The sequence below is a fragment of the Engystomops pustulosus genome, chromosome 5 (genome assembly GCF_040894005.1).
Source record: "Engystomops pustulosus chromosome 5, aEngPut4.maternal, whole genome shotgun sequence".
Classification (NCBI taxonomy): domain Eukaryota; kingdom Metazoa; phylum Chordata; class Amphibia; order Anura; family Leptodactylidae; genus Engystomops; species Engystomops pustulosus.
In genome coordinates this window covers 117,894,564-117,966,652 of record NC_092415.1, presented here as the reverse complement: position 1 = coordinate 117,966,652, position 72,089 = coordinate 117,894,564, and the positions used below count along the sequence as shown (strand labels likewise).

Genomic DNA, 72,089 nt, shown 5'->3' with positions numbered 1-72,089 from the left:
ATTTTGTAGTACAGAAGTAGAATTCTGTCACACAGAATAGTATTTTGTAGTACAGAAGTAGAATTCTGTCACACAGAATAGTATTTTGCAGTACAGAAGTAGAAGTCTGTCGCACAGAATAGTATTTTGTAGTACAGAAGTAGAATTCTGTCACACAGAATAGTATTTTGTAGTACAGAGGTAGAATTCTGTCACACAGAATAAGAATTCTGTCACACAGAATGGTATTTTGTAGTACAGAGGTAGAATTCTGTCACACAGAATGGCATTTTGTAGTACAGAAGTAGAATTCTGTCGCACAGAACAGTATTTTGTAGTACAGAAGTAGAATTCTGTCACACAGAATAATAATTTGGTCACACAGAATGGCCTTTTGTAGTACAGAAGTACAATTCTGTCACACAGAATGGTATTTTGTAGCATAGACGTAGAATTCTGTCGCACATAATAGTACTTTGTAGTACAGAAGTAGAATTTTGTCGCACAGAAAGGTGTTTTGTAGTACAGAAGTAGAATTCTGTCATACAGAATGGTATTTTGTCAAACAGAATGGTATTTTATCACAGAAATAGTTTTTGTTGTACAGAATTACATTCTGTAAAGTTTTGTCTCACAGAATGGCATTTTGTAGTACAGAAATTTAATTTTGAAAAGACTCTTATACAAAAGTTATTTTGTTAAAAAATCTAAATAAAAAATATGTGTCACAGGACAAGTTTTGTGTCTACAAAATTTAATTCTGTGTCACAAAAAATTATTCTGTAAACACAAAATCTTTTTTTTTTTGTTCACATAATCTATTATGTAAGCACAAAATACATTTGGTGTTCACTAAAAGTAGATGTGTAGTTTTGTGCAAGTGTAATGTATTTTGTCTTCAAGCAGAATATTTTGTGAACACAAAATTATTCTGTGCTTTCAAAATGGATTCTGTGTCACAAAATGCACTGTGAACAAACGGCACCCCATACATTACATCCATGTCACAGTGCTGCCCCACATTACTTCTGTGTTGCACTGCACCTCCTTATTCCATCTATGTGACATGGCACTACACACTATATCCATGTCACATAGATAACAAATTCCTGCCAAATTGACCATGACGGATTACATAAAATTAGCATTTATGTCAATGGGATTTTTAACTTATATGTTAAACCTCTATGAAACCTCCATTATTCACTTTTTTAATGGAGGGAAACTAAGGCTGAATTTAGCCTTAGGCAAAAGTTTTTATACTGTACAGTTGTTCTTTAAGTATGTTCTAAAAAAAAAGGTAAAAAAAAGCAATTGTGGCATTTTCTTTGGCACATCCCCTTTATTCTTGGAGTACATACAATCACAGAGATAATACAAAATTTATATAGATTTTGTTATTTAGTAATACCTTTTTATTTATAGTAATGTAAATCTTTCTAAAAAAATGTTTTTTATGGTACAGTTTACAAACCTCTATTTTTTTTGTGGGACAATTTTCATTGATACTATTATGGGAAATGTGTGACATTTTGATTTGTTTTTTTTTTTTTTTTAATTTTTAACCTTTTTTAAAATTTTAGTCCCCCTAGGGCAGTGATGGCGAACCTTTTAGATACAGAGTGCCCAAACTACAACCAAAACCCACTTATATGTCGCAAAGTGCCAACATGACAATTTAAGCAGTAACCTATTGATCTCTGCTGTATCACAAGTTTCAATCATATTGGTATCCTGAGGACACCAATACAATAGAAAGCAGGAGACATTTGGATTGTAGCTTCCCTCCAGGGTCCCCTGAAGAGGATGAATCAGGGGACCCAGAGCAGGAGCTCCAATGATAATCCATCTCTGTCCACACCTTCTCGCTCCTCCTGTAGTCCTGGCACTGAGCGTGGCGCGCCCTGGGCTGTCTTGGACTGCAGGAGGAAGCCTTGAGTCCTATCTAGTAAATTCTGTGCTGGGTGCCCACAGAAAGGGCTCCGAGTGCCACCTCTGGCACCCGTGCCATAGGTTCGCCAACACTGCCCTAGGGTCTAATCGCTCATACAATGTTTGCAATTCATGCCGGAGAACTGTTCGAGGCGCATGCGCCAGTACCGTTCATCCGGTCAGGTAAATATATAAGTTCCGGCTCCCTGGCGTGTTTCGTACCCCCTGAGGAAGCGTGGGCGAAACGCGCGTTGGGGTGTCCGAGAGCTTCTCCTGCCACACCACAATATGGGTAAGACACTGGTCTTCTACTTTTATTTCCACCGATTGCATTTACTTTAGTCTTTAGGTGCATTCCAATTGGGATATATGCACCTTGGAGATTATTTAAAGACATCAATTGTGCTAGGTGTTACTTTTTTGGTGGATATGCCCTTTTGTGTTAGTGAGGTGGGCAGCCAACTCGGACCAATAATATTGGATTTCTTATTATTTTGTTTTTATATGATAATTGAATAAAATCTCTGTGTAATTTTATATTTGAGAACTGAGTGGCTCCTTTTTTTTTTCTTATGTGGTATTGATTATGTTTGGGAGTAGTTCCGTATTTTGAGGGTGGAGGGCTTGGTTTCTGATTACGTTTTCTGTGTTTTTCACAGCAGCTTCTTCAACTCTAAACATGGATTTTAGCCCCTTAAGGACGCAGGGTTTTTTGGCTCATTTCTCGCTCTCCAACTTCAAAAATCCATAACATTTTCATTTTTACGTGTACAGACCTGTGTGAGGGCTTATTTTGTGCATAACAAATTTTACTTTCCTGTAATGTTATTTATTTTAACATGCCGTGTACTGCGAAGCTGAAAAAAATTCCAAATGTTGAAAAATTGAAAAAAAACTGCACGTGCGTCACGTTCTTGTGGGCTCAGTTTTTACGACTTTCACTCTTCACTCCAAATAACATGTCTACTTTATTCTTTGGTTCAGTGCGATCGCGGTGATACCAAATTTATATAGGTTTTATTGTGTTTTAATACATTTTCAAAAATTAAACGAATGTGTACAAAAAAGAAAAAGAAAATTTTGCCATCTTCTGACGCTAATAACTTTTTCATACTTTGGCGCATGGGGTCATTTTTTGCGAAATGAGGCAACGTTTTCATTGCTACCATTTTGAGGTCTGTGCGACATTTTGATCATTTTTTATTTCATTTTTTATGTTATGTAAAAAGGTGTAAAAGTCGCATTTTTTACATTTGGGCGCCATTTCCCGCCTCGGAGGTCACCGCCGCCCGTAACCGTTTTTATATTTTAATAGATCAGGCATTTTGGGACGCGGCGATACCTAATATGTTTGTGATTTTTACTGTTTATTATGTTTTATATCCGTTCTAGGGAAAGGGGGGTGGCTATTAACGGAGGGGTTAATAGCCACGATCGGTGCAACCTTTGTTGCTCAGCCCGTGAGCCCTCTTCATACATCCCTTATACCTCTGCGCCGTAGAGCTACGGCGCAGAGCGTTAAGGGGTTAGGGTCCGTGACCAATCCTGGTTGGAACAATTGGATGTAATGTTTAAAGAAAACTCCAATGCTGATTTTAATGTGAACGGTAGAGACATGAGAGATTCTGTAGTAAAACTAAAGGGACCATAAACAACCAAACAGAGAAAAGATCAAAAAATCAACTTGAGGTGATTCTTCTTTCCTCCAGGTCCCTCTCTGACGCACAGTGCAGTCTACTAAGTAGGGGTCTGAATTTCTCCCCAAGTAATAATCTTGATTATTTTACAGCACTAAAGGACCTACATTTATTTTCAAGAAAGTTACTTTTGGGAAAACTCCATGGTGGTGGTGAAGCATGAATGGAAATTGATAATGAAAGGGAAAGGGAGGCACTCCAAGCATTGGGGGAACTTCAACAAGAACAATCTATTGAAGTTACAAGGTAGGTTTCCTCATGCTATTATGCCTAGATCCAGGATGTTCCCCTCTTTGTTGTTATGCCCCCAAATTGAAATTTTTACCAGACTTTTACCAGATAAATATGAGAAGGAGGCCTTGCGACAATTACATAAAAAAGATACTTACGAAAAGCTGCCCTTCAATCCCATACGGGGATACAATGGCCAAATCATCTCAATTTTAGATTCAGCAGTGGAATCAGGAACAATTCCAAAAAAGGTATTTGATGGACAGGTGGTGAAGGAGCCTAAAGTCCCGACATTCTATTTACTCCCGAAAATACACAAAGATCCAGTCGGTCGACCCCCCTGGGAGTCCTATAGTCTCTGGCATTGGGGGCCCCTGCGATCCCAGTTGTAAATTCATTGATTTTTACTTAAAACCACTGGTTGAAACCTTGCCCTCATATGTCAGGGACAGTATGGACGCTCTGCTGAGGGTCGACGGGATCTGTATTGAATCGGACATGATGTTGGTAACAATCGACATGGAAAGTTTATACACGTGGATTAGACATCATGATGGGTTGGAAGCGGTAAGATTCTTCCTTTCCAACAGTATATTGGATCTTCAATTGCAATCATTGATACTAGAACTCTTGTCTTTTATTCTAACCCATAATTTCTTAACTTTTAAAGATCAGTTCTATGAGCAGAAGCAGGGCACTGCCATGGGGGCTGCCTGCGCGCCGTCCTACGCCAACTTATTCCTAGGATACTGGGAGAGAACCATCTTTGGCGACGACGGCGCCAGGGGGTCCCCCCATGTGCAGTGCTGGCTCAGATACATGGACGACGTGTTGGTCGTGTGGTAAGGGACGGAGGGTGAATACTTACAGACTGAAATGTACAGAAAGCCCAACACTGTAAATACCCTCCTGCATGCCTCCTCGGCTCATCCCCCGTCCACCATACGATCCATACCTGGAGGCCAATTTTTAAGAGCACGCCGTATTTGTTCCACAGACATGAAATTTGAACATCAGGCCAAGGATCTTGAAGAGAGATTCAAAAATAGGGGATACAGCAAATGCTGTATTAAAATCGGTACTGCAGCCAAAAAAGGAAATAAAAAGTGATCGCAATATCCGATTCATATCAACTTTTAATAAGCAATGGGATGATTTGAGAGGTATCCTCAGTAAACATTGGTCTATTTTAAAAACAGATGTAACATTGAAAACACTGCTGACAGAGAGACCGCTGCTAACGGCAAGGAGAAGGAAAAACTTTAAAGATTTATTGGTACAAAGCCATTATGTCCCTAAGATGGAATATCCCTTTGGACAGAGGACAAAAAATATACAACGCAGGAAATGAAGGATTTGTACACCGCACCAGATGAAGCTTAAAAAATCAAAGCTTTAATTTGTCATCTTCTTACATTAAAATCCAAGAGAAAATAATTTTCCTTAGCATGCGTTGTCTGCAGCAGTGCAGCCTGGTAACCACGGGATGATTGTAATGGCGATAATAAACCTACGCGTTTCAGGTGTACAAGACGCCCTTACTCATTGCTAGTCTGTATATGAATGTGACATGGATATATAGCTCCACCGTCTCTCCACCTTCAGTAATCCATCCATTTAGTATCTGACAAAAAACATTATTTCTACTGCTTACTAGCAAATATAATGAGGGAAAACACTGAGACACTGGGGGTCATTTACTAAGGGCCCGATTCGCGTTTTCCCGACATGTTACCCGAATATTTCCGATTTGCGGCGATTGCACGCGATGGAAATTGGGGGTGTGGCCGAACGAAAACCTGACGGATTCGGAGAAACCGCCACATTTTTTTTTAAAAATCTGTTGCGGAGCTTGCACTTACCTTCACTCAGCCCGGCTCGGTGTATTCCAATGCGTTCCAGGGAACTTTAGCGCAGCAGCGCCACCTGGTGGACGTCGGAGGAACTACCTTAATAAATCCCGGCCGGACCCGAATCCAGCGCAGAGAATGCGCCGCTGGATTGCGAATGGACCGAGTAAGTAAATCTGCCCCAATGTCTAATCGCAGGACTATAGTGGTATAAAAAGTGTGTCCGGGAGTTGCTCTGGACTGAGAGTTCTGTGTGTTCTAAATAGTGATGCACCTGTCCAGCAGTTCTCAGCTCACAAATCAAGAGAAGCTGACATCTTCTATGTTTTTAGAACACTGTTCACACCCGCGAGATCACAAAATGCGCAAAATGCACAGAAAAAGTAGGGAAGAAAGATAAACTAGAAGGGGAGGGAAGAAAAAGTTGTAATGGGTGTAATAGCCATGCACATAAGGCCCCTTCCACACTAGCGAGTGTGATGCGATGAACTCGCATCACACTCGCAACGCAAGCTGCCGGGAACGCACGGCCCGAACGCTGCACCGCGGGAGTGAACTGACATGCTGAGTTCACTCCCGCGGTGCAGCGTTCGGGCCGTGCGTTCCCGGCAGCTTGCGTTGCGAGTGTGATGCGAGTTCATCGCATCACACTCGCTAGTGTGGAAGGGGCCTTAGTATTTTAAAGAAAGCCAATGAATAGAGTGCTATAGTCTCTCGGATATGCTGAGTGTAATGACCGCACCGATGAGTATTTTGAAGGAAACCAATAAATGGAATTAATGTGGTGCAATCTGGGCAGAAAACCAAAAATAAATCAATAATGATATAGAAACTCCCTTCTAAAATTCATTCCATGGGGGAATCTTGTATTTAAGATAAAGATCCAGTATGCCTCTCGGTCTAATAATAGTTTATATCTGTCACCCCCACGTTTTGGGAGGTGTACCTGTTCAATGACAAAAGTCTCCAGAGAGGCAATTCTCCCTTGGTGACATTCAATAAAATGTCGTGCTGCCCCCGACAGAAATTTATTTCTTACGGTTTGTTCTGAGGCATTCATTTTGTACCAGTTACCAATATCCCTAATATGTTCTAAGAACCTATATTTAAATCTTCTGATGGTGCATCCTATATACATCTTAGTACAGAGTGAGCAATTTATGGCATACACGACATAATCTGAATTACAATTCAGGTATCCCTTGATGTCATGAACCTGAGTATTGTCTGAATTGGAAAAACTTTTTTGGGGTTTTGCAAATGTACACGTTTTACATGGGTGTGATCCACATCTAAAAAAACCCTTGTGATGTAACCAGGAGGATCTGGGTTTGTTTTTACTGCCAAAGTAGCTGGGAGATATTTTGCTGCCAACAGTGGGACATTTTTTAGCCACTATTCTGACTCCTTTGGATAAGATCTGAGATAGTTTTTCATCTGTCTGTAAAACTGGTAAATAATTTAAGATGATTCTTTTGATATCATTGAACTGGTTTGAAAATTGGAGTGTCAGACAAGGGATATTGTTGATGTCATGTTGTGTTTTGTACCTTTTGTTATGTCTGACAAGCATATCTGTGCATTTTCTGCCCGAGACAATGGTTTCTGCCCTATCCAACATCCAATTTGGATATTTTCTTTTTCTAAGTCTATTCTTGATTTCTGCAACCTCGTGTATATAGTCTGTTTTTTCATTACAATTTCTCCTCACCCTTGTCATTTCCCCAAGAGGGACTGCTTTAACCATATGTATTGGATGTGAGCTGCGGGCATGAAGAATTGTGTTATCCGCAGTTTCCTTACGGTAAGTACAAGTAGAGATAGCCCCAGATTTTTCTGCTTTTAATTTTAAATCAAGGAATGTGGTATGTGTTTCATTTACAGCAAAAGTGAAATTTAAGTTACAAGAGTTGTTGTTAATGTAATCAACAAACACCGGTACGGCAGACACATCTCCGACCCACACCAACAGCAGATCGTCTATGTATCTGCCGTACCAGTGTATTGCTCCACAGAAGGGGTTATTAGGTGTGAAGATGTATTCATCTTCCCACATGGCCATGACTAAATTTGCCAATGAGGGTGAAAATTTCGCCCCCCTGTGTTTGTAAATAAAATTTGTCAATGCACCCACTCTTTTGATGCGGCAGACGGAAGCATGACATATAAGATCAGGGATTATATTTCATGCAATACCACTGAGGTCGTATACTATGCGACATGTGAGTGCACAAAAATATCTATGGGACTTACCTCGAGAGACCTAGGTACAAGAGTGAGGGAACACGTAAATGACATTATGAAGGCTTATATCCAAACAAAAGGAACAGATCAAGGGGAGAGGGGAAAAAAAGAAGACAATTAATGACCATGTAGTATTGAATCCCTCTAATAATAGCCCAAATGGCCCCTCTCATGTGGTATACGCATAGGATTAGAATCCTCAAACATAATATACACCAATGGTATCCCCCAAGGACAGAACCGGAGGGAAAAGAGGAATGACTAATGCAATTGGTAAGAATATGCAAAATTGTTTTATTTGTGCTTACAAGAATAATAAATTAACAAAATATGTAAAAACAGGGTAAATACAGTGTGGTGATTACACAGAAAGAGCGGCAGTCAGAGCCCAAGGCAGTACAGGAACTTAACAGTATGCAATGTAGTACAAAAGACAGGTGGACTGTGTATGACGGGGGATCCACTAAAGTGCTGGCTGGTAATGAATACCGTGCCCAGCTATGAGTCAATAATATGGGAATCTGCCCAATAATAACACAAGTCCTTACTGATTTGGGGTGAAAACAGGATGTTCCACTGCCTGGGAAGACCGCCCTCCCCGACGCGCGTTTCGGCTCCAGACGAAAGCTCACCACGAGCCTGCCGCTCTTTCTGTGTAATCACCACACTGTATGTACCCTGTTTTTACATATTTTGTTAATTTATTATTCTTGTAAGCACAAATAAAACAATTTTGCATATTCTTACCAATTGCATTAGTCATTCCTCTTTTCCCTCCGGTTCTGTCCTTGGGGGATACCATTGGTGGACATTATGAAGGCTAAAAGTGCAACCAACATAAGAGAACTAAAACCAGTCCCGCGCCATTTCTACCACCACCATGGATGTGACCCGAAGGGATTTCTTGTAAGAGGTATAGAAGTGGGGCATTGTGGAGTCAGAGGGGGTAACATGAAAAGGATTCTAGCTCAAAAAGAATGTAGGTGGATTGTGCAACTTTGCACTATGTCCCCAGTAGGCCTCAATGAAGCCCTTAGCTTTGCCCTATTTATAAGAGTTGAATTTATGGTCAAATAAGATTAAAGGGGTATTCCGGGAATATGAACGTCTGACACAAAAACCCATGATGAAATAAATAAATGAATACAACAATACTCAATGTCATTAGTCACAAAACGGAGCTTAAATAGTTTGATTTTATGATTAACAAAGTTTATGGCCTCTCTAAAGTAGGTGGAGTTATCACCAAGATGGCCGCCACTGGAAAATACAAGTCCCATGATCCTTTAGTTCTCAGTAACTCCTCCTCCCTCCTATGTTCTGCACCCAGTGATGCTGTAACAGTTTTTCTTGCTCTGTTACCATAGTAATGATGTGTAACTGCCATCACCACACACCGGCCATACTGGATGCACTGCAACCAACCGACTACAGCCAAACGTAGTGGTGATCACATGACCTGCCCAGGCAGCTGCAGGACATGTGATGTGGACATGTGACCAGCGGCCATCTTCTGTTATGCTACGGATCGCGCGGAGGAAATTAACGGACTGATAAAAGGACCAGTAGCATTTTAATTCTTCATTACAGTCTATGTCATCAGTATTTTTTTGCTAAGGCGATCAAAATTTTAAATAACAACCAATTACACATTAGCTTATACATACCTCCCAACTTTTGGAGAAGAGAAAGAGGGACACAAAGCTCCTCCCCCTTTTTCTAAGCCACGCCCATTGTCCAACCCTCAAGCATAGTATAATATCGAACTTGATGGTCCCCAAATGCTACAACGCCCCTTAATTTGCCCCCCTTCCCGTGGACCAATATAATATCCCCTAATGCAACTCTGTAACATGTAAAACATATAGACTGTCCTCCAGTCTCCTCCTGTAGCCTCCAGCCCCCTGTCCTCCTCCTGTAGCCTCCTGTCCTCCAGCCTCCTCCTGTATCCCCCTGTCCTCCAGCCTCCTCCTGTATCCCCCTGTCCTCCAGCCTCCTCCTGTATCCCCCTGTCCTCTAGCCTCCTCCTGTATCCCCCTGTCCTCCAGCCTCCTCCTGTATCCCCTTGTCCTCCAGCCTCCTCCTGTATCCCCTTTTCCTCCAGCCTCCTCCTGTATCCCCTTGTCCTCCAGCCTCCTCCTGTATCCCCTTGTCCTCCAGCCTCCTCCTGTATCCCCTTGTCCTCCAGCCTCCTCCTGTATCCCCTTGTCCTCCAGCCTTCTCCTGTCCTCCAGCCTCCTCTTGTAGCCTCCTCCTGTCCTCCAGCCTCCTCCTGTCGCCTCCTCCTGTCCTCTAGCCTCCTCCTGTCGCCTCCTCCTGTCCTCCAGCCTCCTCCTGTCCTCCAGCCTCCTCCTGTAGCCCCCCTGCCTCCTCCTGTAGCCCCCCTGTCCTCCAGCCTCCTCCTGTAGCCCCCCTGCCCTCCAGCCTCCTCCTTTAGCCCCCCTGTCCTCCAGCCTCCTCCTGTAGCCCCCCTGTCCTCCAGCCTCCTCCACGTGTCCCCCAGTCTCCTCCTGTTCCCCAGCCTGCTCCAGCATCCTCCTCCTGTCCCCCAGCCCCTCCATCCTCTATCTTCCTGCTGTCCTCCAGCCTCCTCCTTCTGCTCCAGCCTCCTCCTTCTGCTCCAGCCTGCTCCTGATTTCCCAGCCTCCTCCTCCTGTCCCCCAGCCTCCTCCTCCTGTCCCCCAGCCTCCTCCTCCAGCATACTCCTGTCCCCCAGCCTCCTTCTCCAGCATACTCCTCCTGTCCTCCAGCCTCCTCCTCCAGCATACTCCTCCTGTCCTCCAGCCTCCTCCTGTCCCCCAGCCGCCTCGAGCATCCTCCTGTCCCCCAGCCCCTCCATCCTCTATCTTCCTGCTGTCCTCCAGCCTCCTCCTTCTGCTCCCCAGCCTGCTCCAGCCTCCTCCTGTCCCCCAGCCTCCTCCTCCTCCTGTCCCCAGCCTCCTCCTCCTCCTGTCCCCAGCCTCCTCCTCCAGCAGCCTCCTGATTTCCCAAACTCCTCCTCTTGGTGATCGGCTGTCATGGTAGCCTAAAGTCCCATTGAGACTAGTAGGCCTGCCATGTGTAATGATCTCTAATAGCAGATGAGAGGCTATTAGAGATCAGCAGTAATATTGCTATACACTAGTATTCCAGTATATTATATTAGAGAGTCTAAAATAATGGTAACATTTTTTTTAAAAAATTGAAAAAAAAGAAAAATTTTAAAGCAACCCCCTTTCACTAGATCACATATATACACATTATATACCTGTCACACTGCCCCCCACACATTATATACCTGTCACACTGCCCCCCACACATTATATACCTGTCACACTGCCCCCCACACATTATATACCTGTCACACTGCCCACCACACATTATATACCTGTCACACTGCCCCCCCACACATTATATACCTGTCACACTGCCCCCCCACACACATTATATACCTGTCACACTGCCCCCCACACATTATATACCTGTCACACTGCCCCCCCACACATTATATACCTGTCACACTGCCCCCCCACACATTATATACCTGTCACACTGCCCCCCACACATTATATACCTGTCACACTGCCCCCCACACATTATATACCTGTCACACTGCCCCCCACACATTATATACCTGTCACACTGCCCCCCACACATTATATACCTGTCACACTGCCCCCCACACATTATATACCTGTCACACTGCCCCCCCCACATTATATACCTGTCACACTGCCCCCCCCACATTATATACCTGTCACACTGCCCCCCCCACACATTATATACCTGTCACACTGCCCCCCCACACATTATATACCTGTCACACTGCCCCCCACACATTATATACCTGTCACACTGCCCCCCCCACACATTATATACCTGTCACACTGCCCCCCCCCACACATTATATACCTGTCACACTGCCCCCCCCACACATTATATACCTGTCACACTGCCCCCCCACACATTATATACCTGTCACACTGCCCCCCCACACATTATATACCTGTCACACTGCCCCCCCACACATTATATACCTGTCACACTGCCCCCCCACACATTATATACCTGTCACACTGCCCCCCCACACATTATATACCTGTCACACTGCCCCCCCCCCACACACATTATATACCTGTCACACTGCCCCCCCTACACATTATATACCTGTCACACTGCCCCCCCACACATTATATACCTGTCACACTGCCCCCCACCCCCACATTATATACCTGTCTCACCTCCTTGCACTGCTTCTGTATAACTTCTCATACATACCTCCTCGGCATGCATGGCAGCAACCTCTACCGGGGTCTTCAGTAGCTCCTCCCACATAGGCGTCACATGGTCATGACCTCATCGAAGGTCCTTGACCACATTCACTGCTGTGATGATCCCCAGAGGTAGTGTGTGCTGCAGCCAGCAGGTGTGCCCTGCCCACCCGAACCCCCCGCCCCCCCCCCCTCGCGGTTACCGCGGTCACCGCGTCCGCGGTTACTCTCAGCCAGGCAAGTCGGACCCTGGTCCCGGGACCAGGAGACGGGACTCAGTCTCCTGGCCCGGGACAATGCGGGGAATAGCGTGACATTCCCTTATCCTCCCGGGGCGGCGGGACTGGGGTTAAAAAGCGTGACAGTCCCGCCGAAAGCGGGACGGTTGGGAGGTATGGCTTATATTTTTAGTAACCATTTGCATATGAATTGTGCTTATTCCTGGAATACCCCTTTAAGCATTGTCTGTATCCGTTCATGGGTTTTTAATTTATTAATTCTTTCTTTTGTTGAGTAGTAAGATTACATGCTGGGAGGAGCCGGATTTTGCGATGGAAAAACATTGGAGAAGGAATAATGAAATAACAGAAGATACTGACATATTGTGGAACGAAACCAGTGGAATAAAGTATAAGAAGCTGCTAGAAAAAAAGCCCTATTATGTTGACTGTCGGAGGAGATTATACTGTATCCCCATATTTGTAAGATGTAGCACTTTATTGTGAATAGAATATCCTCCTTTTAATATAGACAGTAAATATGGAACTATATTCATGAGATGGAAGGTAACATGTTTATGTTTGCACTATTATCAGCATTTTTTCCGGAGGAGACAGGCGATCACCCCTCCTCTTCATGTAAAATATATCATTGAAATATATGTATATGCACTTTGAACAATTGTTTGTGTGATTTTAATATTGCACGTCCTTTGCACTTTAGTTTGCACCTTTTTATTAGCACTTTATATAAAATCCTTGCAATTTATGTATATAAATTGGATACCAGTTATATTTTATAGCAATCATTGGCTCCCTGCCCTTTATATTAGATATATATAAATAGTCACAGGAAAAATGTACTTATATAAAAAACACAACATTTGTGATTTCACCTTGGGTTATTCATACCTTCTAACATGGTTTACCTTGATACATGTATGTAAGATTAACTCTTTGGGTGTAGTGCTGCACTCTTAACTCTAACCCTCTTGGAGCTAAAACAACGGTCCAGGACTGATCCAGAAGTCCCAATGTTAAAATATCTATAGAAAGGACACCAGCCTCACACGACCACCAGCCTCACACGGGCGGTCGTGTGAGGCTGGTGTCCTTTCTATAGATATGCGCATTTTTACTAAACGTTTGTGAGTAGTATTTAATTTTATTAAAGCATTTTATGAAGACATTCTACACGATTGGAGTGCGTGTTTCTTCTAGTGGTCCGCTGTTGTGAACGGTGGTATCAATAGGAGCAATGAAAACTGCATCCACGTGGGTCTGAACAGTGGGCTATTCTTATCTGGAGAATCTGTGGATTTTCCAAACGAGAACAATTATTGTAAACGTTTGGAGTGAAAACCTCTGTGAACATCTGGAGCTCCGGTCAGATAAGAAATCTATATATTTTTATTTCTATCTCTTTATATGTATGTAAGATGCTACCTGTTCCTTTATTATTTTTTCCGCGGCCCTCTTTTTTCCTTTTTTCCTTCTTCTCTTTATCGGCAGCCTCCCGGATAAATTGATGCATGCGCAGTAGATGTCTCTGGCCAGTTGACATCCCCCTGCAACGTCTTTGGGCGCACCGCGCATGACCGGAAATCCGATAGCCCTGTCGGACTCCGATCATGCGCACTAGCTCCTGGGCGCCGGAAGTGGGGCATGTCGGCATGCCGAAGAACTGTTCGAGGCGCATGCGCCAGTACTGTTCATCAGGTCAGGTAAATATATAAGTTCCGGCTCCCCGGCGTGGGCGGAAGCGTGGGCGAAACGCGCATTGTGGTGTCCGAGAGCTTCTCCTGCCAAACCACATTATGGGTAAGACACTGGTCTTCTACTTTTATTTCCACCAATTGCATTTACTTTAGTCATTAGGTGCATTCCAATTGGGATATATGCACCTTGGAGATTATTTAAAGACATCAATTGTGCTAGGTGTTACTTTTTTGGTGGATGTACCCTTTTGTGTTAGTGAGGTGGGCAGCCAACTCGGACCAATAATATTGGATTTCTTCCATTAACATCCATTGTAATCAATTTTGTTTTAATATGATAATTCAATAAAATCTCTGTGTAATTTTATATTTGAGAACTGAGTGGCTCCTTTTTTTTTTCTTATGTGGTATCAACTGTATTGTACTATACAAGCGGTCCCCTGCTTAAGAACAACCGACTTACAGAAAACCCATAGTTACAAATGGACCTCTGGATTTTGGTAATTTACTCTACTTTAGCCCTAGGCTACAATGATCAGCTGTAACAGTTATTAAAGGTGTTTGCTATGAAGCTTTACTGTTAACCCTGGTTCTGGTTCTTATGACATCCCAACATTTTTAAAATCCAATTGTCACAGAGATCAAAAGATTTTTGACTGTTACAATTATAAAATATACAGTTCCAACTTACATACAAATTCAACTTAAAAACAAACCTGCAGAACCCTTCTTGTACATAACCCGGGGACTGCTTGTATTGCCAAAATAGCACATTTGTATAATGCCAGTGACATACAAGTTTGTTCATCAAATTCGTTCTCTGTCTGGTGGATTTACCAGCCCAAAAAGTAAGTTGCCCTAATAGCACAAAAACACTATACAAATAGATAATATACAAAACACCTGCACTGATTTAAAACAATAAAATAGATATTAAAAAGCTAGTATTACTAGTGGGAGCTTTCACAACCAGCCAGGAAAGCCATACCAAGCCCTCTTCATACACAGCTGGTGTCAGCTGTATTACACAGCCAACACCTGCCAATAACTGCTGTGGTCTGTGCTAGCACCCATCACTGCAGTAAACCTGTTAGGTTAACAGTGATAAATATGAGCACCGCCAGCTTAGATGGAGATCAGCGCTCCCCCTACCCCTCCGACATCATAGGAGGGTGCAGATTGTTTGCTATGATAGTTGGGAGCCTTTAAAGGCTCCAATAGCTATCATTCGACATCCTATATTACGGTCTAAAATACACTTGCATTGCAGTATATTGTATAAGTGATAAATGTTTTAAGTACCCTAGGGAGCCAGAAAAAAATTAAAAAAAAAGTAAAGTTTAAAAAATATTTTAAAAAATTAAAAACCCCAACAATTTAAATCCCTCCACATATAAAAATAAACAAATAAGTCAAAATTTTCATTTTGATTCCAATAAAAAGCGATCAAAAGGTTGTACTGATATAATTGAAAACGTCATTCCATCCTGCAAACAATCTTACAATCAGACATCTTACACAGCTCCTTACACTGAAGTATGAAAAAAGTTTAGGGTGTCAGAATGTGAGGCATTTTTTCTTTAATGCAAGGTTTTTGATTTTTATTTACAGTATTAAGACATAACCAAACTATGTCTGGCCGCCGTAGAAGTCTGCAGCACCCTGTCACCGTGCGGTGAGCAATCTGGGACACATTTAATAAAAATAGTGCAAACTGCACTAAGTGCTGTTTGCCTATGTATAGTGCAGAGGGCGCCAGATTCATGAATTGTGGTGCCTGTTCTTCATGAATCTGGCACTCCCTGCACTGCCCCGACAGAGTGTACCAACTTTTTTTTGGAGCACCTTTAACATGGGAGTGCAACACACTTCTGTCAGACTTTGCATGATTAATGTGGCGTGCGGTCCAACTGGGCACCAGAACACCCATTTCAGTGCCAAAAATTTGTCTTGTGTGAAGAATAGTGCAGCCGGGCCACACAAAAGGGTTTCAAGCGAAACATATGTAGACATTATCCAATCTAAGCTCAATAAAATCAATGTGTACAAAGCTCCTGGACCAGATGGGTTACAGATGGGTTACACCCCAGAGTTCTTAAAGAACTCAGTTCTGTTATTGCTGTACCACTGTCTAAAATCTTCAGGGATTCCGTAATGTCGGGTGTGGTGCCAAGTGACTGGCGCAAGACAAATGTGGTGCCAATATATAAAAAGGGCTCTAGAACTTCGCCAGGCAATTATAGGCCTGTAAGCTTAACTTCCATTGTGGGGAAAGTATTGGAAGGGTTAGTAAAAGACTACATACTGGAGTATGTGACATCAAATAGAATAATAAGTGACAGCCAGCATGGGTTTACTAAGAATAGAAGTTGTCAAACTAACCTGATCTGCTTCTATGAGGAGGTGAGCAGATGCCTGGATGGAGGAGCAAATGTTGGAGAGTCCCTTGTTGAGAAGGACCTGGGGGTACTAGTAGATCATAAATTGAATAACAGCATGCAATGTCAATCAGCTGCCTCTAAAGCTAGTAGGATCTTGTCATGTATCAAAAGTGGTATGGACTCTCGTGATAGGGATGTAATATTACCACTATACAAGGCACTGGTTCGACCACACCTGGAATATGCTGTCCAGTTCTGGGCACCAGTCCATAAAAAGGATGCCCTGGAGCTGGAGAGGGTTCAACGTAGAGCCACAAAAATGATAAGGGGCATGGAGGGTCTTAGTTATAAGGAAAGATGAAAAAAACTAGATTTATTTAGTCTGGATAAGAGACGACTAAGAGGGGACATGATTAATTTATATAAATATATGAATGGTCCATACAAAAAATAAGTTGTTTCAGATTAAATCAAATCAAAAGACGAGAGGGCACTGTCTCCATCTGGAGAAAACAAGGTTTAATCACCGGAGGCGACAGGGCTTTTTTACTATGAGAACTGTCAATCTGTGGAATAGCCTGCCTCAGGCACTGGTCACAGCAGGGACAGCGGAGAGCTTCAAGAAGGGTCTAGATGCCTTTTTACACCTATATAACATTGATTGTTATGTTATATAGAATTGTTTCCCCTAAATCCCTTCCTCATCCAATCCCTACCCTTCCTTGGTTGAACTTGATGGACAAGTGTCTTTTTTCAACCGTATAAACTATGAAACTATGAAACTATGAAACTATATGTGGCGCAGACATTTCTTAAATTCATGTGCAAAGTCCAACAGAAAACTGGCGTAAGGTCCATAATAAATTTGCCCCTTGGTGTCTCACCATGACCTGGCTGTGCATCTGTTGTGCAAAAATATGTGGCATGTCCTATATTTTGCCATTATATGACAGTAGCCACTAATTACAGCACACACATTTCCTATCATTTTAAAAAGAGTACTGTTTTTTTCTGACATGTGGGTTGTGTGGTTAGTTGTTGCATGCCTCTTTATAGAGGATCCACTAATCAGCAGCACATAATTCAGGGGCAGTCACTCCTATATAAAGAGAATGTTATATAATAATTCCTTTATTTATTTAGCGCACACAGATTACGCAGTGCTACACAGGCAGGTGATGACTAATCACATTTCTCTGAATTTCTAGGCCCTTGTCCCTGGCCTGGCTCGGAACGCCAAGCATGCATCTATCGAGGGCATCATGACACCCACTCTTCTGGAGAAGCAAGGTACAGATATTTTAATTCCTTCTATCTTTTGGTAAATTATTCTGTTGGTAGAGCACATTATAATGTTTATTGCAGTACCCTTTACTGGACATTGGAGGAGATGTATCAATCAGCCAGAATACTGGAGTAATTTGCACCCTAAATGTTGTGTGCCATGTTTTAGACCATTTTTATGCAGTTTTCAACTCGGGAAAGGGATGTGACCTCTTGAAAATGGGCGAGGCCTAGCCCTAGCATCAGAAATTTTGTTCAGTGCACCAGAATATTAATTTGTAAACTAGACCAACTTAAAGTTGGCCTTAAGTATGACTCCATGTTGTAAACTACTCCACTTCTCATTCTGTGAGAAATGTACTGTATATGATTTTCAACATATCTTATGACATTTATGTATATTTGAGAATTTTATCTTATTCAGTTCTAATTCATTTTTTTTTTTTGAGTGTACATCAATTTCTGCTAATTTGTAGTATTGTACCCCCAAAATATGGTTTTGTAAAAACCTATGGATACAATAGATATTGACACAAAGATATCACCATTTTAATTTTTTTTAATGTCATTTGGCTACTGTAAATTACTGTTAATTATATTGCTATTTTATGTATAATAATAAACGGATGTTTTGATACAGAAAACCCTAAAGTATACTTACTTTCTGCGTTTCAGTATGAGAGGACATGAGAAAAAGACTAACCATCTTAGAGCCTGTATGTCATGCATGAATAGAGAAAAAGCATGAGGAAACTGTTTAGTTTAGAAACTATAGTTTAATTCTTGCCACTATACTTAGAACTACATCACATGAAATACAATACGTCATATAAAATCAGTCACATAAAATATAGCGATGTATTTCAAGTTGGTATATGCGACTGTATAAACAAATATATTAGAATAGAATCAATGTCTTTACAAACGGACTAGTGCAATTTCAATTGCAGTTTTTTATGCAGTTCTACAGTCCAAGATTGAAATGGAGTAGAAACATGGAAATCTGTACTCACTACTGGAGCTCACATATTTATACAGTAGTTGAATATTTACTCACAGTGGTGTCCACAGAGAAAAAGAATAAGTAATTGCTCTGTGTTGGCAATATATAGGCAATAGGGACACATTTATCTCCAGCAACACACGTGGTTCCGACGTCCAGGAGCGAGTTGAGAAAGCAGGCTGTGTTTCTGATTGCGCACATACGCAATGTGGTTCCGAGGCAGACCTTAAGTCCCAGCCAGTGCAACTTTACAGCGGATGATATCGAAGCCTGCTGAAAGATGTAAGGTAAGACGGACGTCTTGACAGATGAAGTCTCTTGCTTATCGGCAATGGTTTTTGCTTGTCAGCAGTGTTTTGGCTTTATCTGTTTGATCAATTAGTGTCTTCACGATATTCGGCACCACGTCTTGTAAATAGTATATACAACACTGTTGCTGATCACAATGGCACTCAGGCCATCACCAGAGATGACTCCAGATATCTTCCTGCAGTCCCATACAGCCCAGGACTTGCTGTGCACATAGCTATTTTAAAGTGACAGCTCTACCTGGGACTATTTTCTGCTTTATTGGTGTCCTCAGGGTGAAACTGTGAAATGAAAACTGTGACAGAGAAGGGAGTATAAATCACAAATTAAATTTCTGTGTGGGCACTTTGCGATAAATAAGCGGGTCTTTGTTGTAGTTTGGGCACTCGGTCTCTAAAAGGTTTGCCATCACTGGCCTATATAATGCCGACACAATGCAATTACTTATTCTTTTTCTCTGTGGACACCACTGTGAGTAGAAATCCAACTATAAATATAAGAGCTCCAACTGTGAGTACAGATTTACATGTTTCTACTCCATTTCAATCTTGGACTATAGAACTGCTTAAAAAACTGCAATAGAAATTTTACTTGACATTACCCAGTCCGTTAGTAATGACATAGGGGGGACACGTATCTGTATTTCTGCTAGTTATATTGTCTCACATTTGTCATTTTTGCAACTTTTCACTGTGACTTTTGTTGTCGTTTTTCAAGTACAACTTGTGCAGTGTGCAAATCTGCACCTGGTCCAAGGCATGTGCAAAGGAAGAATTTTTTTTTTCGCGGACCCTGTTTTTACATGTAAATTATTGGAATTATTTCACATGCTTTAAATGTTTAAAATTTTGCACATTAACCCTTTTTTTAAATTCATATTTTTTTTCATTTGCATTTTTCTTTAATTTATTGGTTACTTCTAAGAGTGACGCTTTGGTTGCATTTTGAAACGCATTGCAACAGCTGAGGAGAGGTGATTTGCCTAATTACATTACTGTTAACATTTGTGTTTACAAAATGCAATGTAAACACAATGGGGCTCATTTACTTACCCGGTCCATTCACGATCCCGTGGCGCATTGTCCAACGTTGATTCACTATGATTCACTATGAAGTCCGCCGGAGTTCACCTGTTTCATCCCGGTGTATGTGAGTACTATTCTTGCAACACAATTTTTTTTTTAATTCTGCGGTTTTTACGAATCCGTTGGTTTTTCCGACAGCCGCGCCCCCCGATTTCTGTCTCGTGAATGCCGGCGCCAATGCGCCACAATCCGATCGCGTGCGCCAAGATCCCAGGAAAATTCATCGCAAATCGGAAATGCACAATTCGGACTATTAGTAAATGAGCCCCAATGTTAACTCGTGTGTTACCAATGTGTTAACATGTGTGTTTAGTAAACACACATGTTAACAGTAATGTAATCAGGCAAATCACCTCTCCTCAGCTGGCTTTGAAAACACAATGAAAATGCAATCAAAACGCAACGTGTGACCTTACCCTTAACACCACATGTGACCTTATATATCGTCAGATCCCTTGGGTGTGACTAGAGTGCTTAAAAATGTAAGATACAATCTCAAATCCAAAATTTACATTAGTGTCCACTCCTGCATAACATGGCTTGGGTCCATGTGGATTTGAGACATTTGCAACAAAAAGTCTCAAAAAGAAGCCAAAATAAGCACCTGCCAAGATAAACAGAACTGAACATGTATCACAAGAGAATGTGATCATACATAAGGCACAAAGAAGACCTCCCAAAAGTCTCAATTATACACCAAAGAAAAAAAACTATGATACATGTTCCCCATTAATTCTATTCTAAAATATTTGTTTATACAGTCGCATATACCAACTTGTGATAAATCGCTATATTTTATGTGACTTATTTTATATGACGTATTGTATTTCATGTGATGTAGTTCTAAGTATAGTGGCAAGAATTAAACTATAGTGGTAAGATTCTTTGCAAGGACCCTGCAAGATATCTTCTATACCAGTGATAACGAACCTTTTAGAGACTGAGTGCCCAAACTACAACCAAAATCCACTTATTTAGCGTGAAGTGCCATATATCACATTTTAAACTATTTTATCAATAAATGAATTTGCAAGTATTGCAGAGTTCCATCTATTGCGGTGCCAGTTTTATTTTTCATTTTAGTTGGTGACACCCCAACATTTAAAACAAGTGCATGCTGTTTATGTCTCCATAGTGGTACTGCATTCCCAAGTCTTTAGGATTCGTATGTCTCTAAAGCCCCTTCTACACTGGCGTTTTTCACACGCGAGTTCTGCGCGTGCATTTGACGCGCAGAACTTGCATTGCACTCTGTCCCATTGTATTCAATGGCTCTTTCTTCATTAGCGTTGTTTTTCACGCGCGTGCTTGCGTTCGTTTGCACGCGCGTCAAAATCGCAGCATGCTCTATTTTTGCTAGTCACGCGCGTTTTTCACGCCCCATTCAAGTCTATGGAGATGCATCAAGAACGCATTGCACTCGCAATCATTGCGAGTGCAATGCGTTTTAAATGTAAGGGTTGCTAGGTGACCAGAATAACAGTATTTCCCCTGCTCGCGAACGATTATTTAATTAAAAAAACACAATGAAGAACAGTGAAGAATAGAATAAAAACAGTGAACACAGTGAACACAGTGAACACAGGATCATTTAAGAGAAAAACACAGTGCAGAACACAGTGCAGAATAGATTACAGATGTTCGGCACATCTGCTTACTTGTCGGGAGATACGTGCGGAACGGTGCGAACAAAATAGCATGTGAAGAACAATATATATGTGTGAAGAACACATTGCAGATGTATTTAAACATCTGCAATTTGTTCTTCACACACATATATATTGTTCTTCACATGCTATTTTGTTCGCACCGTTCCGCGCGTATCTCCCGACAAGTAAGCAGATGTGCCGAACATCTGTAATCTATTCTGCACTGTGTTCTGCACTGTGTTTTTCTCTTAAATGATCCTGTGTTCACTGTGTTCACTGTGTTCACTGTTTTTATTCTATTCTTCACTGTTCTTCACATCTGCTAACTTGTCGGGAGATAATATACACGGGGAACAGTGAAGAATAGATCGCAGATGTTTGCAACTTATCAGAAGACATTATTTTTCAATTAAATAACCCATTTTAATCCCAAACCATGGTCCCTTTGAAAAATGCTCGATTCTCCCATTGACTCGCGCGTGAAAAATGCGCCGAAAACGCAAAAAAAATGCTAACAACACGCGCGTGAAAAACGCAAAAACGCTAATTACTCCAAGGAAAAATGGAACAAAAACGCAGCCAAAAACTTCAGTTTTTCACGCATTGCACCCTGACATGAAACGCAACGCTAGTGTGGAAGAGGCCTAACAGTCCAATTGTTGTCAATATACTGCCAAGATAGTCTTGATTGTCAGGCAGCATGTTGATAGCAATCATTCTGCCTCAGATTTGCACCTTAGGGCAAAATAAATTTCCACTTCGCTTACTGGAAAAAAGGGACAAAGAACCCAGTTAGAAGCTTAATATAGCTTTGTCTATCTCTTGCAGAAATAATAACACATATCCACTATTGAAAGAATGAAAAATAAGTGATTTCTGGGGGTCATTGCCCCTGCAGCCAAAATAACACATGAATAGAACAGTGGGCCACATATGTGACGGAAACATTCACTTCCATGTGGCTACTGGATCAGCTGTTGCAACTGCTCCACGTAAGTGAATGGAAAGTTGTTTACTTCTGGTATATTTGGGAGACATAGGGCCGCAGGCCCCTAGGCTGGTTTTCTGACATTTTTGCAACTGTTTTGTCACCGTTTGGTTTTTTCTGGTTCTTATGTGACATTTGAGCAAATTGTACTCAATCTTGCTAGGACTAAATTGTCACTGAATTGTCATTGAGTTTTGCGTTTCAAATTTGGCATTAAAAATGCAATTGCTCATAGATGCGCCTGATTCGGCACATTTTGTGGCAGATTCTGCAAGTTTTGCTGCGATTAATTCTACATAATTCACACTCGGGATATGGGACTTTTTAGGTACAAAAAAGTTTAAAAGTTTCACCACTAAGCCATATATATAATAAATTAGATGCAAAATATGACACACTGGCCCGAGTACAAGGAACCACTCAACAATCCTCAATTAGTGATAATTCCCTCCCTTTTCCTAAGTTCTTGTGGTATCTGTGTGTTTGGATAGGAGTTGCTGCAGTCAGAAACTTAGTCCTGGATAAAGAACTCATCTGCCTGTAGCTTGTAGCTTTACACTGCTCACGATACTGTGCAGGGCTGTATTAAGGTTGGTGGGGGCCCCTGGGCGCAAAATGTGGTGGAGTGTAGCGTGCATACACCTACTCCTGCTCACTTTCCACTATCCCAGCTGTAACATATCTACATACACCCGCCTCGACCCCAGTAACACAGCTACATACAGCCGCCTCTCCCCCAGTAACACATCTTTATATCTACCTTCACCCCTACCAGATATCCAGTCTCATGTAACATACATCTCAGCCCACACAGCCATGCAGTCCCATGTAACATACACCTCAGCCTGCACCAGACATGCAGTGGCGTAACTAGGAGAGATTGGGCCCCATAGAAGATTTCTGCATGGGGCCCCACTTCCCCTTAAAAAAATATATATACATATTTAGGCTGCATTCACATAAAGGTCTGGTGGCACAGCTATAGCCTGGCTGGCGTGCTGGAGAGGAGAAGTGATCGCAGATCACCCTTCCCCTCTCCATAGAGAATAGAGCGGCATGGTCATTCTTACGGCCATAGAAAGAGAAGGCACTATCTCTTTTGCAGCCATGGCTCAAAACAGTGAGTACGCGGTGTGCTCACCGTACCGAGCCCAGGCACTATAGACGCCTATGAGGGAAGTATATCCGGGAGCAAATTTGCGGCCAGATATAGGTCCCCCATATGTTCTTGTGAATGTACCCTTATACAGACATGTTTATATAATTACACACATTTATACACTGATATATACACTTATGCATACACATTTATGCACTCATATACATTTATACACTAATACACAGAGTATATACAAACTCATAAAGTATATACACACATACAGTATTTACACATCACACATACTGAATACACATTATATAATATATACACATATGCTGCATATACATACAGAATATACACATTCAGTATATACAGCATATACACACACATATGGGAAATACACACACACATTCAGTATATTGAGCATATACATACATACAATATACACAGAATATACAAAAACACACATACATCATATATATTGCCATAAAGCAAAGGTGATAACTAAACGGCTCAGGGAACAAAACATAGAGATTTTGGGTCCATGGCCTGGAAACTCCCCAGATTTTAATCCCAATGAGAACTTGTGGTCAATCATCAAGAGACGGGTGGACAAACAAAAACCAACAAATTGTGACAAAATGCAAGCATTGATTGTGTAAGAATGGACTGCTATCGGAAGGGCCGCACCTGCCATGAGGCGAGTTGAGCATCTCGCCTCAGGCGGCGCGGCTCCTGCTCAACAAGGGGGCGGCACCGTGCTCTGCACGCCAACGGGACCGCGTTGCAGCCCTCCGTCTGGCACCTTTCTCCCCGATGCTGCTGGCACCTTGCGCCCGCCCCCCGCCGCCACCGGCACCTTGCACCCGCCCCCGCCGGCACTGATGTTCCGCCCCCTTGCCTGCCAGCGCCACTTTCCAGCCGGGGACACCGTTCTCCCGGCCGACAATGTGCTCCCGCCTGCCACTACCCGCATACCTCCGCTCCCGTGTCAACCCCGCTCCGCTCCCGTGTCAGCCCCGCTCCGCTCCCGTCTCCCCCCCACCACTGCAGGCTCTCGGCTCCCTGCTCCGACGGCCCCCACTCAAGCTCCGAGCTCCCTAGCACACCCCTCTCACCGGACCAGCTATCGAGTCTTCCCGCTCCTGGCTTGCCCAACGCGACACCGCCGCTGCAGGACTAGGCGCCGAACACAAGAACACAACAGAAAGGTAGAGTAAATTTATCTTTGCATGTATATATGTGTGTATATATGTGTGTATCTGTGTGTATATCTATGTATATATGTGTGTATATGTATGTATATATGTGTGTATCTGTGTATATATGTGTGTATATGTATGTATATATGTGTGTATCTATGTATATATGTGTGTATCTGTGTATATATGTGTGTATATGTATGTATATATGTGTGTATCTGTGTATATATGCATATATGTGTATATATGTGTGTATATATGTGTGTATCTGTGTGTATATATATATATATATATATATGTGTGTATCTGTGTATATATGTGTGTATATGTATATATGTGTGTATATGTATGTATATATGTGTGTATCTGTGTATATATGTATATATGTGTGTATATGTATGTATATATGTGTGTGTATATATGTGTGTATTTGTGTATATATGTGTGTATCTGTGTATATATGTATATATGTGTGTATCTGTGTATATATGTATATATGTGTGTGTATATATGTGTGTATCTGTGTATATATGTATATATGTGTATTTGTGTATATATGTATATATGTGTGTATATGTATGTGTATGTATGTGTGTATCTCTGTATATATGTGTGTATCTGTGTAAATGTATGTATGTGTGTATGTGTGTATATATATGTGTATCTGTGTATATATGTGTGTACATGTATGTATATGCATGTATATGTGTGTATATATGTGTATCTGTGTATATATGTGTATCTGTATATATATATGTGTGTATCTATGTATATGTGTATATTTGTGTGTATCTGTGTATATATGTGTATATATGTGTGTATCTGTGTATATATATATATGTGTGTGTGTATCTGTATATATATGTATGTGTGTATATATGTATATGTCTGTGTATATATCTATATACAGTATATATATATCTATATATATCTATATATGTGTGTGTGTGTGTGTGTATGTGTATATGTGTGTGTGTATATGCTGTATCTACTGTTTGATATTTATCAGGGCTTCTATTTTGTACTACGTGGCGGTACTCTGTATGCATTTTATACTACTTGGTGGTACTCTGTATCTATTTTATACTACATGGTGGTATGCTGTATGCATTTTATACTACATGGCGGTATGCTGTATCCATTTTATACTACATGGCGGTATGCTGTATGCATTTTGTACTACATGGCAATATGCTGTATCCATTTTATACTACATGGCGGTATGCTGTATGCATTTTGTACTACATGGCGATATGCTGTATGCATTTTATACTACATGGTGGCATGCTGTATGCATTTTATACTACATGGTGGTACGCTGTATCCATTTTATACTACATGGCGGCATGCTGTATGCATATTATACTACATGGCGGCACGCTGAATGCATTTTATACTATATGGCGGTACGCTGTATGCATTTTATACTACATGGTGGCACGCTGTATGCATTTTGTACTACATGGCGATATGCTGTATGCATTTTATACTACATGGTGGCATGCTGTATGAATTTTATACTACATGGTGGTACGCTGTATCCATTTTATACTACATGGTGGCATGCTGTATGCATATTATACTACATGGCGGTATGCTGTATGCATTCTATACACATGGGGGTACGCTGTATGCATTTTATACTACATGGCGGTACACTGTATGCATTTTATACTATGCGGCACTCTGTATGCATTTTGCATTGCTTTATTTTTACACCAAACCAATATGATGGATCTGGTCTTGACACTCCCTGATATATTACATATATGTGCGGGGGGGGGGGGGGGCGTCTCTCAATGGCTCGCCTCAGGCAGCAGACAGGCTAGGTACACCCCTGGCTATCGGTCAGGATTTGGTCCAGAAGTTGATTGAGAGCTGCCAGGGAGAATTGCAGAGGTCCTGAAGAAGAAGGGTCAACACTGCAAATATTGACATGCTGCATTAACTCATTCTAAATGTTAATAAAAGCTTTTGTTACTCATAATATGATTGCACTTGTATTTCTGTGTGTGATAAAAAAAACATCTGACAAACACACATAAAAACCAGAGGGCAACAGATCATGTGAAAATATAATATTTGTGTCATTCTCAAAACTTTTGGCCATGACTGTAAACTGGATCCTGGCACACGCTATAGTTAAATGAGGTGAGTGCCAGGAGTGTGTGACATTTTCATGCCTTGTATAGCAGAAAACTGGAGCACAATGTAGACTGTAAATGGAAGGAAACTGGCATAAAAGGTATGATTACCACCCCCTTCCTCCATGTTCACAGTTTTCTGTTGTATTTTGTATATCTGTAGCTGGTATGAGTCAAATGTCAAGAATAACATGACATCAAAAATAAAATGTGCAAGTGCATATGTTCTTAATTCTGCTAGAAATAGCTAATGTTAATATATTTAGATGTAAAGTGGAGTTCCAATTATAATTATATTTTGATGTGGTCATTGTTGCTCTTCAGATGAAACCTCCATGACATTGATGGAATGTTTGCCCTCTTGGGGCTCATTGTGGGTAGAAATAAGTCTTAATTGGCTTTGTCTTAAATATCATTTCAAGGGTCTGGTTTCTCCTGGCTCTCTGGTGGAGAAAGTGTTGTGTCAAAGTCTATTACCTTGCTGGACGCTTATCCCTTAAGTTACACAAAACAATGGAAGCATCAGCAGAGGTTTGAGAGGTCGATAAAGCTTTTAGATTTGGAGATGTTTTCAGGGGAGCCATTTCCTGCGGCTAAGAGTTGTTAATGGAGCTTAAGGAATTATCTTATGAGTCGGGCTGTGAGAGCAGTTTATTTCTCCGCTGCTGTTCCCTTGTCGAGGCTGAATATGCTGCTGTCACAGTCGCTTAATGAAAAGTAACGCGTCGCTGATTACAGTTTTACTTGGCCTCCATGTAAAGAGCGCCGCTAATTTAGCATCTTCTCCTCTGTGGCTCTGCATTTGCTATGGTTGAATGATTAAGAATCTCTCACTTTCTTACTCAGCCTCTTATTTTTTATTCCGGGCTCCTTCCTTGCTGGGGAACAGAGACAGCTAGCCTGGTGCGATCCTAGTATATATATGAACGCAAAAGTCTGAGTCATAAATTAGAATCTAGCTTTCTTTGAAGAAATAGTCTCCTTTCTATTGTTTTATTTGCAAATACCATGATATAGGCGATAAGACAGAATGTAGGCTTTTATCTTATAAACACCCTATGTATTTTATATCCAAAAATGTTCTGGATGTTCTGTTTATCAGATATATACAAGCTTCTAAATTTAAGCTATATATTTATATATCATTTTATTAAGTTTCCCATGTAGATATGTGTTATTATATAGGCTTTTCTATACACTTCTAGCTGTCTAAAATACCGTTATTAACTATTTTACTCATAAACAATCATCTTGGTTTTACTTGTAACAATTATTATAATATGGGTTAATATTTGATTTGACTTGCAAATGTATCGTGTGGTAAACGTTATGTATGCTATATTATAAACTTTTATCATAGAATACATGTGTATTCTAATGTATGCCCTGTTTTATATGGTACATAACTTGTCCTATAAAACCATTTTAAGCTTGCGGTAAGAGGTGATGTCAGAACAATCTAAAATATAACAATACTTTATTATTATGCTGTGTCGCTTTTGTTCCGAAGAAAATATTATTTTTCTATTACATTATACAATTCTGTTCCCTTTTTATTGCGTTATGAATTTAGCAGCAGAACACTGATGCCCGATAATTGAAGTGGGACAGGCTGATGGGCAATAAGAGGTAGTACTTTTACTCGGCGCTCGGTTTAAAATCAATAAAATCCCACTGGTTTAATTTGAAAGTGTCTTTTAGCTTAAATAATATTGCCGTTTTCTAACTGGCAGTTTACAAATAAGTATTAACACGTTCAAGTGTTACTGTCCTCCTGAATAAAGGGTGTACTTCACAAGGCATCCCAAGAGGTTAATGAAGTAATCTTAGTATGAACATCCCTATCAAAGTCTAATTTTTTCTTAAAGAGAAAAGCAATAACAAGTCTTCATTTTATAAATGTACAGTGTACAGTCTTATAGTTGGAGTGGAAACATTACAAGGATACAATTAAACTTTTATGTACTAGTATCTCCGACTATTGCCTTGGTATAAACAAGGATCACAGAGTTCCTTTTTTATACCAAGGCAATAGTCTGAATTTTCTATAACAATGTGGATTATAGCAATGCAGATACATGGGGAAAACAGATTCTTTAGATGTACGTATAGGATAAGGGACGAAATTCTGAGTGAAATCAGTATGATACTTATGACTAGTGATTGTGTATTGCCTTGTTTTGCCTTCGGAAAACCAATATTTCCTGGGATGAAACACTGATCTAAAATAATTTCTATGTATTACACATACAAGCACAGCATAGGTAATATTGTGTCTCACAGGGCAAAACTAGTCTTTTGTGACACGAGACAAAACTAGTCCTTGTAATGTCCCGAATGTCATTTGCATTGTGCACATGAAGTTTAGTGTGAGTTGCTTGGTGCTGGCCAGTTCAGCAGCAACATTAACATTCCTCTTTGGCCCAGCAGACCTTTCCCCCCAGGAGAAAACACTTTTGCTATTACTGTCAAGTCCCCTTGACTCTCTTTTTTGCCCTTTTATCTATTACAAGAAATTCGAGTTCTCCTGCCCTTTTCACTTGAAGACGTGGCTGTGTGTAAAGCCTCCCCTGTACTGAGATCACAAGCTACAGATCCTCCAGAAATTGAGGGGTTTACTGTCAAAATGAAAATTTCACTTCAAATTATCTTGGCTGATGCACGTTTTCCAGGGCCAGGGGCAGCTCTCACAGCCTTTGACAGCTAGATCAGCGGAGAGGTTCAGTGATCTCGATAATATCATCCAGGAGAGCGAAAGTCAATACAATGACAGCTTATATGACTGCATACAATCCAATTATAGCTACCTGTACACACAGTGTACAGCTACCAGCCTAATGCTTTAATTGCCACTCACAAGAACATGGAAATAAGTCTTCCTAAATCAATGTATCCATGTCAGTAGAATTAAATTAAAAGTATATATATATATATATATATATATATATATATATTTATACATATATATGTATATAGTATATTTATATTTGTCACAAAAACATGTTTGTGATTTGTGTTGAAAAAAATTAAGGAAATAAAAAAAGGGAGGGAACACTACAACCATTCTTTCTTTCTCCTGGCTCTACTCTTAATGTCAGAAACAGTAAATCATCTATCCTGAAGTGCTGAAATATTCATGCAGGTTCATAGAGACCCCACAGAAGCTTAGGGAAGCATTAGGCTCAAAACGGTGGTGAAAACATCACTTTGGGAGATAGGAAGTCACTCTATAGTATTAACTTAGGGTAATGCTTGACGATAAAAGGCCCCAATTACTCAATTGTAATGCTTAGTTAGACACTTAAATGCTCATATTCTCTATATTTTTCTAAAAACACAATGTAGAATGAAAATGCCGAGATTAAACGAGAGAAATGCATTTACCATAAAATAGCCCGGCAATAGTCCGATTTGGGATAATACTCTACCTTTTTAATCATCTATCTATATCTATCTATTTACCTGTCTATCTGAAATCTGTCTACAGTACCCATCTATATCCCAAATAATATATCTATTTTTTGTACAGTATCTAATCTATCTCTTGATGTCTCACACATCATCACGTGTACCATCTCCTCATATAAATATATACACCGCATCCTCCTGTGGCAAACAGACAGACTTGTATCTCTGAAACAGAGCATTTATTGGAGTGAACAAATAGAAATGCCATTTCTATACATCCAACATGTGTGCATTGTGTAACTTGAAACCGGTGCTGCTTGTGAATCACTTAAAAAGAAATCTTTTGGATCTGGATGTACTAATCTAGCATGCTTTCATATGGTAGAACCTCCAGGTTTTTTTTTTGTTGTCTTTGTAAACTTCTGGTTTGTAAACAGCAATAACTCCAACACATACTGTAGCATAGTCCGTGCTTTAGACATCGATATAAATAATTGTCACACTGACAACTCTTCAAAAAATTCAACAAAGATGATTGAATAACCAAATAATCTGAAACATCAGTTCATTGAACAGGTTTATGGGAATGAACCCCGTTGTTATAAAGTCTCATATATTCATAAACTACTGTATATTTTGTTAGGAGCAGAACATTTTGCTCCCAGACTTGGGAAATGTAATAAACTCCTTACTACTGTCCTGTCCTTTAGTCATATTAGAAGGGATCCCAACAGAGCGTCCTAAAGTACCCCCTTCAAGAATGGTTCCTTTGGTGGTGGCCCAAGAAACGGTGGTGTTGGTGAGGGCCTGGTTCAAAGTACTGTGTCTAAACAAAGGATCGTGAAAAACACCATCCACCCAATTTCTGAGACTGGTTACGGGAGAATCCTGCCGCCTGTCAATAACACAAACTGGAGTGGACACAGCAGAAGAAGAGGAGGAGGAGGAGGATGAAGACGGAGAGGACACTCCCTGGTGTTTCAACATGCAGGATGGATATTCAGTTTGATTTAAGGAGGTGGCTGTGTGAGCCAGAGACCATATTCTGGGCTTGGAATCAAGTAGTTGTTGACTTTGCAGTGGAAAACACAATTTGGACTCACAGGCTCGTTGTCTTACCCTTATTAAGTCTTGCTCACATTCATCAACAACACTTTTTAGACAGTTATTAGCCCTGTCAATGTCTTGGTCTACTGAAGAGACGGCTAGTGGCATCTTCAGGATAACATCTTTGCCGTGGTCACTGGCACAATCTCTGTTCCTCATGAGACGTCCTTCTTGTTGAGGCTGGTGATGAAATGGTTGTTTCAACTCACATTCAGAGCTTTCAGACTCTATTGTGTCAAAGTCATCAAGGTCACTGAGATCCAGGTCTTTGTCTTCTCTTCCGGTTTCTTCTGCTAAAAAATACATGGGAGGGGAAGGGGTGGCAATTAAATGTTTGTTTCTCCATGATAGAAAGATATACATACAGATTGATAGATATATGGTTTAAAGATAGAGCTAAAAGTACCTGTATTGTAATTGTGATATATGTGGAGGATGGATATGTGAATAGTAAGGCTCATTTTACACTACTGTTCCTTCCCTTCGCTCCTTAAACCCGTTAAAAGAGTAAAGAGTGGAGGTTTAATGGAGGTTTAACATATCACTTAAAAATCCCATTGACATCAATGTAAATTTTATGTCATCCGTTATGTTCCATTTAGGTAGAGAAACGTTATCCATGCATTTTTTGGAAGGAAAAAATGATGGAGGCTGCAGTACGTTTCCTCCGTTTGAAAAAAAAATGCATGGATAATGGATCAATGACAAAACTGACCATAACAGATGACATATAATTTACATTGGTGTCAATGGGATTTTGAATGTAAACTTTAAACCTCCGTTAAAGCTCCATTCTTCTCTTTTTTAACAGAGGGAAGAAACCTACGGCTAAGTTCACACTACCATCAACATTTCTGTTTATTTACCTCCATTATAATGGATGGTAAATAAACGATTACAACTAAACATAACAGATGACGTTAACAGTACAAACACTTTAATTTCACTTTCCAGAGATTGATCTATAGCTTCTCTGTCTGTCTGTCTATCTATCTATCCCACAAGTCATTCAGTCAGTCTGTCTGTCTATCTACCTACCGATTGATCTCTCATTTCTATTTGCCTACCTATCATTCTCTATAGCTCATATTTATCTATAATCTATCCATCATCTATTTTTCTATCTATATATTAACTATTTCTGTATATCGATACCTGTCTATTTGTTCATCTAAGGCTCAATTCACATTACCATTGCTTCCCTCCGTTCCCTAAATCTGTTAAAAAAGTAAAGAGTGGAGGTCAAACAGAGGTTTTATGGAGGTTTAAAGTATCACTTAAAAATCCCATTGACATCAAAGTAAATTTTATGTCATCCGTTATGTTCTGTTTAGGCAGGATCCATCCGATAAAGCTAGCAGACACAGCCACAGCTGCTTCTTCCCCGGACCACCATAGGATGGCGGTGACTGCCGGGCTTCATGCAGCAGTCACTGTTCCTAGCCCCGCCCCCTCATGAATGCTGCAGGGCCTGGTGCTGCAGTGTCTGCTAGCTGCTAAAAATGGGGTAGTGCTAGGAACTTCTTACTTTAATAAGCAGCTCCTAGTGCTTTTATTTAGGGTGACAGGTCACAATAGTGTGACTTTAACATTGAACAAACTGTAAAAACCGATACTGTCTCAATTGACTTCAATGGAAAAGAGAACTTAACCTTGTTTTTGCATTTCCATTTTTAACTCTGCACCTTCAAAAATCTATAATTTTTTAAATTTTTCTATGAATGAGCTGTGTTTTCTGCGTAACAAATTGCACTTCATAGTGACAGTATTTAATATTCCATGCCTTGTACTGGGAAGCTGGAATAAATCCCAAATGTAGGGTAATTGGTGAATTTGCGCCATTTATTTGTGGGTTTGGATTTTACGGCTTTTCCTGTGCACCCCAAAAGACATGTCTCGTTTATTCTTTGGGTTGGTGCAATCATGGGGATACCAAATTTATATAGGTTTTATAATGTTTTCATACATAAAAAAAAATCTTCATTTTGCCATCTTTTGGCACTAATAACTTGTTCATTCTTCAGTGTACAGAGCTGTATGTGATGTAATTTTTTGCAACTTTTGATAACTTTTTCAATGCTACCATATTAAGGACTGTACGGCGTAATGAACACTTTTTATGCAAGTTTTTAATATTTTTAAAAATGGCAAAAAGTGGTATTTTCGAATTTGGGAGCTAATTTCTGTTACGGGGGTTAAACGACAGGAATAACCATTATTACATTTTGACAGATCGGACATTTTGGGACACAGCGATACCTAACTTTTTATTACTTTTATTATTTATCACTTTTAATTACTTGTTATTTATTTATGCTTATATTATTTCTAGGAAAAAGGGGTTGATTTGGATTTTTAGCTTTTATTAATTACATTTTTCTAAGTTTTTTTTGTTTACTATTTTTCAGACCCTCTAGGCTACTTTAACCCTCTGTTGTCTGATTGATCCTACTATATACTACCATCCTACAGTATGGCAGTATATTGGAAATTTCCACATCTAATGCTAGATGTGCAAATCGCATATTGTAATAAATGGTTTAAAAGGAGACAGCCTCATAGTATCATAGTATATAAGGCCGGAAGTCCATCAAGTCCAACCTTTAAGATTTAAGTAAATGTTTTAACCCCATAACCCGTGATATTTTTTCTCTCCAGAAAGGCATCCAGGCCTCTCTTGAACATGTACATAGAGTTCGCCATAACCCCCTCCTGCGGCAGATAGTTCCATAGTCTCACTCATGTCTTTGTATGACCAGAGGCTGCCATAGTAACTGATTGCGGGGGCGTTGATCGAATCCAATATGGCGGCGCCCACACTGACAAGATTTGAATGCCTCTGGCAGCTTTGCCAGAGCATTTACATGGTTAAAACCCACGAACAGTCGCAGCACTAACCGCGGATGTTACCGATGGGTGTTTTCAGGAATTCCGCCGACGTGTGATGTACTATTACGCCATACGTCATCCATAAATAAAGGTACTTCAAACTCAAATTCAAAAAATGGATGACTATTTAACAGATGACAACAGATAACATTAAAAATTGCATTTATTTTAAAGGGATTTATAATGGATCAGTTCAATTTCAGTTTCTAACTTTTATTAAGCAGACGCTAGAAACGTAAATCTTAACTGTAGTGTGAACTGAGCCTTAAACAATATAAAAGGATGGCAACACTGTTAGGAATAAAGGTCTGTCCTAAAAACATGGTGTGATACCTAAATAGGCTATTTATGCATTATTACTTTAATGATGCACCATATGCATCTTAACTCAAATTTTGAAAAGGGAACAAACCAATCTTCTCGTTCTTAAGGTCCTTTGATGAATCCTCCTCATCATCTTCCTCATCTTCATCATAAGGTCGTTTCTCATCGGAACACTTGTTTCTTGGTGGCCAAGTCATCTTGTTTTCTTTCTTAAGTCTCCGCCTGGCATTGGCAAACCACGTGGAGACCTGGGTGAGGGTCATCTTGGTGATGATGGCTAGCATGATCTTCTCCCCTTTGGTGGGGTATGGGTTCTTTCTGTGCTCCTGTAGCCAGGCCTTCAGGGTACTTGTGGTTTCCCGGGTAGCATTCTTTCTGCGAGTACCTCCATCCATGGTTCCATACCTAATAATACAACATCGTGGCTAATACATTATAAATACATTGACCCAGCCAGCTCCATGCACAAAACAAAATTAAAATGTCAATTGCAATACAATGTAAATTTTTGAAATAAAGACAATAATAAAGTGACCTATAAAGTGCATTACTTCATGCCTACTATCTCAGAGGGTGCATGTAATTTACCAAGGAAGCCTGTTTAAAGAGGATACATTTGAATGACCTGAGGATATAAGTCTCAATATAAATATTTCTTTTCCTGCTCCTTTATTAGCCGTGTCTCAGGCTTTTGTTGATGAAATTGTAAAAATGTATAAAGACAGAGTATTGCAGCTGAATATTTAATGCACACTATACTGAAAGGTCACCAGCACCCATGTGGTCTTGAAAGAGAGGTGGAGATGGCTTAAGTGGTTTGGTGCTGCTTAAGGGCAGCAAGGTAAAACTGTTTTAAATCCCTTCAGGGGAAGGGAATGCAAAGCTTTGGTTAGCGCTGTAATCTAGAATTTCTTATAGTGAGAAATATAGAATTTGTTTTATTTCCTACAAACTAGTCTTATTTATGTTCCTCTAAGGGATAGAATGCTGACACTTGTGTAAAAATTAACAGCTATACCCTATACAACTCCACTGACCAATTAAAAAAAAAAAATTTACATGCTGCCCGCAAAATGGCAAAGAGTCAGAATTTTAAAATGTATCCATAGAATATGCTAAAAATAGAAACATTTAACATGCCCTGTACATAATATATCATAAATATGATGTACAATAAATCAGCTCAATTTTTTTACCAAATAATGGGCCCATTAGGTTGCAATGAAAAAAATCTTTAAAATTGCCTGTTCATGTATGCTTTCCCAATAGAACATATTGTACAAGTTGCACCTATACACATAGCAAATTCATTGTCAATATCTGTTCTTAATTTGGCTTAGATATTCTATTGTCTGTATGATCTATAGAGATTATGCTTCTGTTATATGTTGCACAAGTCAAAGTTGATTAATTTGAAGTGTATGTATATAACAACTTTTATTAAAGGGCTCGGTTAAGTATTTCTTTTATGTATCACTGTTAAAAAAGACAAAAATGAAAGATAAAGAAACTGAAATAAACAGAACATAACTGAAGACTTAACAGACATAACAGTTACTGTCCATTTTGTTTTAAATATTATTTTTATTGGTTTTTATGATTTGTAGGAGAAAAGGAAAAAGTGATACTGATATTGATTATGCCTCCGCAAAGGCTTACACATTTGTAGTTGAGAAGGATATTATGTAAATTAGGTAAAATCATTATTCTGCATTGAATGATTTTGAATCCTAAATAACAGGGGGATAACTACGATGTGCACGGCCAAAAGTCAATCCAAGAAGTGGATTTCTGAGCCACATTTTGGCAGCATTTTCTCTAGAATTCCTGCTGCTGTTTTTACTGAATTTGAAACAGTTCCACAACACGTGGGCATGGAAAAATTAATTGAAATGGTTCATTAGCGTCACTACTCTGGTACATCAAGGTCAATGACCACCATGACTGCAATACAAAAGGAACAAGTATGGCAGGACATTTGTAAGGCACTGCTTCCTTCTGAGTACCCTCAATGTTTGTGCCAAACTGAGTAAGTATTTTTTGTGCTTTTTTTATGGGGGGGGGGGGGGGTGAGAAGGCTCATATGGACATGTCCCTTGTGCTGCCCCCCTGTACCTCCTGCAGGCCTATGCAACTGCAGTCTCAGTTTTCCCAGGACAAGAGACAGTATGGTGCATATTCCCATTATAGTCAGCAAGAATTCCCACACCCACATATGTCACATGTTGGTTACCCACCACCATCTTCTATTTCTTTTGAGGGTCAGTATATATCACAGACCTTTGATCCTCCTTCTTCCCCGTTTCTCTGTTTCATCATATGTGATTCTGTTGAAAATTTGTTTATTTATCAAAAAGAATTATTTTTTTTTACAACATGTCTTAAAGTTTTTATTGGGCATTGGTTTCAGGTGCCCAAGTGGAAAATTTTCACATGTGTAAAAAAAATTTAAAATTCAACTAAATGTTAGGCACCCCTTGCTCACATATATGGGCCATTCAAGTAAGCTCAAGGGCCCTTTAAAAAAAATGTATTCAGTCCTTCCTTTTTTTTTCCGTAAGAGAAAAATGGAACAAAACCGCATTACACTTGAGTAAGAAAAACCCAACACAGCATCGCACAAGTAAGAAATTCTAAGCACACTCGGACCAGAATCTGATTAAACTCACATGATTTTCCCTGTCAAAGTTTTCAACACATTTCGTGGCAAGCAGCTTAACCTGGATAACTTCAAGCCACAGGTAAGACAGGTTAGATCATTGAGTAGATGTATAAACTGATGCTAAGGAGTAGAGAGAGAAGAAGGTATATGCTGCAAAGGTTTGTCAGCAGAGTGGTGATTTGACCAGGGGTTCCAAATTTATATTGGAGCTTGGGACTTAAGAAAACCATATGCGAGTGCCATTTCATAGGAAAATACTACATTTATCTCTGCTATGTCTTGTTGAGTTGTGGGTGCTGACAGCCAGAATGTGAAAATCCTTATTAGCAGTTTAGCAATAGTGATGAGTTTAGCTGAAAGGATTCTTTGATGTATGGGGAAGGATACAGGTCCAAAAGAAGGAGATTTTTTTGTGACTGGAAATTGAGGTCAATTAGGAGTGGGAACACAACTGTCAATTTTCAACATTTATTATGACAAATCATTGGTCTATATCTCATATCTACCTGCCACACACAACCCACACTAACATCTAAATTTCTATACGTATGTATAGATTTACTATCTGTCTTTCGATATCTATATGTGCCTATCTCTCTATCTAAAAAACTGATGTAATAACTGATAGAAAATGTACTCTTTCTAACCGACTCTCATTGACTTCAATGTAAAATGATAACATCCATTATGCATGCTTTTTTTCAAATGCAAAACGAAGTACTGCAGCCATTGTCATCTTTTCTTTAAGAAAAAATGCATGCATAACGCATGACTGTCTGACTGAAAATAACATATGACTTAAATTTAAATTTATGCCAATGAGATTTTTAACTGATGCGTTAAACCTATGGGTTTTTTTTAACGGAGGTAAGGACCAGAGGTTTAAAGGGGTTTGAATACTTTCCATAGCCACTGTATGATACTGTATTAGTGCAAGGAAACTTTTGTTGTGGGGCTCTATGATTGAATGTTATACATGTAAAAATTACACTACACAGTGCAGTGTAATTTGACAGTGTACGGTAATTTGACAGTGCAGTATAATTTTACAGTGTAACTTTACAGTGCAGTGTAATTTTGACATATATAACATTCAACCCCCACACTAAGCCGTTAAATATATACAGACAACACAGTAACTGCAATTCTTTGGAAACTCAATAAAACCTCTCCTGAAACCCCCAAAAATGTGCATACTAGATGGGAATAGTTACATTGCTAATTCATATGCCCAATAATTACACATGGCCTATAAGGACAACGTCTATTTTTGTACTGCAGCATTTAAAAAAAAAAAAAGAAATTCAAAGGGATCAAACCATCTATCGTAGAGTCATTGCTGACAGAGACACAGTGATTTCCAATATCTACCCTCTACATTGGACAGATTTTCTGATAACATCACCACAATATCAATTAGTTATTTTATCGCTGAGCACAACTTCATGATAAGAGAAATGCATGAACACTTTGGTCACTAGATTTCATTCAAACTTCTCACTGTCATGTCTGCTGTGTTATATCTATTTGTCTTGTAGCCAAGAATATCTGTTCAAATTATTCAGACAGGAAAGGTGAATGTTTAGGGAGTTTATCACAAATGGGGCCATAGGTAATGCCTTTAAAGCATAATCCCTAAATCTATTAGAAAACAGTCTAAATTAAACTGTCATACAGCTATAACGACATGGAAATTTCCAATAAGGATAATACTTTCTTTCAATACACGTGGACATCAGCTGAATCTGCTTAAACTGTAGACTTGGGGGTGTCTTGATTCTTGCTTAAAAGTTTATGTTTAAGGAAATAAGTATTGTTGTTTAGTAGTGGCATAGGCCATATATTTCCACTGAGATTCTTTATATTCCTCTACATTTGGGATATATCAAGGGCTTCTAAGAAAGGCATTTTCCTATAATAGATGTAAACAACTTTTGAGGGGACATGTGTTAAGTGTGTTTTCAATCCTGTTTCTGAGTCCCATACTAATCCTAACATTGGTAAATTATTTGCACACAAATGATTATTGGTGATCCCAGCTGTCAGACCTGAAGAAAAGCAAACCTACAACCAGAAAGGTAATTTTTAGCTGCTGACAGGTTACAATAGCCAATGATTTTAAAAGTGACTTTGTCAGCATTTGAATCATTTCAGTACTTTATAAAACTTTATTGCCCATTACCTGCCTCACTGTCACCAGGAATGGTGTGGAGGAGAGGAGAATGAAGAATGCTTACTCACACATACTGCAGAATATACATATTTGGTCGTCATAGGAAAAAAAATATTTTTAAGGCCCCATGTTCAGCCGGCAGGTAGGGATTCCTTGCTTCATAAAAAATTGTGAGATAGACTAATATTATAGTAGACCATAACACTTGCATTTATAAAGGATGCATGGCAGGTATTGGTACTACCTAGGAATTTTTGCCTATTGGCATCAGGACACCTACGCTTTTCTTAAATGCCACAAAAATATGTAGTGTTTTCTATATTTTTCATAAGCTTTATACCACACAGGACATAATACAACAGGAAATACTGGTGATGACCAGCAAGTATGTTGCTTAACTTTTATAGGAACAGAAATGAACCCTGGACAGGTGTTAGAACTTCACTGAGCAACTAATCCAGCTTCCTTGAAATATAGCAACATTCACGAATCGGCACTTTTGTGTCCAGTTCTGTAGATGGGATACAATTTCCTACTTTAAAGGGCAACATCTTCACAGTTATTCAACTTACCCAATCGCTTGACCATTTAGGCTTTTTGGCTTGATGCAACAGACTGATTAGACTACTTTGTAACAAAGACGGTTTCCAACTAAACAGAATATGGTGCCATATACAATGCAAAACATTCTAAACCTATAAAAAGACATGTCCAACCTGTTCAGCTTATTATCCGGCAATGTGCTGGTGGCAGGCCTTGCAATATTGTTACACTAACTAAGGATATCAATAATTCAATTACCTGTCATACTGGTACTGGCTCAGGGTGTGATCATAAGGATAGTAAGCAGTAGTCTGGGCAATACCCGCATGCGCAGATCCAGTGCCATCCTTTGAATCAAACGTGTTCTGTAACATAAGGTCAAGAATGTTCATATGACAGTATACATATTTATTCCAACACATTCACCCTGTAAAATCTACGTCTACGTCTTTGAATCCATAGTGTTATCTGAGCTTCCAGACACAGTCTAATAATATCAGTATAACACACAATGCTAAATACAAGACAAATTAGTTCATTTTCATGACACAATTGTATAATGCTCTCTGCTCCCATGGATATATATAACGAATGAGTGCATTATAGATCCTTCTCAAAAACTCATTCGACTGTTAATATGTTTATAGATAAGGGAAGCAGTTCATACACATTTAATACATATTCTGCACTACAACAAATGATAAAAGAACTGACAACATCCATCTCAAGCTGTCACTTCCTGTATTATCTTTTGAGAATAGAGAAGATAAATACTCTATGCTAATCTGAAGATAAGATGTAATACTACCAGATAAATGGGAGCCAGGACAAGCTGAAAAGGAAGGGGAAGGGGGGGTCTTATTGCGCATATATATATATATATATATATATATATATATATATATATATATATATAAAATTTTGCCACTCAACTGTATTTTTATATATTGAAAGACTTTCATCTAAATCAGTAATTCCAAGTAAAAATTACAAACTCAGCCAAATACATATGTAAATACACAGTGAATAAATCAAGCTTAACTAATAAATTCATGTGGTTCTGAACAAAGACTAGTCTTACCAGAGAATAGAAGGCAGAAGCATCAGTGCCATATGTAACGTAGTTGCCATAGGCTTGGGAGCCTGTATAGGGGTTCCCGTAAACTCCTAAAGCAGCTGCAGAGTTGAGCTCATGTCTGGCAGTGGCCAGAAGCCTGCTCTCATACACAGGACAATAGACTGGGGTCTGAGCAGAGGCAGCAGCAGCTGTATCTGACAAAGTCCTTCCACTTGATTCGCAGCAGGTTGACAATGAATTGGTGGTCATCAAGAACTGAAGGGGAATGTCATACAGTGAGAAAAAGCCCAGGAACACTAGATGTTTCTATTTGCATCTAAACAAAGTGTTAAGTCAGTAATCACAAAAAGTATGACTAAAAAGATGTATTAGTGAAATAGCTGAAAAAGTTGAATTTCACATATCTGCCTTTATTTTCTAATAATGTATATACAGTCTGGATAATATACATACAATATGTATGATACCATTTCTTATTATTTTAAATACACAGCTCATTAAAGCATATATACCATTATTATTGATAGTAATATTTTTTACTATTAAGACTTTTAATAATAACAGACCTAATAATACTGCTACTACTAATAAATATTATAGATAAATAATAATGGGGATGATAGTTATAATATCAATAGTGGTACTAATAATAATAATTTCCACCTTATAAATAAGGACAGACAGGTTAACATTGTCCGATACAATCTCATTTCTTATATTCCTCATTTATAATTTTATAAGCTAATGGCTCTTACCTGAGGTGTGGAGGAGTATGGATACCCAAACTGAGGATATGACATGTTACATCAACTCTCAATCTCAGGAATAACAGGAGAGGGTTTTTCTGTGGCTTTCTGTATTGGAGCTTTCTTCTATAACAATTGGTGACAACAGGTTCCCAGATGCTTAAAGGGGAAGAAGAAAATATTCAGTGTTAACCCTTTAATCAGCCTTTCGCTCACCATTCTTAAAAATATCTCTTATGAATATATTGAAAACAAATGGGAGTATTGCTGCAGAGCACATTTACACAAAATAATAATAGTAATCAGCCCACAGACAAGCCAGCTAGCTAAGGTGACATCACCACACCCGTTCATCGCCGGAGCTGTGCATCCAAGGATCTCCAATGATCGCTTTTATGGATTGTGCAAGTGATCTTACAAGGTAATTATCGGTGTTTGATGAAAACATTCATTGCCATACACATTAATGATTTTATCTCCTTGCCCACTGAAGGATGCGAAACACTTTTAATTAGAAATGAATTAATGAGCATGTGTTTCTCACACTAATAATTAGCCTAATTTACAAATAAGCGGCGCAGAAATTGTACTTTTCCCTCCGCAATACTCTGCCAGCTGAGTATAGTGTTCATTCAACAAATTATAAATCAACCGTATTCAATCAAGGTTGTTGAAGGCTTTGCCGCTAATATTAATCAATGAAAATTCTGTTAATCTCATTACACCTAAGTGTCTGCCTGTGAAGAACAGGAATGTGGCAGAAACTAAAACTTGGAATGAGGTAATGCAAAAAACAGTGTGACTTATACGTGGCCCCTGATACGGGAATACATCGTCAATGTTTGTTTTACAGCTGTGTATCTTACATTTGTAACACAAACTATGTAACACTACATGATCATTCTTTCTGTACTGTTGTACACATACAACTACAAAGTCTTTTTCACAGTTTTGATGTACTTTAATTGTTAATATCAACAAATATTACAAAACATAAAAGGCTGAAATGCATTATGGATTACAAAGTATACATACCAGTAGACATCCATACCTTAATATACACAAATCGACACAAATCTATCAATTTACAAGATAGTAGTTGCACGCTATTATTATTACACTATATATTATATGCACAGATAAATGTCTATAAATAATAATCTAATAAATAATAAACTAGATTTCTAATCTGAAATAAAACGGTGGGATTTATTGGCGGAGACCGGGGATGCCCTGGCATCAAGACTGGCACGGCAGTCTAGGTGCATCTATATATGTATCTATAGTGTGCTGACTTGCTGAGATAACTGCCAGGGTTCAGACATGCGGATAGCCCTGGGGTCACACTCTAATTAATGACGTTGTTCTCTTCTTTTCCCCAGCTGGAAGACTGCCTCCCAGAAAGCAATGTGCCCACTGCTGACAGCTCGATTGAGGGTGATTGATGACTATCTGGAGACCACAATACTCCTAATCTAGGATATACTGCTTGACTGCTGCTTTTAGTTATAAATACATATATCTCATCATCATCAGTCTATAGTAGAATTTCTATTTATTTATCTGTAATAATTGCTTACATAAAAATCATACCATCGGTACTGTGTTTTGTATGTTGGGTGAGCCCTAAAATAATCTATCTATACATACATAAATATATATAGACAACCTAGGAAATGCTCTTCCTGGGATCCACTAATAAAGCCCACACCAGATAATGGCACAGCTGACAAGCATGCCATTTAAATAAGTGTCTTGCCCAAACAATCTGATCTACATAACAAAGGATGTCAAATAAAAATTCATTGAGCTCATGGAAGACTGAAGTTAATACAAGTATTGGGATGATGCATTGTACATCATGGGAACATTGTTTGCTTCATGATTTCGGAAAGTTAAAAGAAAGAGAAGAAAATAAGTTCTTCTCTGGGATGCTGTAATCTTTACACGGCAAGGAAATGCTGCACCCAATGTATCCAGGGACGTGAACTCCGCGACTTCAACATTCAGCTTTTGATTTTCCAACCCCATGGTGCATTAGGGCATGTCACATGTGGAAGGCACTGGCTGGGGCCTCAGTAGTCTGTTCAGTGTGTCATTATTGATAGGCATGGTAAATGAATACAACTTCATTCATTAACATTTCACCTCGAGAACTTATTGAATATCAAGGAGCACACGTGCACCTATTCCACAGAAAACACGGAAGCCACAGAAGAGAAGAAACCAAATTCCATACCAAAGAACTGACCAGACACCTAGGATCTGTCCCTACATACTATGTACCAAGGAAGTGACCAGCCACCTAGTATCTGTCCACATAAACTATGTACCAAAGAAGTGATCAGACACCTAACATCTGTCCACATAAACTATGTTCCAAGGAAGTGAGGAGACACCTCATATCTTTCCACACAAACAATGTAAGTGACCACACACCTAGAATCTGTCTACACAAACTAAGTACCAATGATTGTACTAGACACCTAGAATTTGCCCTGCCATAGTATCTACCAAGGAAGTGACCAGACATCCAGCACCGGCTCACACATACGCAGTGACCAGACACCTAGAATCAGTCTACACATAATAAGAAACAAGGAAGTGACTAAACACCTAGAATCTGTCCACACATAATATCTACAAAGAAAGTAACCAGACACCTATAACCTGTCAACACGTAATATCTATAAAGGAAGTAACCAGACACCTAGAATCTGTCCACACAAACTATGTGCCAAGGAAGTGACCAGACACCTAGCACCGGCTCACACATACACAGTGACCAGACACCTAGAATCTGTCAACACGTAATATCTATATAGCAAGTGACCAGACACCTAGTATCTGTCCACATACACTGTGTAAGTGACCAGCCACCAAGTATATGTCCACACAAATTATGCACCAAAGAAGTAACCGGCCACCTAGTATCTGTCCACACAAACTATGTACCAATAAAGTGACTAGACACCTAGAATTTCTCGACACAAACTATGTAAGTGACCAGACACCTATATATGTCATCACAAACTAAGTAACAAGAAAATGACCAGATACATAGAATCACCCAAACTTTCTCTACGGTTAAAACCACAAATACATGTGATAGGCTCTGAACCCTCATTCTGCACATAATCCAGTAAAGTTGCTCTAGACAGTAATTCTATGGTTATTATAAATTTGTATTACTTAGCAGGCAATAATTAACATGTCGAATATAAGTATAGCTGAATGAAGCACAAAACTTTTTTTTCTAATACAATACACTCATTTTGAGAAAAGTTTTCTTGAATCTCCCTGCAGAACAAAGAGCACACGCAATCTCTGAAAGCTTAGTCACAGAAGACAATGCAGTGTGCAGGCACATTGCCCCATTTCAGGAGCTTGCTGTAAAGTGGTATCTGAAGTGGTTACCTGGATGAGCAGTCTGCGTCTGGTCCTGGCACTGGTTCCGCAGACTAGAGCTATGCTGTGGCTGGCACGGTGTCCTTGGTTGGTAATGGAGACATTTGTGTGTGCATCATACCTGACTATAGAGTGGAGTAGTGCTCCCAGTCCCCAGGCACCGCAATCACTTCACTAAGCCTGTGTACTGGAGTGACGTTACACTGCACAGCTCCACTGATTAACGCTCCTCTGCACCGCATAGCAGCCTGCACACACACAGCACCAAAACTTTCCTGCCTCAAAAACTCCTCACATATCCCCAGATGATTAAAGGCACATACATAGCGGCTAAAACATTATATATGGGATATCTGTCTGTCATTGTCTGTACATCTACAGTGTTTATCTATCTGCAGTACATTTCTATCTAGCTTTGTATTATGCATACCTCTATATACAGTATTTATTTATCTAATCTATGTGCAGTATATTCTATTCATCTTTGTAGTCTAATAAATCTATCTTTAGTATATAGCTATCTATCTACATTATTAACTATCTATCTAACATTTCTTCAGTATATTCTATATTTGTATTATCTTATACAACTATTTGTACGATCAATGTATCTATCTGCCTATCTAAACAACATTTGAAAAGTCCAGCAGCACCAAGATTGCCAAGTAATTTTGTGCGTGCAAACCAATATCCTGGTCTTGACACACCAGACAAATATATCCAAGAAAAAAATGAGACTGCACTCCAAGGTAAAATGTGAAAAAAACGGATGGGAGCTTTATTAGCCCACGTGCAACGTTTCAGACCCTGTTCAGGATCCTTTTTCAAGAAAAAGAATTTTACCTTGGAGTGCAGTCTCATTTTTTTCTTGGATATCTGTCTATCTATCTATCTATCTATCTATCTATCTATCTATCTATCTATCTATCTATCTATCTATCTATCTATCTATCTACAGTATATTTTATCTGTCTTTGTTTTACTTTATATATCTATGTTCAGTATCTTTTTAATCTAACTGCAGCATATTCTATGTTTGTCTTACACTTGTATCTACAGTAGTCTATCTATCTAACCTATATGTAGTGTATTCTATTTTTGTATTAGTCTATCTATATGTATCGTTTTGTTTATAGCCTTCTTTAAGTTATAGTTATGTTAACAATGTGTTTTATTAGGCAATATGTCACTAATTTCAAATATTGAATACCCTGATATGAAGTACTTAAACTTTTACTAGACCTACAGCGATATAAACTGTATATAATTTTCATTTCAAATTCAGCTTATGATCGATCTATGCACAATTCATCAAAGTATACATTTACAGTATAAACTAGCACTTCATGTCATGCCTTAGAGGAAGGATTTTTTATTTATTCATACCTTCCCTGGGCGACTTAAGGATGTAGTTATCCTATTCTTGACCTCATCTGATAGCACACTTAATATGTGACACAGAGCAAGGTGTTTACTTAATTCATACAGAAAGCAAAGCTTTTCACACAATAAAAAAGAGGTAATGCAACATGAGGGAATGAAAGATACGGATCAGCAGCAGAGCACCATTGCTGTTACAATGCTACCTTCCTCCTGAGTCTATATGACTGAGCCTAGGGTGAACCCCAGCACTTAGAAACCGAGTTGAGAACCTTTATGTAATGTGATGTTGCTACAAAGGCTGAGCTCAGATCATCTATCACCATCACAACACAAATGATGACAGGCTGACAAGGGGCAAAATAAATGAAAGTTCCTGCAAGCATGTTCTATACTATGAGCAGGCTACAGTTTTATTTCTGCCTTGTACAACGAACACATAAATGCACACCTGGCAAAATAAATCTGACAAAGACCTCTTATTACGTTCTTCCAGCACATTCACTTCAATTTGTTGTTTGTCCAGGAGGACACACAGCAGCCTCCAGGTAACTTAATCCGCATCACTAGTGTAAGTTTATCTCGCTATCTGCTGTAAATTACTCCCCAGCCTCAAGACATTTATATCAAATCGTTTTCTTCCTGCAACTGCAAGTCCCTTAATCATTAAATATCTTAATATTAAATATTAAAGATCTGAATATGTAGAAAGTTGCTTTAGAGTTGTTTGTTGTTCTAGTACTTAGATGTTGTATCAAGGTGCTGTTTCATCTACACCTGTTATTCGCTATATGCAAAAGGTCAAGTTAGATGTAAGTTATGAAGAGAGCCCAGCAGTGGGAGGGGTGAGGGGCAAGAAATCAATAAAAGAGTCTTCCAAATATATACTCTGTTATCCCTTTTCACTGTCACTATATCATAGTATCATAGTTTATATGGTTAAAAAAACACGAGTCCATCAAGTTCAACCAAGGAAGTTGAACTTCGGAAGGTAGGAATTGCTTTAAGTGTATCCACATACCAGTAATACCAAGCTCTTGTAAGGTTGAGGTGGCCTAATAATGATAAGCTACACAAGCTAATATTGTAAGTCTGCCATTGCTATGAGTAAAAGGAGCTTCAGAGTCTTGTTCAAGGTCACCTCTAATGACCCATATCTAATATACAGATTGTTAAGGCTCCAGTCATTGTCTTCTAACCAAAGCAATGTTGAAGTAATATGACCTCTTCTAATGTTAAGGCAACTTGTCCTTTGTAAATATAACTATCAATACAATAGTTACAAAACAGCAAGAATCTTAATACTAAAGGAAGTCATAAAATGGCTACAATTTCTAGGATTACATATACATACATATATATATATTTATGTATGTTTGTTTTTTAGAGGCAAAGTTCTGCATTACAATGAAATTTTCAGCTTGTCCTGTCTCCTCCATCCTTGCTTCTAATGTCTATGGTTCATTATCCCTGTACTAAGGAGAAAACATTTCCTAAACATAAATTAAGTACAGAGCTACTTCATATCTGATACCCGGCATGTACAATCCATTTAATGAACCTATTAATAGACATGATTTTCCTACTCATCCAGACTGTTCTTGTTGCTTATAACAGAGTGCACATAATAAAATAAAAGATCTTACCTTGCTTTACAAGTGTCCAAAGCTCAAGTATGAACATATTTTAACCATAGCTAGAGGCTGATACAAATGCTTGCAATGACCAGAACAGGATCCTTTAATTACACTTACAGTAAATCACTCACTATTCACCACTATGCTAAAAAAAATAGATTTTTTATTTCTGCAAATCCAATTAATTGAAAGAAGCAGATAAAAGGCACATATGCCTAATGACTTCATTGAAACCCTAAGGGCTTTCTATCTAAAGAAGCGCAGAAAAGTATCACATCAAACAGAGGTGCAGATACCTCTTTACTTCCAGTTCGGCCTAATTTATTGACCTGGGTGCAAATATATATTTATACTCTCTTTTCTTTTAGAAAATTCATGAACTTACCTAATTTTGCACAATGTCAGACTGCAAAGACATTTCAATCATAGTCAGTCTCTAGAGGAAATTGCAGTTGATGTAATTTTTGGATTACAATAGATTTAGGAGAAAACACTGAGGAAGAACTTTATTTTATTTACTATAAAAAGGAAAAGGGTCATGTCTTTCCTCAAAGCAATAGTGCTGTTTTCACCCTGAATAAAAGAGCACTTGACCTGCACATGAGAGTTAATAAACATCAATAGAACTCAATTAAAGCAACATTTACTGACCTGTGACTAAATAACCTGTTAAGGTAACCCATGCCCCCAAAAGAGGGGAAAAGCTTCAGTGAAACAAATATCTTTATCTACAGCAAAAGGATAGATAGACTGTTTACTAAAATTCCAGGTTTGAAAATACAAAAATTAATATATATCATATCTTCTTATATACATGTGATATCCTGTGCCATGTTCGAACATACTGTTGTAGAAAGCCCACTGCCTATGCAACTTGTAATAATTGTGTTGGCTTATGGTATATTTTTTTACCATGGGTAGTGTGAATATTTTTAAGGTTATCCTTTCTTATTATCACCAAAATATTAAAAACCAAGAAAATAAACAAAGGGGGAACCAGTTGGAACATAATATTCCTGTGTAGGATAGAAGTACGATGCAGAGTAGGAATACATAAGAAGGCAATCCTATTTCAGGAAATGAAATTGAGCTCCTAGCTAGGAATTGTCCATGGCACAATCTTCCCTACTCTATCATGGTTCTTAGCCCATCTAGTACTAATTGACTTTACACTGCTACCACTCTCCTTTCTGATAACACAGAAAACGAGCCTGTAGCAAAAAATGGGGTAGTCTGAACAAGCAGCAGGGGAGGCCCATTTTCATTCTTTGAAATGGCATATAACACAGTATAATATCTAAAGTACTAATTCCATGTACTGTGAGATGGGCAAATTAAAAAAAAATTCGATTCACTGAGTTCGCCGAATTTTCTGAGAAAATTATTTTCAACCTGAATCGAATCATGTCGAATCACGTTAAAAAACAGGTATCTCCTGGCTGCAGAGAGCCTGTGGGGTGTTGTAGAACATTGTGCCATGCTCAAATATGCATAGGGAGGGTTTGGTCTTCAAACAATGCTGTGTTTAGTATGACACGCACATGACAGCCGCCACTCTTAGAAACGCTTCACTCTTCAATTCCATGGGCACTTACAGAGGCCCATGGCCAGCTTGACCAAATAAGGGAAGCAGGAACACAGCCTGACAAGGTAACTTCTGTGCCAGCTCAAAAGAACTGAGCTGAGGGCCAAGATCCCACTATAACATCAAAGAGTGCACTCTTTTTACACTGACATCAGATGATTCCATAGATTAATACAGAACCTGTTCTGTTAAACGCTGATACATGTAGAACCCCCCCAAAAGAGTGGAGAGGGTGCGGCAGTAATTTTGCTACTGCAAACTCTGAAAGTTGTGGCCACACATCAAGTTTGGCTGCCCAGTAGTCCAGGGCAGGGGCGTTGCTAGGATGGTAAAAGATCTGGGGCACGGGCCCCAATGCATTTGTATTAAATTGACAGTAGTGACCATTTTTGTACATGACCCCCTCAAATGAGTTTCCCGCCAAAACCAATTCCATCCATTGCCTGCAGGTGATGTGTCCTCGGACTGTAGTTGTTCTCTATCTTCCCCATTAGCCCCAGCATCACCAAGTCTCCTCCCTGTAAAGTTTACCACACAGGCATCTTATGTTCTTCATTGTTCCTATATCTTGGTCCCCTAACACAGTTATCCTTCTGCTACCCCTAACACTCTCACTCTAAATATTGTAAGAAGACTACACGGAATCCACAATTTATAAGCCTAAAATTGTAGCAATGTACAATATACTGGCCTGATTTAGCCCCACAACGCCAAATCACCTTCTAAGAATAACCCATATATATATACTATTCATTCTAGTTTACACATACTACATTGTCCCCATTGTGGCCCCCACAATACATTGGCCCCATACTTTACATTACACCCTCATTGTGCAACCCACCTGATAATGTTCCCTAAACATGGCCTAACATGTAATAATGCACTTAATACCTCTCACCTTGATAATGCCCCTGTCAAGTGACCCTTTCTAATTATCTAATAAGGAGCTGCCGAAAAATCCCCACACTAAATAATGCCCCCACCCACTGAATAATTCTCCCACATGAAATAAGTCTCACCAATAAGGGATGTCCCCACAACCCTCCAGTATATAATGTTATATATATAATGGGCAATTAATCCCCAAAGAAATTCATGTTCTCTGCAGCCCCCACAACAATGGATGTCCCTCCTGCCCCTCACACTTATTGATGCCATCCCATCACATCCCAGTAATTGGTTTCCCCCAAAGCCCCCCCGCAATTGATGTACCCCTTCAAAAAGGGATATCCCCCCAAAACCCCAACAATGAATACCCCCCAGCCCCTCAGAAATGGTTGTCCCCACCCCCAGCAATTGACGTTTCCCCCCTCCAAGCAATTGATGTCTCCCATAAATCCCCCCAGAAATGAATGTTCCCATTAGCTCCCCATCAATGTATGTCATATGTAGCCCCCCCAGAAATTAATATTCCACCGCAGTCTTTCTGTGTATCTAGTGCTCTTGCCATTGCGTTTCTTGTGTTTCTGTGTATTGACTTCTGCTTTGCCTACTGACCATTCTATTTGCTATACGTATCTGTACCTTTGCTGCCATCTTGGTTTTGACCCGGTTTGTTTGACTCTGCTTGCCTGTCTGTATTTGTTGTTGTCCCTCAGTATCGTTTAACTCCTAGTGTGACCCCACCTTCCTGTCTGTCTTGTGTCAGTTTCTGTTACCAGTGTGAACACTGACCTATATCTGTATTCCGGGTACTTATCCGCTCCACCATCCAGCAGCTGCCAGACAAAGTAGGTTTTTCTGTCATCTTGTAGGGTCACTCAGGGACTGTCAGTTAGGTTCCTGATAGTGGGTTCCCCCTTTCCAGGGTGGTTTATCTGCTTTAGGCAGGGCCTTAGCCCGCAGGACTGTCGCAGGGTGAGTTCGCCACCACCCACCTAGTCTGACAATCGCATATCAGCCTATGTTGGGGAGGCCGTTCTGTTGTTGCAACTCAAGGAGGGTGTGCTTGGCTTTGTAAGAATGGATGAAGTGCATGCACAGTTTCCTGGTCATTTTTAGAATGTCTTGCGGATGGGTGGAAGACTTCAGGAACCTTTTGACAACCAGATTGAACATGTGCGCCATGCAAGGCGAATGGATCATCCCTCCTGCAGCACGGACACCATGTTCCTCCAATTGTCTGTCACCATGGTTCCGATTTGCAGTTGTCGTGGAGAAAGCCAAACATTGATTTTTTGTTGCATGACACACAGCAGTTCCTCCACTGCGTGACTTCGGTCTCCCAGGCAAACCAGGTATAGAACTTTGTGACACCGCTGTGCCCTACACATGTGGTATGATGAAGCAGCACTTAGACTTGTGGAGGCAAAAGGTGGTGGTGGAGAAGGTGGAGGCAGACATTGGCGCAGGAGCAGCAGTTTGACAACATGGAGGAGAAAGCGGTGTCTCCTGTTCAAGTTGTTGGTATGGCTGGGCGGGAAGCACATTCACCCAGTCAGCCGTAAATGACATGTGCTGGCCCTGACCGTAGTTACAGCTCCGCACTGCCGTGCACCTTGGAAGAAACCGATAAGCTCAGGGACTGGCTCACCTTCTGTTCTACATATTTTGTGGAGGACTGATACTGCCTTTTTGGAAAAAAATTTTTGGCTTGGAACTCTCCATCTCGGTTCGGCACAAGCCATTAGTTCTCTGAAGGTTGCAGAGACCACCACTTGGAAAGGGAGGGACTGCAGGACCAACAACTTGGGCAGGAGCATGGTCAGGAGCAGGAGCAGGAGCATCTGGACTGGGAAATAATGTCAAAGACAAACAGCTCCCTTCAGCAGAGGTGCTGGAGCCTTGACGGCTGCAATGGCATGTGTGCCACCAGGAGCCGCTGCTGTTGCCGCGGCGGCAGGATGGACCACCACATCTGAGACACGTTTCTCCCAGGCCATTGGATGGTTACGCTGCATGTGTTGACGCAGGGCCATGATGCCAACGTTAGCTCCATGGCCACGCTTCACTTTCTGTCCGCAGATTCTACATATAAACACACTCGGCTCAGCTGGCGTCTTAACAAAAAACTGCCACACTGCCGAATAGGTGATTTACTGTCAACACTCTGCACTGAGTGACTACTAACGCCACTGCCTTGCTGAGCCCCTGTGCCACTGCTTATTTGGACCTGCAAAGCGGGTTTTGTACCCTGCGGCCGCCTGGCTGCAGCCCTCGCACTGCTGCAACCCTGCTGACTCACAGCCACAGCAGCGATTTGCTGCCTGCTTCTCTGCCTGACGTGCAAGCTGCCACCCTCTTCTTCTAACCATGATGATAAAGTCCTTGCTTCACCCAGCTCCCAAGTGCGATCAGCTGCATCATCATCGATTTCTGTTTCCCTGTCACTGCTATTCTCCTTAATGGTCTCAGTATGCGTAGCCTGACTACTTGCAAGTGAAACATAACCTCCCATGCCACTCTACTTTCCTGCCTACTGCATGAAGCAGCGGATGTCTGCCCCACCTCTTCACTGCCAAGCAGCTGCTGACTGTCCTCAAAGAGTTCGTCCTTGCTGTATAGTGGCGCTGATCCCAGACCAACTAACAGATCTCTGGCTGAGGGAAATGATGAGGACAGAGGCTGGTTGAGGACAGGTGACCTGCTCCTGGGCCATGCTAACTAAGGGTTGTATCTGACGAACCCACCGACTCTTGGCTGGGGTTGTCAGATGTTACTTGGGAAGAAGTGGATGACCTAGTCAACCAATCGAGAACCTTTGGGTTGTTCATCAACACACTGCCGCTAGATGACACCGGCAGTTCTGACCTCACAGAGTCACCCCTGCTGCGACATCTCTTTACCTGCTCTTCCTGCCACCTCTCTGTCTGACATATTGGTTATTCAACTATGTAAATTTGACACTGATTTCTTGATATCTACTTTATCAACAAAAAACTATTGAAATTTGGGGAATACAGAACCCCAAAAACTGAAACCCTGGACTTTGAGAAAAAAAATCACTCCAGCAACTATGTGGATTTGACAAGGAATCTTGATATCTACTTTATCAACAAAAACTATTGAAATTTGGGGAATACAGAACCCTGGACTTTGAGAAAAAATCACTCCATCAGCTACTGAGTACAAGCAGCTAGACGCTAGAGACAGCACATGCAGTGTGAAATGACAGGATTGCAAGAGGCCATCTGTTTTTATAGGGCTGTTCCCTCTGTCATTCCCCTGGCCCCCTGCAGTGTGATCACGGGGTGCTGGGGTCTTTGATGGCAGCTGGAGGTCTGACAAAGACAGATACAATAAATTGCAGTACAGAAGTACTTGTATAAGGGATCAATGTATTGTATTGTATAAGGGATCAATGTATCCCCAGTGTAAGTCCCCTAGTGGGACAGTAAAAAAAAGTTAAAGAAAAAAAATTGTAAATAAATAAAATAAATAAACACCAACCATTTCCCTATACAAACTTATATTTAATACAAAATAAAAAAAATACCTCCCCCACACACAAAATACGTATAGTCACATCCTTTCCGACCTTTGTCAAGCATCTATTACATTGTTATTCCCATATTGTCAGGGATAAAAAAAATATAAAACTAATAAAAATTGCAATTTTAGTGCTTCCCCCGGCCCAAAAATATGTAATAGAAGCGATCAAAAATCCAGATGTACATTATAATAGTACCAATCTAGCCGCTACCTTTTTTGCAATAAACAAGGCGTCATAACCCTCTTTTGATTGAGGAATAAAATAGCTCTCAGAATTTGGCGACACTCGCGCAAATGTGGTTTCCTTAAAGGAGTTTTTATTTGATAAAGTAGTAAAATATAAGAAAACCTGTACATGTTTGGTATCCACTTAATTGTACTAACCTATAGACTAATTATATCATGTATACTATAGTGTAGGGTGAACTATGTAAATGTTTTAATTAAAAAAACAAATGGCAATACAGCTGTATGGTTGCAGCAGAGAGCTAATCATCATTAATATCTAATAATTAAGAGCTAATAATCATTTGAATCATTATGCTTTTTTACCATAAAAATTAACCCTTTGTAAAATACAAATCTTGCCACAAAAAAGCCCTCATATGCCCATGTCAGATAAAAGATAAAAAGTTCCAAAAATCTTTTGGAATTTGAGAAGGAAAAAAATGTAAAAAAGGTCTGTGTCCTAAATGTCCTGAAGGCCATTTCAAGCTGTGTCCTTGAGGGGCTAAATTGTCTGGATATTCTATTTTGATGTCATACAGCTTACAAGTCAAACAAGTCATTTTTACATATTTTAGAATTTACGTGTTTTGGGGTTCATTATTGTTTTTAATGAGATTTGAAATTGAGATTTATTACCTACTGGTAAATCAGTTTCCATTAGTCATCCATAATGGCTTACTTGGAGGATGCCCCTTGACCTCTGTGGGGACAGGAAAAAGAGAGGTTAAATGGCCTCTCCCACCATCTGCCCACCAGTGACTACCAAATAACCACACCAGGATAGATGCAACATTATTTTGTTGACCATTCTGGTACTGCTAACCGCTGTGATATTTGTTGCCAATGTCATGGATATATTTGTACTTCAATAAAGAAATATTGTTTTATCTACAATCCCGACTGAGTGTTAGATCATGCTGGATGCTTGTCAAAATTAGCATTATTTTCTTTAGTTATATTTGTACAACATCAACAAAAAATTGGGAGGGAATACAATGCCCGTCATGGATGACTAATGGAAAATGATTAGTATCGGTAGGTCGTCAGCCATGACAGCTTACTTGGAGATGTACCAAATTAGTCGGACTTTCCTTCCAAAGGCAAAGTGTGATATTCAGAGAATATCTAGTCTATAATGTCTTGCAAACGTGGATGACGACCATGTTGCAGCTTTACAAAACTGATTCAAAGTTGCTCCTCCTCTTTCGACCCAAAATGTGGCCACTGCATGTGTAGAGTGGGCCCTAAACCCTAAGGGCACTGCCCTGAAAAAGCATAAAAAGATTATTATATTGTCGCTAAGGTTCTGTAACTTGCAAATATTCAATCAAGACTCTCATTACATATAAGGAATGCCACTGGGTTTCACAAGGATTACTCAGATTCTCACAGAAGGAGGTTAGCGTGATCTCCTGTTGTCTGTGGAAATCTGAAGCCACCTTGGGAACAAAATTTTATGTTAGTATTACGCGATCCTCCAATATCCTTAGAGTTTCCTAAAAGAAAGGGCTTGGAGTTCCCCAAGTCTTTTAGCTGAAGTGATAGCAATCTCCAAAACTGAGTTTTCCTGAAAGATTTAGTTTTGAGTTTAGTAGAAGCTGTAATAAAGCGTTTGATCTATGTCCTGCGAGAAGGCACCTATGCGAAGATTTGGACCTTCACAGTGCTTACAGATAACCCTTTGTCGGGGGAACACCTGGAGGAAGTCCAAAATCTATAAAATATTTGGGTTAGTCTGATAGGACAGCTTACCTTTGCAAAAAGACACACATTTCTTCCACACAATATAGAGCAAAAGTGACAGGTTTCCTACTTTGCTTTAGAGTTTTAATTACCTTACTTGACATGCCCTGTGAGCTCAAGAGTTTCTATTCAGGATCTAGTTTTCATATTTAACATTGCGGTTTCCCATAATTTTTGAAGTAAGGAGTCAGATTTCCTATCCATAGGATCTTGAAGCTGTGCAGAGTCTTTAAAGGGAAGATCTGTTCTTTTTATTACTTTTGGCACTTGCACGTCTCCTTTTGGACACGTATCCCAATATTTTGTTTCCTGGGTATCAAACAGCAGACGGCTTCTGAAATTCTATGAGACCACTATTTTGCTTTCTGGGTCCATCCATTCATCTGATACTAATTATTTTAACGTTTCATTAATAGGAAACACCCACTTTCTTTTAGCCCTGAGGCTTCCCAACAAATCTTCCTGAATGGAGCTAGGGGGAACCACATCTCCAACATTAAATGTTTCTCTAACTTCTTTAAGCAGGTTATTCATTACTTCAACAGGGAACAGATATTGTGCTTCCATTTGCTCAGGACCCTGTTTCTCAGATTTCTGTGAATTTGTAGTGGAACATGAGGGAGCATCTGAATCATTAGAGTCATCTGAGACTATTATGTCTAGCCAAAGCTTCTTAGGAAGGGGAGTCTGAGACATAGTGCCTGTTGCTATGGACGAGATTTAAGTTCATCCATAAACAAATTATTTTTGCCTCTCATAAACCTATCAATGCATGGTTTGCAAATGGGTTTTTTATGTTTATCTGACAACTTGTAGAAACACATGTTACATCTTCTATCTGGAATATCCTCTGTAGGCTTTGCCTCGCTTTTCTCTTGCTTTTCAACTTTGCCTTTCCCTTTTTCCTAGGAAAAGCAAGTAGGAGAGCTTACTTGGCTGTAATGGAGTAATACATACCTAGGCCACAGCACCTAACATACCTGGAGGCGGAGGGGGTGCCGAGTCTGCCTCATCAGTAGTCATACCTGGACAACAATATGTAATACTAACTTGATCCAGACCTCAGATCAACATGACAGAGAAAAACCATCTTTAAATACTTTTAAGGGGAGCCTACCCCCATGCCCTAGGCTGCCTGTGGCGTTTATGTATAGTGACAAGTCGATGTGCGTTAATGCTGGTTGTGGCTGGAAGTGGTAATTTCCGCGCACCACGAAATGTAACGAATGCATTCCACATGCCTTCCAAGCAGGCAGTTGCTTCCTTAGCAGCATGAAATACCTATGACTGGACAATCTTGGGGAACAGGAAGGGAGTAGAGCCTGCCCATACGGGAATTAGCCTCCAATGGACCACATGGCCAGGTTATCTTCATCTCCCCCCTTACTTGAAGGATGAGAGGGCGAGGAACCTCTCCTCATCTGACCCATTTGTTATGCACCCCACACATGTGGGGTGTATGGTGACACCCCACATGTAAACGTGACTTTTTGTAGGGGCATACAGCATGGTGCAGAAGAGAAGGCGGGTCATGCGTTAGCCAGTTTTGCCTTTCAGAATTTAGTGGTTTTTATTTGGTTCATGGACACAAGCTATAAAATATTTGTTTTTCTGTCAATGTTTCCATGTTAGGGATAATTGTGGAATTAGATGCATTATTCAGTGACACTATGTGGAATGGCTATGCTCTATTGCTGAAAATGAATTAACTTTTTGTGGTGTATACCCTAAGGAACATCCTTATTCAGTACAAATACCAAATTTACACATTAAAATCTAATGTGGGGAAAAGATCTATAATTTTGGTATTGCCATTTTCCAAGTGGCATAACTCTTTTAATTTTACAAAAACGTTACCATAGTACCATTTTCATGTAGATATGTTTGATAACTTTTTATGGCATTTTATGTGGGACAAGATAAGGAAAAATCATAATTTTTGGTGGGTTTATTAAAATCTATTTATGGAGACATAACTGGGAGCTGTTTACTGAAGGCTGTGGGGACATTACTGGTGGCTGTGGGGAAAAAATACTGGGGGCTGTGTGGGGAACATTATAGGGGGCTGTGGGAGGTCATTTATATTGGCTGTGGGGACATTACTGGGTGTTGTGTGGGGGACATTACTGGAGGCTGTGGGGACATTACTGGGAGCTGTGGGGGACATTACTGGGGGATGTGTGGGGAACATTACTGGGGGCTGTGGGGAACATTACTGAGGGATGTGGGGACATTACTTGGGGCTTTGGGGAACATTACTGAGGGCTGTGGGGACATTACTTGGGGCTGTGGGAGGTCATTAATATGGGTTGTGGGTACATTACTGGGGGCAATATGGGGGCTGTGAGAGCTATGCCTTATAGCGGAAAAGGTGTAGGAGGGAATGAGGGTACACACCTTGAATAGTTTAAAAGGGGTTCATTTTATTTCGTTGTCACTGGGTATAACGCGTTTCGGGACTCTAATGTCCCTTTCTCAAGTACAATTAAAGACTGAAAGATAACACATATCTACATACTCACACTTAAAGCTAGTGATAGAGAAGATCTTTTCACAAATATTCTAAAAAAGGCATGTGAGAAACACATACCATATGGAAAAAAGCATAAGAGGAATAGGAAAAAGCCAATGAGGCTAACTAGTCTTGTAAGGAGAGCATTAAGCAAGAAATATAAGGCGTTTAAGGTGCTAAAAAACGATGGTAGAGATGAGGCGTTACAGAATTATAGAGAGAAAAATAAATCCTGCAAAAGGCAGATAAAGGATGCAAAAATAGAGACTGAGAGAAATATTGCCATGGAGAGCAAAAATAATTCCAAATTATTTTTCAAGTATAGAAACTAAAAACGGAGAGTTTTGGCCCCCTGAGGAATAACATGGAAGTCAGGGTGGAAGAAGATGAGGAAAGGGCCAATCTACTGAATGACGCCTTCCCGACTGTCTTTACCCAGAAAAATCCCCTGTTGGATGACACGATGAGGAATGATGTAAATTCTCTTTGAAATGTCAACAGTTTAACCCAGGAAGAGGTACGGCGCCGCCTCACAACCACTAAGATAGACAAATCACCAGGCCCAGGTGGCATACACCCACGGGTTCTGCATGAATAGACAAGTGATAGACAGACCATTATTTTTAATATTTGAAAATTCCCTGAGGACTGGTTATGTTCCACAGGACTGGGGAATAGAAAATGTGGTACCAATATACAAAAAAGGATCAAAAAGCGATCCCAGAAACTACAGACTAGAGATCGGTCCAGTCAGACTAATCTAATTGGCTTCCATGAGGAATTACTTTTCAGACTGGATCTGGGGGACGCTGTGGATGTTGTATATCTGAACTTTTCACAGGCATTTGATGCAGTGCCGCATAAAAGGTTGGTACATAAAATAAGACTGCTTGGACTAGGGGGAAATCTGTGTATTTGGGTAAGTAATTGGTTTAGTGATAGAAAACAGAGGGTCGTCATTAACCCGTTAACGCTCAGCGTCCGATATATCGGACGCTGAGCTCAATGACTTAGCGCTCAGCGTCCGATATATCGGACGCTGAGCCCATGCCGGTTCAGCTCAAGATCTGAGCCGAACCGGCATCGGGAAACACGGGGTGCCGGCTGTGACTGATAGCCGGCACCCCAGTGTAACACCCGCGATCGGAGTTGACTCCGATCGCGGGTGCTTAACCCATTAACATGCCTCTGGGGGGCGCCGATCGTTGCTATAGCAACTCTGGGGTCCGATCTGGACCCCAGAGTTACCTGCAAGAATTGCCGGTAAGATGGCGTCTGTGACGTCATCTTACTGGCACAGTGCCAGCCTATGCAAGTGTATAGGCTGACACTGATAATACTCTGCAATACATCAGTATTGCAGAATATTATCATGAAGAAGCAATCAGAGGATTTCTTGTTCATGTCCCATGGTATAAAAGTGAAAAAGTAAAAAAAAAAATGTTATTCAATAAAAAAATAAAGTAATAAATCACTAAAAATGCCCAGAACCCCCAAAACATATAAAGAGACATATAACTAAAAAAAAAGTCTAAATCATAACACAAACCCCACATATATAGTATCACCGCGTCCGTAACAACCCGTAGAATAAAAGTAAATCATTATTGAACCCCCACGATAAACGCCGTAAAAATAAACTGCTATAAACCTTCCAAAAATTATGATTTTTAGCTATTCAATCCCACAAAAAATGCTATAAAATGCGATCAAAAAACCATGTGTACTCCGACATGATACTGGTGCAAAGCACAACATGTCCCACAAAAAATAAGCCATCAACCAGCTCCGTAGCCAAAAAAGTAACAATGTTATGCCACTTGGAAGACGGCAATACATAAATGATAGATTTTTCCCCACATTAGGGTTTTGTTTGACAAATTTAGTAAAACGTAAGAAAATATATTCAAGTCTGGTATCCCCGTAATCGTATCAACCCATAGAATAAAGATAACATGATTATTAGTCTATACGGTGAACACCAAAAAAAAAAAGAGTAAAAAATCCAGTACAGAATTGATGCTTTTCTACTCCTGCCCTCAAAAAAAGTTCCTAAATTTTCAACAATAGGTGATACCAACCCCAAAATGGTAACAATGGAAAAAGCATCTCATCGCGCAAAAAAAATGGCATCACATGGCCCCAATAACGCAAAAGCGAAAATTTTATAGCCTTCAAAAGGGGCCAATGAGGAAACTAAAATCCTGGCAGCTGCAGGGCGCTCCTTCCCTTCTGCGTCTCGCTGTGCGCCCATAAAACAAGTAACGGCCACATGTGGGGGGTCTTTGTACTCAGGAGAAATTGCAGAACAAATTGTATGGTGAGTTTTCTCTTTTTATATTTTGGAAATGTGTAAATTTTAGTGCTAAATGAACGTATAAGGGAACAATTTGACCATTCTAAATTTCACCTCCATTTTGATTCAATTACTATGAAGATCTCAAGGGGTTAACAATCTTCGTAAAAGCGGTTTCTGATAGCTTGAGGGGTGCAGATTTGAAAATGGGTTGGTTATATAGGGGGTTTTGATGCTAAATATGTAAAATTTCATTCAAAACTGTATTTATCCCCAAAATAGTCAATTCTGAAAATCCGGAAAAGCGATATTCTTTTTGTAAGCCGCGTGACATCAAAATAAATTATCCAGACATATCAAAAATTATGAAAATGTAAAGTAGACAAATGGGAAATGTTATTCAGCAACTTATTTAGGTGGTAAATCTATCTGCCTGGAAACGCAATGATTTTGAATTTCGAAAATGGCAAATTTTTCAAAAAATTTATCATATTTTCTTTTTTTTTGTAAATAAACGCAAAACTTATCAGCCAAAATTTACCACTAAAATGAAGTACAACATGTGGGGAAAAAACAATCTCAGAATCGTTTTGATAAGTAACAGTGTTCAAAAGTTATAACCATATAAAGCGACGCAGGTCAGAATCCAAAAAATCGGGCTGAGCCTTAACCTGCAAAATGGCTGCGTCCTTAAGGGGTTAATGGCACAGTCTCAGATTGGGTTGACATTACCAGTGGTCAGTATTGGGGCCACTTCTTTTTAATATTTTATTAATGACCTTGTAGTGGGTTTACACAGTCAAGTTTCAATATTTCCAGATGATACTTAGCTGTGTTAAGTAATTAATACTGAGGTCGATAGTTTAGTGTTACAGAGGGATTTGTGGAAGCTGAATGGGCAGTACAAGGATCTCTCAAAAGATCTTTTTATACCTAGGCCTTTGACATGGACAAGGGGGCATCCTCTACGCCTAGAATAGAAACGATTCTACCATCAACATAGACAAAGGTTCTTTACTTTAAGAGCAGTGAGGAACTCTCTACCGCAGGAGGTTGTTATGGCTGACTCTATGTACATGTTCAAGAGAGGCCTGGATGCCTTTCTGGAGAGCAAAAATATCACGGGTTATGGGGAAAAAACATTTAATTATTAAAGGTTGGACTTGATGGACTTCCATCTTTTTCCAGCCTTATATACTATGATACCTTGTAGTTCTAGTACCCTCCCCAAGTGGCAATCAGGATAACCAGCATCAATGCAAAAGGCCTAAATACCCCATATAAAATAAATTCATTGTCGAAAGAGGCGAAAGCCTCCAAATGTGATATCCTATGTTTACAGGAAACCCATCTATTGCAGGAAGATGCCTTATGTATCAATCCCGCAGCTTTCCCGCATGTATTTCATTCCTATTTTCATAAGAAATGCAGAGGTGTCCTCATTACCCTGAGAACCACTGTTGCCCTTCAGATTACGGAAACTGTATGTGATCCAAATGGTAGATACATAATCATAGTCAGTACTAGCAACAAAATCCCATTTACGATTGCCTCTTTATATGCACTGAGCCGCAGGCAGATTTTCCTTTTTCCATAAGATCATGCGAGTCATCTCTTCCCATGTAAGAGGTAAACTACTTATATTCGGGGACTTAAACATCACCCCTGATCCAAAATTGGATTGCAGCACACCTGCACTCAACAGAGAAATGGAAAATTTGACATCTTTGACACCTGCTGCATTATCATTGCATCTGAAAGGAATAATATTCCACTCCATTGTACACAACTCATATAGCTGAATAGACTTTATACTAACGGACAGAGATTCAATATTCAGGAGGCAAAAATAGGCTTAATTAATTGGTCCGACCACACGCCAGTCAGTGTCATTATTGACACCAGCATACAAGATTGTCCGTCTTACATGTGGAGATGCAATCCATACCAGGGAAGCCCCCAGAGACCCTCAAAATTTAATACCCATATCGCTATCAAATGTTGATGCCAAATTATATGCAGCCATACTAGCAGACTGACTTATGCCCTAAGTGATGATCAGACTGGCTTTCTAAAATGACACCAGGCCTTGGACAACACGCGGAGGGTGGTAAACATTTTGAACTGGCTACACTCTAACAAGCAACCTGCGGTTTTGCTCGTCTTGAATGCCAATAAGGCGTTCGATCGCATTAATTGGTTGTACACCTTGGCGCTTAGATCAATGAGCATAGATGATTTCCTGCTTAAATGTATCCAGGCCCTATATTCCTCCCCCTCAGTCATGGTCTTTGCTAATGGTACTATATTGGATCCATTCAGGATAATAAATGGGACAAAATAGGGCTGCATCCTCTCCCCCTTGTTTTCTTCTTATCTATCGAAACTCTGGCCAGACTGCTCAGGCTGTGCCCAAACATACACGGAATACATATAGGTGACCTTTTCCACCTCATCTCGCTCTATGCAGACAACATACTCCTCACAATGCTCGACCCTGAGAGATCAGTGGGGGTGGTAATGGGTATAATTAAGGAATTTGGCAAGGTTTCTTATTATAAGCTTAACACACATAAGTCTCAACCTATTTGTCACGGGTGTCCCTGCAATCACTCTCCGTGGCGGTACCCGAGCTCACTTACCTCTCCACGTTCCTGCTCCCATCCTGGCTGCCCAGTGCGTGCGTCCCTGCGCTCTAGGGCACGCCCGCGCAGGCACTTGCAGATTTAAAGGGCCAGTGTGCCGCTGATTTGCGCTGGCCACTTCTGGGTTTTCTTTAAAAGCCGGCTTCTCCCAGCAACCCCGCCGGATCTTAGTGCTTTGAGCCTATGAGAAAGCTTTTCCTGCGTATCTTCTGTATTCTGACCTCCTGTTGTGACCCCAGACCTGACCCTAACCTACCTCCTTCGCTACTGGGTCCTGACCTTCTCCTCTGTTCCTGATTCTGCATTATTGCCGCCTGTCCTGACCATTTGCCTGTTACTGACCTCGAGACCATCCAGTGATTCTGTACCTTGACCTTGGCTGCCACCGCAGGCAAGTCGCACCCAGGTAACGACCTGGTGGCACCACAGAATTTCTCCCCACTGTTATCCCCAGGACATACATAGTGATGAGAAACTATGCACACTGCTTTCCCCTACAGGACATGTAGCCTCCTGCAGAATATTTCTACAGGTACAGGACCTGTGATAGTGTCATGTTTTGTGTGATCACATGATCTGCAGGGGAAGGCAGTGCACAGAGCTGCACTACCTCACCAGTGAGGTGAGGGGTAAAAATTATAGCGGCTAACTATGGGAAGGGGATTAGAGCATGAAAGGTGTAATAACTGAATGAGCAGAGGGACATGGGTGGAAATTGCTTGGGTCTGTAAGGACATTACTAGAGATGGTATTGACATTACTGGGCGCTGTGGGGACATTACTGGGGACTGTGGGGACATTACTGGGGGTTGTGAGGACATTACTAGAGACTGTGGGTACATAACTGGAGGTTGTGTGAGGAGCATTGCTGGAGACTGTGTGGGGGACATTACTGGAGGCTGTGGGGGGGGACATTACTTGGGGCTGTGTGGGGGACATTACTGGGGGCTGTGTGGGGGACATTACTGGGGCTGTGGGGGGACATTACTGGGGACTGTGGGGAAATTACTGAAGGCTGTGGGGACACTACTGGGGGCTGTGTGAGGGACATTACTGGGGGGCTGTGTGAGGGACATTGCTGGAAGCTGTGAGGACATTGCTGGGGGCTGTGTGAGGGACATTGCTTGGGGCTGTGTGAGGGACATTGCTTGGGGCTGTGTGAGGGACATTACTGGGAGCTTCATGGGGGCATCACAGGAGGCTGTGTGAGTACATTACTAGGAACAAAACTGGGGGTTGTGGGGTGCATTATTGGGTGCTGTGTGAGGACTTTACTAGGGGCTGTGAAGGACATTACTGGGGGCTATGGGGACATTTCTTAGGACATGTTCTCTCGTAGCACTAGCATTGCGATTACAAATGCAATGCTAGCTTCCAGGGACGGGCTTCGGCTTGATGTCATATGCATTTCCAGTGACTTGTAATGTTTAAAAGCTAGGCAAATAACACTTATGAACACAGCCTTACAGTATTTACAGTGTTAGTGGAAGTCACAGAATAACATTGTCAGGGAACCAAAATGTAGCGACAATAAAGAACATAAGATCACTTGCAGTGGATGGAACACATAGGGGGTCATTTACTAAGGGCGCGAATCGCGTATTTACGTCGGGTTACACAAATTTTACCATTTTGCGCCTATTTTCCCTGAATTGCCCCGGGATTTTGGCGAACGCAATCGGATTGTGGCGCATCGGCGCCGGCATGCACGTGACGGAAATCTAGGGGGCATGGCCATCGGAATACCCGTCAGATTCGGAGAAACCGCCGTATTTTTTTTTTTTAAAAGTGTCGCTTCCAGCATCCAGCATAGCTTGGTGAACTTCAGTGAACTCTGACGGAATTCAGTGCAGCAGCGACACCTAGTGGAAATCGGGGGAACCACCTTAGTGAATCTCCGGAAGACTCGAATCAGCGCCGGAGAACCTGCCGCTGGATCGCGAATGGACCGGGTAAGTAAATCTGCCACATAGACTTTTCTGTAGCTGCATATAAATAAAGTTGTTTTTGGCACAACCAAATGTGAGAGGGTTATGTACCGGAGTGGGCATTTCTGAAAGTATGATACATGTGTGTCAAAACAAAGACTAGTGACACAAACTTCAAGGATAACTTTTATAGAAAAAATCTACTAGAACATTAATATGCCATATGAATGGAGCATATTGCGACTTTCTGTGCTTTCTGATCTTTTACCACCCTAGCAATGCCCTTGATTGCACGGTATTATTACTGTCACTCTAACTTGAAGCATAGACTGACACATTTCTGTTACAGGCATTTACTATGGACAATCCTGGGGTCTTAGATCAGCCCACAGTATTGCCAGAGCATCAATCAAGCAGGGAATTAGCTTGAATCACCCAGCAGGAATTTAAATGCCATGGTCGAGCTGACCTAGCATTTCATAGTATCATAGTTTATACGGTTGAATAAAGACAAATGTCCATCAGGTTCAACCAAGGAAGGGAAAGGATTGGTTGAGGAAGGGATTTGGGGGAAACAATTCTATATAATGTAACCATCAATGTTATTTAGGTGTAAAAAGGCATCTAGGCCCTTCTTGAAGCTCTCTGCTGTGACCAGCGCCTGAGGCAGGCTATTCAACAGATTGACAGTTCTCATAATAAAAAAAGACCTGTTGCCTCTGATGATTAAACTTTGTTTTCTACAGAGGGAGACAGTTTCCCTTCATCTTTTGATTTGATTTAATCTGGAACAACTTACCAGTTTTTTTTGAACCCTCTTCAGCTCCAGGGCATCTTTTTTATGGACTGGGGCCCAGTATTGGACAGCATATTCCAGGGGAGGCCGAATCAATGCCTTGCACAGTGGTAATACTGAGGTAATACATTCCTATCTCAAGAGTCCATAGCACTTTTCATACAGGACAAGATCTTGCTGGCTTTAGAGGCAGCTGATTGACATTGCATCCTGTTATTCAATTTATAATCTACTAGTACACCCAGGTCCTCCTCAACAAGGGACTCTCCAAGATTTACTCCCTCAAGGACATATGTTGCCTTTGGATTATTAGCCCCCAAGTGCATAACCGTACATTTATCCACAGTGAAACTCATTTGCCAAGTTGATGACCAAACATTCAATTTGTCCAAGTCACCCTCCAGCCTATGAACATCCTCCACAGATTGTATTGCACTACACAGTTTTGTGTCATCTGAAAAAAAATACACAGTGCTATTAATTCCTACCTCTATATCATTATAGAGGTAGGCAATAACAGGCCTGGAAAATATTCGGGTAAGGGTAAGAAAAAGAGCATTTTAGAGCATTAGTGGTAATACTGAGGTAATACATTCCTATCTCAAGAGTCCATAGCACTTTTCATACAGGACAAGATCTTGCTGGCTTTAGAGGCAGCTGATTGACATTGCATCCTGTTATTCAATTTATAATCTACTAGTACACCCAGGTCCTCCTCAACAAGGGACTCTCCAAGATTTACTCCCTCAAGGACATATGTTGCCTTTGGATTATTAGCCCCCAAGTGCATAACCGTACATTTATCCACAGTGAAACTCATTTGCCAAGTTGATGACCAAACATTCAATTTGTCCAAGTCACCCTCCAGCCTATGAACATCCTCCATAGATTGTATTGCACTACACAGCTTTGTGTCATCTGAAAAAAAATACACAGTGCTATTAATTCCTACCTCTATATCATTATAGAGGTAGGCAATAACAGGCCTGGAAAATATTCGGGTAAGGGTAAGAAAAAGAGCATTTTAGAGCATTAGTGGTAATACTGAGGTAATACATTCCTATCTCAAGAGTCCATAGCACTTTTCATACAGGACAAGATCTTGCTGGCTTTAGAGGCAGCTGATTGACATTGCATCCTGTTATTCAATTTATAATCTACTAGTACACCCAGGTCCTCCTCAACAAGGGACTCTCCAAGATTTACTCCCTCAAGGACATATGTTGCCTTTGGATTATTAGCCCCCAAGTGCATAACCGTACATTTATCCACAGTGAAACTCATTTGCCAAGTTGATGACCAAACATTCAATTTGTCCAAGTCACCCTCCAGCCTATGAACATCTTCCATAGATTGTATTGCACTACACAGTTTTGTGTCATCTGAAAAAAAATACACAGTGCTATTAATTCCTACCTCTATATCATTATAGAGGTAGGCAATAACAGGCCTGGAAAATATTCGGGTAAGGGTAAGAAAAAGAGCATTTTAGAGCATTAGAGATTTTTAAATATTGCCACAACATTCGCCTTGCACCAGTCAATTGGCACCGTACCAGACAGTAAGGAATCCCTGAAGATTTTAGACAGCGGTACAGCAATAACAGAACTGAGTTCTTTAAGAACTCTGGGTTATAACCCATCTGGTCCAGGAGCCTTGTACACATTGATTTTATTGAGCTTAGATAGGATCATGTCTACATTCAGCCAGTCTAGTATATTACAGTATGCATCACCCAACTGGCACCTCCCAAGTCAAAAATTCTTTATTCTATTGTATAAACTGAGCTAAAAAAAACCCCCATTAAGTATGTCCCCCTTCTCTATGTCTGCAGTCACCAAAGCCTCATTTTCAGAATATAGGGGTCAAACCGGACTCATTTTTGTTTGCATTGATATACTTAAAAAATATTCTTGGGATTTGTTTTGCTTTCTTTGGCCATCTGTCTTTCATCTTGTATTTTGGCTTATTTTTTTTTTTTTACAGATTTTGGTAAGTGTTTTGTAATTATTGATGGCTTCAGGTGACGCATCAGATTTATATTTTTGAATTCCTTCATTACATTATTTTACTGTACTTTTAACTGTAACTGTAAGCCAAGCAGGTTGTAATCTAGCGCATCTATACTTTTTACCTATAGGGATACATTTAGGAGTATAAAGACCCAGTATAGATTTGAATGTTTCCCATTGAACATTCAAAGTATCATAGTCAAAAGCCCCCCCCAAAAATGGGACTTTTTCTCATATATTCTGAAAAAGTCCTGTGAGAAACACATACCTTATGGGAAAAAGCATAAACGGAACAAGAAAAAGCCTATGTGGCTAACTAGTCTTGTAAGGAAAGCAATAAGCGAGAAAGATAAAGCGTTTAAGGTGCTAAAACGTGAAGGTAGCGATGAGGCATTACAGGATTATAGAGAGAAAAATAAATCCTGTAAAAAGCAGATAAAGGCCGCAAAAATAGAGACTGAGAGAAATATTGGCAGGGAGAGCAAAAATAATCCCAAATTATTTTTTCAAGTATATAAATGATAAGAAACTAAAAACAGAGAGTGTGGGTCCCCTTAGAAATAACATGGGGGTCATGGTGGAAGGAGATGAGGAAAGAGCCAATCTACTGAATGTCGCCTTCTCAACTGTCTTTATCCAGGAAAATCCCTGGTGGAAGACACAATGAGGAATAATGTAAATTCTTTTTGGAATGTCAACAGTTTAACCCAGGAAGAGGTATGGCGCCGCCTCGCAACCACTAAGATAGATAAATCACCGGGGCCAGATGGCATACACCCCCGGGTTCTGCATGAATTATGTACGGTGATCAAATAGCGATCCTGGAAACTACAGACCCGTGAGTCTAACTGCTGTGGTGGGGAAAATATTTGAGGGGTTTGTTAGAGATGCTATCCTGGAGTATCTCACTGTGCACAACCTTATAACCCAGCGTCAACATGGGTTTATGAGAGATCGGTCCTGTCAGACTAATCTGATTGGTTTCTACGAGGAGGTAAGTTCAAGACTGGATCTGGGAGATGCTGTGGATGTTGTATATATGGACTTTTCAAAGGCATTTGACACCGTGCCACATAAAAGGTTGGTATATAAAATGAGCCAAGTAATTGGCTTAGTGATAGAAAACAGAGGGTGGTCATTAATGGCACATTCTCAGATTGTTACTAGTGGAGTGCCACAGGGGTCAGTATTGGGGCCACTTCTTTTTAATATTTTTATTAATGACCTTGTAGTGGGTTTACACTGCCAAGTTTCAATATTTGCAGATGATAGTAAGCTGTGTAAAGTAATAAATACTGAGGTCGATAGTTTAGCATTACAGAGGGATTTGTGGAAGCTTGAGGAGTGGGCAGAGAAATGGTTGATGAGGTTTAATGTAGATAAATGTAAAGTTATGCACTTGGGCCATGGAAACAAAAAGTATAATTATGTTCTAAACGGTCAATTACTTAGTAAAACTGGAGCTGAAAAGGACTTGGGGGTATTGGTGGATGGTAAACTTAATTTTAGTGACCAGAGCCAGGCGGCTGCTGCTAAAGCAAATAAAATTATGGGATGTATCAAGAGAGGAATAGATTCTCATGATAAAGACATAGTTTTGCCCTTATACAAATCCCTGGTCAGACCACACATGGAATATTGTGTACAGTTTTGGGCACCAGAATATAAAAAGGATATAGTAGAGCTGGAACGGGTGCAGAGGAGAGCAACCAGGATTAATAGGGGAATGGGGGAACTAGAATACAATGACAGATTAAAAAATTTGTGATTATTCAGTTTAGAAAAAAGACGACTGAGGGGAGACCTCATTACAATGTACAAATACCTAAACGGACAGTACAAGGATCTCTCCAAAGATCTTTTTATACCTAGGCCTATGACCAGGACAAGGGGGCATCCTCTATGCCTAGAGGAGAGGCGATTTTACCATCAACATAGACAAAGGTTCTTTACTGTAAGAGCAGTGAGACTGTGGAACTCTCTGCCGCAGGAGGTTGTTATGTCGGACTCTATGTACATGTTCAAGAGAGGCCTGGATGCCTTTCTGGAAAGAAAAAATATCACGGGTTATGGGGATAAAACATTTATTTAATTCTTAAAGGTTGGACTTGATGGACTTTTTCCAGCTTTATATACTATGATACCTATATGGATAAATTTAGGAGTATAAAGACCCAGTATAGATTTGAATGTTTCCCATTGAACATTGGTATCTTCATGTGACGCAGCCATTTTATAGCTTAAGGCCACAGCCCCATTTTTTGTATTCTGACTTGCGTAGCTTAATATGGTTATAACCTTTGAACACTGTTACTTAGCAAAACGATTCTGAGATTATTTTTTCCCCACATGTTAAACTTCATTTTAGTGGTAAATTTTGGCTGATAAGTTTTGCGTTTATTTACAAAAACCTACTTTACATTTTCATAATCTTTGAAATGTATGGATAATTTACTTTGATGTCACACGGCTTACAAATCAAATATCGATTTTCCGTATTTTCAGAATTGACTATTTTGGGGATTAATACCGTTTTGAATAAATTTTTACATATTTAACATCAAAACCCCCTATATAATCAACCCATTTTCAAATCTGCACTCCTCAAGGATAATTAGCCCCCAGGTGCATAACCTTACATTTATCCACATTGAACCTCATTTGCCAAGTGGATGGCCAAACATTCAGTTTTTCCAAGTCACCCTGAACCTATGAACTTCCTCCATAGACTGTATTACACTACACAGCTAGGTGTCATCTGCAAAAATAGACATAGTGCTATATCATTAATAAATATATTAAATAGTAGTGGGCCAAGCACAGAACCCTGGAATAAACTTATAACTGGTGACCATTCTGATTAGGAATCATTGACTACTACTCTCTGGATATGATCCTTCAGCCAGTTTTCAATCCAATAGCAAATGATTCCTGCCAAAAACAGACCTTATTTTTTACCCATCAGGAGTCAATGAGGGACAGTGTCAAATGCCTCTGCAAAGTCCAAGAACACAATATCCACTGCAGCTCCTCCATCCAGGCATCTGCTCACCTCTTCATAGAAGCAGATCAGATTAGTCTGACAACTTCTACTCTTAGTAAACCCATGCTGGCTGTCACTTATTATACTATTTGATGTCACATACTCCAGTATACAGTCTAACCCTTCCAATATTTTCCCCACAGCGGAAGTTAAGCTTACAGGCCTGTAATATCCTGGTGAAGTTCTAGAGCCTTTTTTAAACATTGGCGCAACATTTGCCATGCACCAGTCACTTGGCACCACACCAGA

At 40.2% G+C, this 72,089-nt stretch overlaps 1 protein-coding gene across 2 annotated transcripts; it reads right to left on the bottom strand.

The window, feature by feature from the left end:
* Positions 1-31,025: 31,025 nt before the first annotated feature.
* Positions 31,026-45,803, bottom strand: IRX4 (iroquois homeobox 4). 2 transcript variants are annotated; one of them, XM_072152928.1, is made up of 6 exons: positions 45,611-45,803; positions 42,203-42,352; positions 41,451-41,702; positions 40,628-40,734; positions 35,080-35,396; positions 31,026-32,068 (listed from the first exon to the last, which is right to left on the bottom strand). In XM_072152928.1, exons 2-6 carry the CDS (start codon positions 42,245-42,247, stop codon positions 31,311-31,313), a joined length of 1,479 nt encoding a protein of 492 aa, XP_072009029.1. In that variant the 5' UTR covers positions 42,248-42,352; positions 45,611-45,803; the 3' UTR covers positions 31,026-31,310. The 2 variants fall into 2 exon arrangements, with proteins under 2 accessions (XP_072009029.1, XP_072009028.1); XM_072152927.1 differs by having other exon boundaries at positions 31,026-32,071; positions 45,611-45,802.
* Between the last annotated feature and the right edge of the window lie 26,286 nt (positions 45,804-72,089).

Excerpts from the sequence above, each read along its gene's own strand:
- IRX4 (XM_072152927.1), bottom strand. The coding sequence starts at position 42,247 with ATGTCATATCCTCAGTTTGGGTATCCATACTCCTCCACACCTCAG. Across the intron at positions 40,735-41,450 it reads CTTCTGCCTTCTATTCTCTG|AACACGTTTGATTCAAAGGA; the intron begins GTAAGACTAGTC and ends CTTATGTTACAG. Across the intron at positions 32,072-35,079 it reads CCTTAAGAACGAGAAGATTG|CAGAAGAAACCGGAAGAGAA; the intron begins GTTTGTTCCCTT and ends TGTATTTTTTAG.